We start from the raw sequence: 72089 nt of genomic DNA, 5'->3' as shown, positions 1-72089 counted from the left end.
TATGGAGGTCGGGGTATTTGGAAGACATTTCCGCAGGAAGGAGTGGCGCATTAAATAAAGTCCACGTTACGGCCCACGGATTTCATGAGGGTCGACGTGGCTAAACTCATTGGATAACAACTGAGAAAATATCGTCAAACATGGCGGCTATCACTCGTGTTCATTGTCGGCTCATCCTTCATCTAAGGGTTAGAGCGAAAGCACGACTGTTAACTTCCTAATGATATAATTTCACTGGTTTCTATCACTGTTAATGATTACAAAGAATCTCATGTAGCTTCTTGAATCTGAAGAGGGATCCGTTTTCCTCTCATTGTACGACGCACATAAGGTAGAAAACCGTATGAAGGGGAGCACACCGTTGTCATATGTGTGGCGAATAAAGAAACAAACATACCAAAAATATTGTTACATAAATAAGATTACTTGCGTTTGAATCGTTCTAATGCTAGAGGAAGAGAAGTGTCATTAACTTCAACAGTGGTGGTAGGTTTTTTGCTGTCAGACTTTTGTTTCGCCATCAAGTCGCGTTTAATTTGCATTTCAGCTGTAATGACATTCAACTGCTTCTTCTTGTGCCGCCTACTTGGTTTGTTTTTTCCCTTCATTTTTTTCTTCTCCTTGACCTCCTTTCCTGCTGCAATTGCATTCGCTTTGTTGGCTTCCTCTGACAGAGCCAACTTCGCTTTCTGATTCTCGTTACCAGCCCGGAGGATACCACCAATGGTGTTAGGATCGAGTGCAATGGTGTCGGGAGGTAGCTTATTCAGAAGACGCTGGATCTCTGCCTCCCGCCGCTGCTTCCATGTCTCAAACGGATTCGCCACGTACGTGTCGAAGTTGGGCTCTCCAGCGCCTGGAACAAGAAGCGACGAGATACCTGCTGAATGCCCAGTTCCTAGAACGTCTTCATACGGGCAGAAGGCAAAGTCTTCCACTTGTGCACCCTTGGCCAATCTGTGTGACAAGTAAGGTTTGACCTGATGATAACAAGACACCATGTCAGAAGCAGAGTAGGAAAGAAAATACACCATCCAGATAAGAAGAACAACAAATGAGAATCTCGTAGTCCACAACTCCAGAGAACGTGTTGACGATGATAACGTTGGATCAATTCCAGCAAATAGTTAGAATCAAGCGTACCTGTTTGGTTGCCAAGGCATCTCGCCAGATTTCAATTTTGGACCCACAGCCTACTGCAATTAGTCCCCTCTGACTGATTTCAAGGGCTTTCGGGGTGGTCGGAGCAATATAGGTGTGTAATGGAAGATATTTTCTTACATCCCAAACCTTCACTTGGCCGTCCATTCCACCCGTTACCATGTGTACACCCGCAAGGTCATAGGCAACAGTGGTCACAGGTCCACGATGACAAAGAATCGAAACAAGAGGAGTTGACATGTTCGGAGACCACATAGTGACCGTCCCATTGCTATGCCCCAAGCCTAAAATAGAATTGTACGGATTCATGCGTAGAACACCCCCGCGACCCAAATGGGTCCGATGCTGGGCAACAAGGGTCCCAGTACTCGTATCTTGATACCTCAATATTCCAGCCTTGTCTACACTTGCGAGCAAGAAATGATGAGGTAAAAACTCCAATTTCAATGGTTGAATATGGTCCTGCACGAATTAGATAACGTCTGTTACAGCAATTCTCCAATACCACTTCATGAAGATCGTTTGACAGCATAAGCAACTTGCTAAATCACCTTTGTATACAAATTAAGCATCATTCATTTCTAGAATAGATGAGATTTAGTTCAATAAATACATATTACAAAACATGGAAATTAAACATACCCGCATACAATGGATCTCCACACCTTTCCTGTCGTAGATGAAGACATATCTGCTCAATCCACACACGCAGAAAATAAGAATAGCGGTTGAATATTCTCTTATACCTCAAACACCACAACAAAATAATACTTGCAACCATGTATAATTATCTTATGCCAACTAAGGAAGTACACGTCCCAAAGACATTGGAAAGACAACTACATTAGGCGGGTCTCAGACAAATGGACGACTAGTACGTTACAATCACAGAAAGAAAACTGAAAAGTTGCAGATACGAGTCTTTACAGAAGATGATAGAGGAACAAGTCCACGTACTTTTTCTGCGCCACAGCAAAAAAGGTCTCATTGTGCAAGAATTTCACATCCCGCGTAGTTTCTCGTACCTGAGGTGAAACAACGCCTTCAATTAGAAACCAACACCTAAGAATAGATGCTATACCTATTATTCAGGTGCTACGTAAAACTATTTGATGGAGGATCGAACGCATCAAAACATCAGCATTGTTCTTAGTGAGACTTGCACAAGACATCTACAAGTAAGACAAGCTTCGCAGATAATAACCTGTAATTCCATCATCAGCCGCGATTTCTTCCAATCCATCATAGCAAGATGCCCCTTCCGGCCACCGAGTAGTAAGAACCGTCCATTGGAGTTATAGTCCACTGTGTATGAACCGAGATCTACATTATCAAATGCAAATTGTTAACAACGAGCAAAATTAACCAATAGTGAGGTTTACATCAACATTTCAGTACAATGGATTTTGTAAACTTCGTCTACTGAGGGCATGGGATGTGAATGCAGAGCGAAATTACAGTTCCAAAAACGCCGTGAAGTACAAAGAACGCAATGAAATCGCCAGCCACCGCCCCCAAAGCGCCAGCCACTATCGAATCAATCAGAGGGAAAAAAAGGACCTGGCAATTGCAAGTCGAAAGCTTTTCGTGCACTCGTTACATCGACTTCCTTGACGATAGCCTCTTGACTAAAATGACGAGTATCTTCTAGGTCTTCTGCTTCCAAATACCCTGCTTCACTTGGTAATAACCACTGACAAATATACCAATTATTGGCTTCAACATCGCTCAAAATCTTTACAAATTGCACTATCAGCACCAGACTCCAGGCACACGCACGCAAAAGAAAAAGTGGACAAGACGACCAACCTGCTGGACTTTCGTAGCGGTTTCAGCCGCCTCTCCAAAGAGCTTCTCTCTTTGAACAATTTGCCCCCTCAACTTCTTGTCCTTGATATGCTGCAGCCAATAACCCCATTGCCCACGGTCGATTCAGTTCAAACCCTCATCAAAATCCTCAAAACAGAGGACCAATTTCAAACCCCAAAAAACAAGTTCCATCAACTGTCAAAAACCAATAGTCCAAACCCTAATCAGGAAAAAAAACAAAAAAACAAAAAAAACAGTCACACGGTTCGAATCCACTCGCGCCATCACGTAATATCACCTTCCACTTGTTCTCCTCCTTCTCGCCACGCCGTTTCTTCACTTCACCCCTGTGAAGCACGACCACATCGCCATTGTCACCTGGCAAGCTTTCGCTGCGGCGTTTGCCTTTCGCCAGATTCGTCTGATTCGCCATGTTGACGACTCTGTAAGCTCGGGCCGAATGCGACTTGATCAAGTCATGGAATCAGACGCAAAGCCTCTTCCTCCTCCTCTTCCACTGGCTCAGGTTCGATCAGTGGGAGGGTCCCGACCTCGCCATGGATCCTCTCTCTCCCTGCAATTGGGCCTCGGCGTCGTCCTCTAAACCCTAAACCCTAAACCCCTCCGGAGTTACACGACTCCGTGGATGTTAACAAACAAATGAATGAAATATGGCTCTCCCATCCTGGTTTCAGCTGGAATCATCCATTCTGGACGGCTTCAACACTTATGTGACAATAACTCAGTTGTGGAAATTAGCACTCGAATCAATCAAAATAAAATATTTAATGTAAATGGCGATGGTTTTGTGCACTTCCCGATATATATTGAACCTTTTTTTCTCTTTTGGAATATATTCTTTTTCAAATAAAAAATTTGTGTATGTATGTGTGTGTGTGTTTGTATAGTTACAAATTGTTGTTAGATTTATCTTCATTTTTTAGTTGTGGGTAGTATGTATTATTATTTTTTAAAAGCTTCAAGTATATATCAATTAAGTGGTTCATCAGTGTGCGTGATGTATGCAATTCTCAAAGCATCAAGTAGTTCTAAATGTGTGTATTGTTTTAAATTAGACTTGACAATATGTGATTATTTATTAGTATAGGCAAATAAAACAGTTTTATTTTAACCAATTATAATACTAGCGAGACATATCTTGAATTCAAGCTTTATAAAGGTTGCAATAAATAATTCAATTATCCTGTTATAATTTTACATGTAATATCACTTAGAATAAATAAGAAAAATAAACAATGATTGACTGATATAATTATAAATTCAATTACAAATATTCAATGTTCTTTCTTCATATCAAGTTACAAATGTATAAATATTCCAATCAAGTTCAAAGCCAACCAATGTATGAATAAAGGTATTCGGCGTTTAAAATATGTATAATTATTTTCTAATACCATCTTTAAAATAGAATTTTATTCCGAGTGATTCAAATGCACTTTGGTACTATTATCATAATATATATATATATATATATATATATATTGTGACAAGAAAACTAAAATCTTTATTTCACCCACTCTTACAGACATTTGTTTTAACAAACATGCTTATCTCAACAACCACATACAAACCAAATGTAAGAAACGAATTTGTAACAATAATATTTGAAAACATTACATGATCTACATCATCAATATCTTAATTGTCTAATCAGATTAATTTTAACACACAAAAATTGCTACTTTAAGGCTTAAGGATGTAAATCAAAAAAGACCATAACCATGGTATCCAAAAAAAATCAAAACAAAACAAAACAAAAAAGAGTTGCAATGCATAAACAGTTACAAAGTTTGAAATGATTCATTATGCAGTTTTTTTTTCTAAGAGTGTTGAATTTTTTTTCAAAACCATCAAGAAAATACATGTTTTATAAAAAAAATTACTACATATATCATCATGTGTATTATGTTTATTTATTTTGATAAAATTTTGACACAATTTTCTTGGATAATTATAATAGCTGGATGAAAAGTAGTGATCAAATTATGACGACTTGATGTTTATTATTCTATTCGTAAATATGAGCATGCTTAAAATGAAGTTTCAAGTACAACAATATATTAGCATATTGGTGGCATTAGATCCTTCAAATGCCTTTACTTTTTGAAAAAGATTGGTACAACAAATATTGATTGGGATGAAGCATTTGAAGCTTCTGTTTCAATCTACGTAAAGCACAACAACAATACATTTGTTGTTTGCATCCCGTAAAAAACACAAATTAAAGCTGTAAAGCCTTCCGAAGATCAGAATTTATTACAGAAAGTAGACATTATTCTAAATTAGGTCACAATAAAATGAAACAACCAATTTTTTAATTTTTCAATTATTTTTGTAAAGTAACAGTGTTTTCTATAAGAAATAAGTTACAGCTCAATCTGGGTCCCATGTATGGGTTGGCAGATGAATGAGTGAGGGGGGTAGATGCCAGCAACGAGATAATAATCCTCTTGAACTAAAACCTTCTTGAGAACACCAGGTGTTGTGAAAAGCAAGAATAATTTTTGCCTTTCTTGTTTCACCACATCTATTTATGTAACTAAGACTGATTTCTATTAGCAATGTTGGCAAAGATGGTTTCCCTCAAGGCTAGATGACAAATATGATGAGCGTTGATGTGTTCTTGTGAGAACACCATATAGCTTGTGGCATACCAAAGGTGCCAAAAGATGGTTGCTTATAATACGTCTAAGGCTTGTATTGGGGTGATATATCCTTGTGGCATCTCTTGTTCCTAGGGAAAATCTGGTTAATAACTCTTTCCATGCTCAAATTGAGAGACAATTTAGTATCTTCTATATTCGGTTATATACCTTCCAAACTCAATGCATAATTTTGCATCTTCTAAAGTAGTACTCTAGGATTTCTTTCATCTCTTTGTTGTAGCATAAATAAGTTGAGAAAATCCCATGACTTCACACCAATTGCTTTTATGTGGTTCTTTTGAAATGATTTGTTATAAGAAAGTTTGCAACTTGGTTGACTTATATTTATTCCATAATATTATGATAAATCTATCCATTTTTCCTTGAGAGAGGCTAAGCCTTTTGTTGTTTAACCTATAATTGAGCAGTTTATAATTTGGCTATTAAGGCAATGTTGTAGTATGTACGAGTTGAGTAATTAAAGAATGTTGCAGTTTGAAGATGAATAAGTGAAGTTCTTTGCCATTCAAGAGGATTAAAAACCATGTCTCAAACCAACTCAAAGAACCAAATGCAGCCAAAATATTCCTTTGGTGGATTGATGGCCATGGTTTTAAGATCATTGTTTGTTGTAGTAATTCTTAAGCAACATAATTCTAGGCTTAAGAATGTCCTTTAAAGATCTACAATGTCTTTAAAAGAGATTTAGAGTAAGTTCGATGTATTTGGTTCCTATATATTGCTTGTAAAGTTTATACAAGTTTTAAAAGAGTTTGATAGTTGAGATTGAAGCCACCTATTTATACTCAAGAAAACTATGAAATTAGATCATATTTCAATAAACAAAGATAGAGTTTAATAAATAAAGTCTTATCACTTTTATTTAGATGGTGCTTATTTTAGTTATGAGTTCTTTAACAATTTCTAATTATAATGATATATAAGCCATAAATTCTCAATTTGTATAATTGGCTTTTGCATCCATATGTTTTCAAATAAATAAGGCTTATCACTATGCATTGAATTATGGGTGACGAGTAATTTGGCATTCAAAAAATAAAATTGTCTCACCTTCACATTCATTGTTAGTAGTTGTTGAAAATTCAATCCATACTAGATATGGAATCAAGCTTTTCAAACTGTCTACCAAAAATTTCAAATCTAAGCTATGAATTTTTAGATCAAAGAGAATAAAATGAATATTTGGTGACCTATTGCCTCTTCTCTTAGGTCACAAGGTGTAGAACTTGTATTGCATTAAAAATTGTCATGGTAATATTCCTAACATTAGGGCTTGTGTTATAAATTTGATCAATAAAGCTTGCATTTGTAATTCAAGATTAAGTAGCTTTAATACTTCAAACTTCTATTAGAGAATTAATGTCTTTCATGCAATATTGGCTTTACAAGCTCAATCTCTAGACTTTCTTAACAAAATGTAGTTTCAAAACAAGGTTCACACCTTGTTAATAGAGTCCAAGTGAGGAGCCTAGCAAGAAGCGACATACCAAATTGAAGCTAACAAAAATTAGTTAGCAATCAACACCTGACTTGTAAGAGAAAATATTATTGTATATTAATAAATAAGTTTTTGTTTTAGTGTCATCAAAGTTACATCAAATTATATTTTGCTAAAATCCTAAATCTCACTTAGAAACCTAGGTATCAAGTGGTTTCTTTAAAAACAAGCCACTTAAGATTAACATCTCTGTTTCAATAGGATGACATTGGATTGTTTGAAATTCAAATAATATAGTTCAAGAAACAAAGCCAATGAGCAACATTATCTAACCAATCTACTAAGTTTAAAAGATTGGCTAATAATTCCATTGAGTCCTACTAAATACTAACAATTAACATAGAGAGATTTGATCAAGAAGCTCTATTAGGAATCAATTTCCATTGTTAACATAGTTCCTTCTAAAAAGCTTCATTCTACACTATTTTATGTCTTTTCAAAATCTAATAAAAGTATAATTAAAGATAAATTAGATTTAATGGCCTAGTGTATTACATCAAAGGCTAAAAATATATTATTAATAATACTTCTTTTTTATTAAAAAAATATGTATAGTTAATTTGAACAATGTAAAAGAGTAGATGTTAAACTTTAAGGACTAGAGTTTTTGCAAGTATCTTATAAATTATGCAAAATATAGTAATTAAATATTAATTTTTGAAATACTTCTTATAACCAACTTTTAGAATTAAACATAGTAGTCATGTATTCAGATGTTTATAGATGATATTTGATGTAAGAGCTTCATTGAAGATTATAAGGAAGTTTTTTTTTAGGATTTCTTATATAGCAAGAAAGAATTTTATAGATAGTCAATTTAGTTTTGAGGTATGTCCACTAAATAATACTTTTGAAGGTAATTTAGATTTCTAACTTAATGAGTAGTTGGATCAATCTTATGTTCATTTTTTGGATGACCATTTTTTAATACTTTGTTCTAATAAGTGTAATAGGCAATCTCATATTTTTAAGTCTTCTCTTGAATCATAAAGATATATTTATAATATCCAATTGCATAGTTGGATATTGCTGTATTTGTGATCTATTCTTAGTCATATTCATTACATAATTGTCAGATAGAAGAGACTATTTTAATCACTTGTATGATCAAAAAAAGAATCTCTTCTTTATTTGACCTTCAAATTGGAACCAGTTGGTTAAAGATTATATCAAATTCCATTATGCTTCTTTCATATCTTTTTCCAGAAATTCTTTGGTAGTCTTATTATGGACTATGTAGAAAAAAGAGTTTTTTGGATTGTGTTGTAGTTATTATTCAGTTAAGGAAAGAATAGAGCAAAACTATTGTATGTATACTCTTATAGCTTTGATTTATCGGATGCTCTCTTATTGAAAAAATAATTTGATTTGAGCTATTGCACAAGTAAGCCATATTAACTATCATAGATTCTTGAGTAAGAAGAGATACTGCAATCTAATATTTTTAGAATGATGTGAGAAGGATTAGATCTTTTAAAAAATTGGGATTAAAATAAAATGGCTTAGTTTTTGTATAATCATGGTTGAACTTGGAGAACATGAACAAGACTAGAAGATGATCTAAGAGAGTTCCATATCTATCTAAGATTTTGAATTAACATCTTTTACTTCCAATCTAATCACTCAAATAAAACTATTTAGGTAAGCTAGAAAAAGTGTATGGTCTTTTTGTTTATTGGACTTTAAGATTAATAATGAATTTGGATATTCAAAGTCATTCAAGAATCAAGTATTCATAAAACTAGGTTTAAATTTAAAAGTATTCTAGGCTTCTTGCTTGTCCACTATGAGTTTTTTTATTTCCTTGCTTCTATCCTTTAGATATTTAATCATATTGAAATCACTACTATCCATCCTTTACTTGACTTTCAAGATCCTATTATTGATCTATTTTTAGAAGGCTTGTCTCTTATACTCTTTGTTAAAAGCATATAAATCAAGAAACCTATCATTTTGTCATTTAATGTATAAGTGATCCATTGAACACAACTGAGTGTCAATATGCCATATTCAATTATAATATTTTGGAAGTCAACATTGAGGAGAATTGTTCTTCTTTGGTGTTGCTAAGTTATGGAGTTAAGAACCACCTTATTTTGATAGCCATGCCCTTGCCTTATGCCAAGGGCACCCATCTTGTCACATATAGATTTTGACATCTTATGTTCATGAATAAAAACCATATCTAATTTTAAAAAGATTATTTTAATATGTTGTTGAAATTTTCTTTTCTTAATTGATCCTATATACATGCTAAAAAAAACCTCAAAAATTCCAAGTTATGATATAGAGTTGTCTATTAGATATTTGTAATAGTAGAGGGATTGAATTCAATGGCTAACTACAAGGAATTTAAAGCCTTGTATGAGCAAAGTAAGTAGGAGGCATAGAGTTTGAGACCTTGTTTCTACTTCATTATTTAACTTGTAAAAGTTTGAAATATATAGAGTATTACTATACATTGGATTGCGGTGTTGACTTGTTTACGTATATTCAAGTTGAGTATTTTTAAGAAATTATATTTTTGCATGGCATCATGTAATGGTAGCTAGTTGACTATTTCTAAAATAAGATTCATCTTAAGTGTTTTTCTGTCAATTCAATTAGTTTATAGGATGCTCAATATTGTCTATATGAGATAATTGCCATTTTGATTAAAATAATTATTTTATAAAACAAATATATAAGAGTTATTAAAAGTATTGATAGTATCTTACAAAATCAATGTTTGATCATTTGTGAATTATTTTTGAATTACTTTACAATCATTAAAATCTTTTTTTTTTAATCCAACTTTTTATTCTTTTGCTTCAGAGAACATAATCTTTGAATCAATTAAATCACAACACTTAAAAATCAAAGTCATTTGATGTGATCTAATAGCAAAGGATACTTATTGGATTAGTGTTCCTACAACAAAATTTAAAAGTAGTTGTGTAATATATATATATTATTTATTGAATTTTTGTAAAATTTGATGTTTTACTTTAACACAATTAAATTCAGTAGAGAATGGTTTCAACATTTGCAAAATAATTTTCAATATATTTACTTCAAAAAAAAATGTTATTACTATGAACATACAAAAAGCTTTACTAAACGAAACATATTCAAAATAGCTTTTGTGTGTATTTATATATATTTGATGATGATGATTGTAGATTTATTGGTTTTTTATTTTTATTTTAAAATAATTTAATAGATAAAATAAAGGTATTGGAAAACATGATGTGGAGGAGTTCACTTTTAAAGATGCATATTGAAATGAGTTATCAAAGTGAATGGCTTTTGATCTAATATATACTTTGTAGTGCAATATTGTTGATACACTTGGAATGAATTAAAAGCTTAAGATAATTGAATACATGGAAAATTATCAACTGATGCATTTGAAGGGCATTAATTTTAATGGTAACATTAAAAACATGTGTTAAATTAATTTGATAAATTAATCTGTATCATAAAACAATTCATAACTATGTTATTTCTGTCAAATTTTACAATTTTATTCATAAACTGAAAAATCCCAATGTTATATTATATATATATATATATATATATATATTGAAAGTATATTTCAAAAGATTAGGATGTAACTTATAACTGTTATTAATTATTTTTAATGATAACTGGAAATTTAAAATTCATTGATAATGTACACTGAGTTGGACACAAAGTTTCAAGCCATGCATGGGGCCAAATCTCTTGGTGGAAGTGCCAAAAAAAGAAGAAATCTAAGCAATTTGTTTGATAGTCAAACACCTTGTGGTATCAAGAAAGGAACTCCATGGTTAATTATTATTATTAATTTTTACTTCCAAAAATTATATATACATACATAGCTATAAGTATTAAAAAAATAAATGTAGTTAATGTGGTAGTTAATAAATCATCTTGATGTTAAATTTTTTTTTTAAACCTAGCTACTTGATAATTGAAATTTCTTTAAAACTATTATAACATTCTTGATTTTATTGTCTCCATTAAAATGAGTAAGGTATATTATTTGTATCTAATTATGATAGGAATAGAATGTATAAAGGAATATGGTGAACTATATGGATGTGATTAAATAGAAAGTTCTGTTAAATCTGGTAAATAAAATACTGGGCTGATCTTTCATTATTTAATGTAACATATGGCATTAGATTTATGCCAAGGTGTTAAAAGAAAAGAATTACAATTGGTCTTAGTAGAAAATATTATTCTAAATTAAAAAGCTCTTTTATCTTTTGAGCTTACTTTAGATTTTATTTTAGAGGTTATTACTAAAATTTTAAATTCTTTATTATTTTTTGGTGGAAAAATACATAAACTATAAAAAAAAATGTAAATTAAAGTATTGATATTCTCATATAATAAATGTGGCTGGCAAAGCTATGTATTAATGTTGATATTGTATGATTATATATATATATATATATATATATAGGTAAATTTTTTTATGGATTATCTTTTTAAAAAAATTATCAATCATAAAAAATATTTTCTACAAAATAAAAAATCTATTTTTTTAAAAAAATCAAAGAAAATTGGATCACTTGTTGCAAATCACAAAGAATTTAGACATTATAGAAAAAAAATCAAAAATCAAAAGTGTTATTTATTAAATAGATAATTTATGAACTATTACTAAGTTAATTGATTATTTGTAATTTCTTAAGACCTAAACTTATGCAAACCATATTTATTTAGCTTAAAAAATAATATCTATAATTTGCTTTGACTTTAAGACAGAATCATAAATAATATAAAAAAATTAATTCAACTTCTAAGAAAAACATTCTAGACTAAGATGGTCTCTTTTAGATTTTTTTTATTTTTTTACTTTTAAAATTTTCTACTTATAGATATTTATATTGAATTCCACATATAATTCAATTGTTTGAGAAGAAGATACTAAGAGATTAAGACATTTAGAATTTAAAAATATAAACTTATAATTTAAGAAGAAGTTGAGAAATATTATCCTTTTAAAACTAAAATCATGAATTTTAGGAGCAGTTTTCATAACATCATCAAAGTTATGAAAAAAAATTGAATAATTAATAGAATGCAATCTTTTAAAATATGAGATTCAATTGGACCATACACCACAAAAAATGCATCTTTGCTTACTTTTATCTTTTAAGAGTGTAATCTTACTCTAAAAGTAAGTAAATATACTTGGATGAACATAACAATATTCACTTAGATAAAATTTTATACAATTAGACAATAATTTAAAAATAATCTATAACATTATATAATCATAAATGTTTATGGCATCTAGATAATTAAAATTAATAATGTCTAAGTAAGTAATGGTCTTCACATTTATGAAAATGGTTCAAGTTGTCATATAATTTTAAACAAAAGAATAAGAAAAATCTTGTGTTATTTTATAGTGCAATTATGATCCTTCATTCTAATCCTAAAAATTGATATTAACTATCTTATTCTAGCTTGATGACATGTACTACTATATTTAAAAGAAAAATTTAAGAAAATCTAGACTATTAAAATATTATTCTACAAGAAACTATCTTTGAAAATAAAAACATTGCTTTAAGATTTAATATACTCATAATGATTAGGTTGTTAATAAGAAGTGTATACTAATAGGTAATTTTGTTACAATTTTTTTTAAATACATTTAAGATAATAAATAGAGTGATGAAAATATGAAGAAATTAAACTCATTTATTTATTTTATTATAACCAAATAAGGTAAAAAAATATCTTATGAGTAAATAAATAAAAACCAAACATCTTTCAATTGTTTATTTATAGGTGAAATACATTGTAAATGGCTTCAATTATATTATAAGCAAAAAAAGACAAAACCTCTATTAGAACAATATTGTTCAACAAATTGGACATATAATCTATGATCTAGGTTAGAAAACTAACAATTAAAATTTATGGGATTTATATAATGATATACTTCAATGCTTGCTATAATTTTGGAGTTTTAGGGTTGTTGAAAATCTAACTAATATCACCACAAAGTTGTTTTTATATAGCTTATATGTACTACCAACTATTACAAGCTACTATTCTCACATCAAAGAGTCAAAATTCTTTTGTTTCTAATCATGATTGCTCATGTTTTAACTACTTTTATATAAATATTTTTTAATACTCCTATAAATAAACTATTATAGTTATTTAACTCTGTTTTTTATTTATATAGTTTTATTTATATAGTTTTATTTTATTATTTTTATTATTTTTTTGTTTCGTTTTTTTTTTTTTTTTGTTTGTTTGTTTTTTTTTTTTTTGTTTTGTTTTTTTTTTCAATTAGCCTCATTAGTAATTGTAAAGACAAGGTTTAGAATTTATTTTGGAAATTTTTCATTTTTTTCTTTTTTTGATAATTATGTTCAAAAATTATTTTTCACCCATTGATGTCTGAGTCTGAGGTAAAATATTAAAAGCTTGCATTTGATTAAGATTCAAATTGATGTTTTTAATAAATTGATTCTTTGATTTCATACAGATACTAATTTGGTATTGGCTGTGGCAGCAAGTTAAAAGTTGTGCAACTACAATTGCAATAACAACTTCTTGCAAGAACTAGCTACATTTATTTATTTTACTTTTCTTTTGTTCCAATCTGACTTTCCTTATAAGAAATATTTATTTTATTTTTGCTAATTAAATTTATTGGGTAGTGTTTCTTTTCAAATATATAAAGTTGTCTTTGATGATAATGGTTAAATCTATTTTTGATTGGATTAATATTATCTAAGTTGCAAAATTTGATTTGGGTTTTTATTTGTTGTAACATATCTGCTGCAATGTTCTTCGTCTAATATTGTGTGTAATTGCATTTTGGATATCTTTTATTGTTCTTGGACAACAAGCAAACTTGCTCAAAATATATTCTATTCTAAGACTAGTAAAAATAATTTCTACATAAGTTGCTCCTATACAAGTTGGAAGGAATATAAGATTTACTTTAAATAGTTGAAGCTTACATTCTTTTTTTTTTGTGAACTTGAATCTTATGCTGAATTGAAATTGAATACATTTTATAATTGAACATACAAGAAATTTGTTTATCACTGGTAACAGGTTTTTTTTAAATGCTAGTAGTCATTCCCAGAATGGAATGTACTACAATTAAATTATTTTTGCTTAGACTTACTTTCTTATAAAATAATATTGTGTAATTTATATTGTTTGTGCCTGAATGGCAATTAGATTTAATACTATTGACAATTGCACTTTGGCTATCATAATAAATAAAAGTGGATTCATGTTGCACAAAACTTCATTTACTTAATAATTTTCTCAACCATATGAATTTAATTAAGGCCTTTGCTAAGTCCATGCATATTGATTTTATAGGAGTTAGAGTAATATTTTATTGCTTCTTACTATCCTATAAGATGGCTCTTTTAGCTCACAGAAAATATTATATTAAAAAATATATTTATCTTTTTATCTCTTCTCTAAAAAACAAATCTAAAAAAAATCATGCATTAAGTGATTCTTAGATGTTTTTTGGTATTTAATGCTAAAGTTAGTTCTTTTTTTGATACAATATCTAGTCTTTTTTAAAGTTTGAATGTATATAATGCTAATGGTTGTAAGATATTGTACTAGAGACTCAATAGTATAAGCACAATTTGGTCATAGATTTACATTGGCATACTTAAGCTATCTACAAATTAAAAATAAAATATGTTTGTTATAAAGTAATTTTTTTAAAATAAAAGATAAATCTTCTTTGTTTAATCTTGAATCAAGTTGTATGGATGTATGTCTAGAATTATAATTAATTATATTATATTCTTTAAGTTCAAAAGTCAGGTATTTTTGTTGATATGAAATTTTTTAGCTTCCTTTCTATATTTTTCATTATAACATTGCCAATTGTATTGTAAATATTTTTGTTGTTTCTCAATTCAAAATTATTTTGGAGAATGTCTTTATTAGCTTGAATAAATAAACATTTACTACTTATAATTATATAATCATCTATATGTATTATAAAAATTATAAATCTATTACTATTCTTAAGATAGACATTAGCATTTACTTCCAATCTTTACTTCGAATGGTCAAGTTGTATATTGCTGCATAAGGCAAACCTTGTCTTTTACTTTATACAACTTTTGTGAAGCATAATAGTAAAACATCAGATTTGGTTGGTTTTGCAAATTGATTAAACTTGTTTCTATTGGTTATAGTAGTAAAAGTTGTTCTTATTAAATAGATATAATAGGTTGCAATGACAAGTTTGATATTTTATAAATTAATTGTAAATAATTTTAAGAATTATAAATAAAGTATGATTTATTAACTCTTCTTCATCTATGTTATTCATTTACTTTTTTAAGAAATCAAAATCTTTTAATTTTGATTGGTTATTAATTGATAAGCTTTAGATTCTTTGAAACATTATAAAAATATTTTGTTCATTAGAATAAAATTTTAATTTTTTTTCTTGTATGTTTTTACTTGAAAACAGATGTTTTACTCCCAAACAGTCTTAAAAGTAATAAATTAGGTGGTTTGTTAAACTATAATTCAAATAAAGTTTTTTTATATATTAATAAAATTAGTTACACTTTATTTTGAAGGTAATTGGCCATTAAAATTGCTTCTCTCCAAATACCTTTAGTGATTAAGCATAAATTAATAATGCCAAAACAACTCTCATAATTTTTATTTTTAGATACACCATTTTTTTGTGGAATATAGATTTATGTATACTTTTTTTTAATGCCTTCTTGAGGATAAATGACTGCAAATTAATTAGAAAAATATTCACTACCATTATTAGATCTTAAAATCTTAATTTTATGATTATTTTGATTTTCTAACAAGTTTTAGTATTCAATAAATTTCTCAAATAATTTTAGCTTTTTTCTCATTATGTATATATGATATTATTTAGGATATTTATCTATAGAAATTATAAAGTATTTGCTACTTAAATATATTACCACATGCATAAGACCACATATATTTAAATGTGTTAATTCTAATAATTGAATTGATTTTTTAATATTAGATTTATTAAATTAGAAAAATTTAATTAATATTGTATTCCAACAATACATACTTTGAAAAAAGTTATATCATTTTTTTTAGTATGATCTATCTCTTTAGGCATAATTCTAATTTGTTTAACTCTACGCTCATTAATATGGTCTAGTCTAAGATTCTAAATATTTGCATTGTCCAATTTTATAATTGCTTTGTCTACTTTTATAAGTAGTTTTTCAATATATATAAATTGAATACCTCAATCATAAAAGATATATTTAAGCTAAAATAAAAAAAAATCTAAATTCGACTTAATTTGATTTAAAATTTTTATCTATTTTTTAAGGTATTTTCATAGAAAACAAGTTTTTGAAAGTTCAAGAAAGTAGAGTATGTCAAGTATCATTTATTAACCTTATAATAATATCACTACAACTTTTGACTCTATATAAAGTAGAATCAACTTTTCCATATACAAATTCTTGAATATGTTATTATCTTTAATAATCATTAAAGTTCCACTCTAATGACATAAAGGTTGTATGACTTTCCTAATGACATAAAAGTTGTGTGAATTTCCTATCTACATAGCAATTTGAGTTTGAGATTGTATCTTCTATAGTCACTAAAGTTGTCAATTGTTTGTGGTGACAATTTTAGTGATAAATTGTTAAAATACTAAAATAGTATGATGTTTCAATATGAGGGGCGATAATATAATTAAAGTAAAAAAAACTTATATCAAAATTTTTTAAATGATTTAAAGATAATAAGTCTTCTAAAGTAAAATGAAATTATTCATATGCTCTTGTAATATACAAATACTTGTATGCATTTAAGAATTGACAAAAAATTAGCTTATTATCTTTATGTTTTGAATCCTCAATTTTAAAGAATTCTTTATTTTATAATTTTTATAGATCTACACTCGCTTTAATGCCATATTGGAAGAATAAATTATATTATTATAAAATCATTTTTATATAACTTAATTATATTACTAATTGTTATAAGTCACAATTCTTACAACTCTTACATCAACTACTAATTTATAAATTACTTGCACATGTTTATGTACCTAACAAGAGCAACAAAGTATTTGGTGCCCTTGTTACCAAATACTTTGTTGTTATGATTGAGTAAGGTCTTTAGACTTAAGATAGAAGGCAAGTGACCATATCTTTCTAAGCTTGTAATTAGTTGCAATTGACAAACATTTCTTGGTTGAATTTGTATTTAGAAGAATCAATAAAGATGCCATATTTAGAAAAATGAGGTAAAATGCACAATTTTCCCTTGGACAACATGAAAAGCATTGTTGGCCCAAATTTGTGAGAGGCCTATTTTAAAGAGCTGGTTTGTACAAAGATTCAAAAACCCATTTCAAAAAATTTCTAGTAATTTTATGATTCAGGATCCTAATTTCAAAAGAAAATGATTTAATTCATATCATATCATAACTTCCTTCCACTTGATACTATTTGTCAAAAAGCAAAAGCTTCCATAAAACAACTTTGGGTCACCAATTGGGGACCTACACAAAGCTTTTAAACCATACAATAGAAACGTATGATCTAAAAATACACTTTGTACCAATTAATACCCAATACATGTGTTCAAAAGAAAAGCAAAAAATATCTGGTCTAGCGCAGTTGAGTGGCCTGTGAACAGCTCTGCAAAGAGAAACCAGGGCAGCTTGAATCGAGGAAGACGACAAGCTTCCGATCTTCGATGCGAAGTCCACGATTTCCAAAATTGAGATCGTCGTGTAGCGGTGGAAACTAAAAGCCAAGCAGCCTGGATGTGATCATGGGCACCTAGTCTCTTGCCACCGCAAGACAAAATCAACCGCAACCAGACTCGTATTGTGAGGGTCTCACTTCTCATGGACTGATCGATCAGCTGTCGTCGATGGTTCACACCACCAGATCGCTGCCAATGTGATCTGTGCAGTTGCTGGAATCGCTGAATCGGTAGAGTAGTTGCTGGTTGAGACGCAGCGCCGGAGTCGGCGGAGGTCGGCGTTTGCGACTGTAGCCTGCTCTTTGATTGGCGTGCTTCATGAAGCTCGGATATATCCATCCTCGGTGTGGAGATCGTCTCCTCTGAAGGATTCATCCCCCACAATGGTTTCGCAGCATGAAAGTGAGCGGAGCGGACTTGGATAAAGTGCTGTGGTTACTGACAAGTGTGTTGCTGGTCTGTGCCACTGGGGTCTGCCAGACAAAACTGGGAGCTCTTTCTAGGGAGTTGGTGGGATCACGGTTGTGTGAACTTGCAAATTAAGACCTGATGATTAGATGTGGAATTGAATGTTGTCTTACTACGCGACCGCGTTCTCTCTGGAGGATTACTTTGGCTGGTCCATAGTGAGGATGATTTACACACAAGGAGTCTCATTTTGTTTTTTTGTCGTATCAGCATTCAAGTCTTGGACATCTTTGCTTTGCGAGACATGTGAGGTTTCAAGCAGCAAGAGGCTATATCGGTGAGGAAATGGCTGTCACGGATTGATTGTGCTCCGTCACTTGCGGTCGACACACACCAGTGAATCGACGCTGTATCGACTTTGTGTGTCGTGTTTTTTCATCCTCTGAATGCGCATAGGGTGAGAAGTTTGTAAAAAATGGTTAGAAGAAAACGCATGTTCGATACTTCCAACGTGAGCCCCGGTGCCCACGAATTCAGTAGATCCAAACAAATTTATATAAAATATAGAAAAAAACTCATCTGTGGGTCACACAAAAGCGCACCTTCCGCTTTTGTTTAGTTGCAGTGATGGATTTGGCATCGCATGGAAGGATCCGACACGGCAGATCGCCGCCAAACAGAGCATTTGCAGCTGCCGGTCAAGTTTCGTAGATAGGTTTCAAAATGCAAAGATAGGAAATTTGTAATCGAAATATTTGTTTCTCTGCATCAGTATTTGCAATTAGACTTGCGAAATTGTCTGTAACATCATCATGCCATAGTTGAAAAGATCATCATGTAAAAATCCTGTACTCGTATTTCTGTTTTTAAACGATGAGAAAAAAAAACTCTTTCACTTCAGACTTAGAAAAGATGAATTACAAATATGTATGTATAGATATGCACATATATACACACACGAACTTACACATGTAATCTGGGTTGAACTATGCTGTGTATTTGAAGGTATAAGAGAAGTAAAAATAGTAATGTTAAAGGGAATGTAAGAATATGACTGGGTACGCTTTTTTGAGACTTCAACTGTGGTCAAGGAATTTCAGGAAAGAGAGATTAAAAATAAATTTATAAAACAATGAGAAATTTGCATGGAAATAGTTGTGGTGTTTTAGACTTTTTCTCACGAAAGATGAAGATGGAGAGGCACCAGTGAGAATCGTAAAACATTGGCCATGTGTGAATCAATGAAGGACAAGCCAAACGATGAGCCTGGTTTATCCACATCCCAGAGCCATGCTTTTGAATCCAGTCGTCAGCACACTTTCCCAAGCTTCCCTCAGCCCACATCACCTGCACATCTTCCTGCTAATAGTTGCGGTGATCCAGCTTGGCTGCGTAGCTTTCACCATGCGCTTTACCCCCAGCCAGAGACACTGACTGACTCTATTGCTAATCCAGGGAGGGGGTGGAAAGCTTGATGAATCTGTCCCCTGACGTGACTAGTAGGAAAAGCCGCAAACCTGCACAGAATGGCATTAAAACCTGCCCATAACTTCGCAATTTTGGCTGATCTCGTATATAGTGTGGGTTTGATTCGGACGATAGCCTGACTCGTTCTTATTTTATTTTTGTATAATTGTCCTTACGAAGTTGCGTTGAATACCAGAACATGGTTTCTTCTTCAATTCCAATGAGCGCCGCTTGGTCTCAGAAGTAACTGTGTGCATGCATACTTCAGGAGCATCCCACTCTCATCTGCCAAAGACAATTTTTGATGCGGAAGAAAATCATCGGGCTGGCTTGGAAGCAGGAGCTAGTTCTTATACGGTGCCCAGGTTTCTCAGTATAACAACAGAGCATATGTGCCATGCAAGCAGTTGTCTGCCTTGGCTGGCACCCAGAGTATTTCTGTACTCAATGCGGAGGGTTGAATACTCATTTACGGTTCGGAGCATAGTTGCGACAGCCGAGCTGTTCGAGCTCCCGGTCATTGGGAGTGGGTTACGAGGGTGCTAGTCTGAAATATTAGGTGTCAGGACCCTGTCTACCTCGTGGGAGATATTCGGATGTGGAGGTGAAGGACCAAGGTGTGTGGGGTTCACGAGAATCAGGAGTTTGTTTGGAATTCGGTGATGCCAAGTTCAGGGATTTCATGCTTGCGGAAGCTGAACCAGTCGTGGTAGCTTGTTTCGGAGACCGTGAAGTTTCTCGACGGAGGGCAGCACCGCACAATCATCAGACGTTGTCTCTATACCTAGCACATATCGCCGGCGGGACTTCTAACACGAGCCCGTAAAATAAGTACCTGGTGAAATACAGGATTTGATTGCAGGGTGGAGCCGATTCTGAATCTCAAGGAGGATTCAACGCGCGTCACATTTTTGGGAGTTGACAGAGATAGGATGAATCGTCCTGCGAGTTTACATTTGAAAGCTTGGACACATACAAATTTGAAGGCTCGGAGATAGAGCTGCATGGATACACGGACAGAAATCGCTAGTAGGAATGCCTTATTTCAAACAGCCTGCACAGTAGTTTCTGGTTTCTGGCTATGATTGAGAGTAAGCAGTGCTTCACTGGCGATTACAGTGGCAGTGTTTTGCGAGATTTGCCAATACAGCGGCCATACTAGAGCTCCACCAACTCTTCCACTTCATCTTCGTCTGTGCTCTTGAGAGATGGCCAAAAAGGGTAATATCGTAGTGACCAGGCCCCGAGAGGTAGAGAAGAGCTTTGTCCTGAAACCCGGCGAAGGGTTGAACAATTGTAATTTGATTACACACAAAGTGATCCACGTCGATCAATCGCCGAGGCCTTCCAGCGTTCAGATTCCGAAATCCAGCGGAAACGAACCCAAATCCTCGAAATATGCCTCACCCATGGCGCGGGCTCGCCAAGAGACGAAACGTCGAGGAGGCGGAGAGAGTTTGGGGAATTCCAAGGACTGGCCGAATCTATCAGACATGGACTCGTCCAGCAATCCGCCTTCTGAGAGTGGGATATCAGTTGGAGACACACCTTCGCGGCCCGTCCCCTACAGCGGATACATTGCCAAGCCTCGGGGATCTGTGTCGACGGCGGACGGCGAAGACAGTGCCGGCAACTCGCGCTTGCCGAAGTTCGGCGTGTGGGACAACAACAACGAAAGCTCCGGCCCTTGCTATACTCTCCTCTTCCAGAACGCTTCTCAGGAGAAAAAGGTGGGTGGTCCGGTTCGAATTCACGTTCCGCCCCCTTGCTCACCTGCTCAGGAAGGAGACTTGTACAGCTACCACTCGGGGATGGCGAAATCCAAGAGGAAAAACCAGTGTAGCCTGCTCTGCTGCTTTGCCATGAGGTGATGAGACGACTGCGTGAACGGTTTCAAAGCAACAGATATGAAGACCTCTTATGCGTTTGGCGTCAGGCGTGGTTGGAGAGCATAGCATGGACGTGGTTGGGATGTCAGTGTGCAATTTTCGGGTTGTGGTGATACGCTGGAAAGCACGTAATGATCTCGGACAAGCAACAGCGAGAACCTCTTTCGGCTCGTCCTAGTGTAGCATATGGAAATGATCGCGACATGTGCTCAAAGAGCGGGTGTTTTTCTTCATATAGTTTCTTTTATTTTTTGTTTTTATTTTTCAAAGCAAGTGAGAGTGTAGGAGTTAACCTTTTCGTGATGGCGTCGCCACCGCGAGTCCACATCTAGGCGGTGTCCACGCGGTTGCAAATCTTCGAATTCTGAAAAAACTAGATTACCAGTAGGGTATTTGTGTAAGTTCGTATTCTTACAAAGAAATCATTGATTAGGGTGGTGTGATTGTCCCTTCCCTTGTACAGTATGAGAAACACGGAACTAGTCCTTGTTTCCGAAAATTCAGATGATTCCGTCATTGGTGGCTTAGTGGTTGTGAATGCTGTAATTTGTCCGGAGTCCACTTTCTGGAATGGCATTTATTGAAACGTTTCAAGTGTCCTGTAACTTGTATCAACAATTATTCCTTGAAGTGGTCTATATCACTTGAAGCCGGTTAGATATGTAAGGCGATTTGATCTGATCCCTCGTCCTGTAGACATTTTTTTGTGTCAATTTCAGTTGGAGAAATAGCTTCAAGGCCTTTTTTTGGGGCAGAAGTACGATAGACATCAATTACATGTAAGATGAACTAGAGCATCTTTAAAGCAGGAGAAGAAACAGGAGGCAAAATCAGTGACAAAACTTTAAGTTACGTGCCAGGCAACTGGAATTCTTGTCAAACTTATTACATTGTGCAACTTGTCAGCTCGTTTCTTGCTCCATCTGCCCGACTCTGGACCATGTACTGGATGACTGTATTCGCGCTAGACCGTTTTTCCAGCGACTCTTCGGATAGAGTTAGCAGGTGCGGACCCCAGCATCTCTTGATTACTCATAAACCTGGCGAGTTGATACAGCTTTGTGTCGAAACTCTCTGAACACTTTTCCTCTCCAAACCTGTTCATCCACCGTCATTCGGACGGTGGTTCAACCAGATTTGTCCAAAGTTGCAAAGCGAAGAAGTCCTTTCCACGGCATTGATGGTGGAGAGCCTTTACAGTGTACAGCCCGCGAGTCTCTCCAAAAGAGAGAATTGGACTGCTGCTTCCTGGCCAACTTGTTGTAGGAAAAAGGTTTCTCAGTGGCTAACTAATAGCGAGCAATCTCAGGAGCTGCTAGAATCACGTTTTGTGTGGCAAATGTGCAGAATTCAGATTCAGAGCAGAGCATGAATTGCAATGCCGCAGCTCTCATAGGACCGGACTGGAAACTTTACACTGAGCGTAAGAAGAGAGACTTAGATTGCCGTGACCTTCTTGATGAAACGTCTGATGAGAAAAGAAAACAAAAACAAAAACCAAAAGCACTTGGATAGATCCGAAGTATTGGTCTCGTTAGAGTATGTCTTTGTCAAGTTTCGAATTCAAGCTCACTTATCGACCAGAAAAAAAACAATGTTTGTCAGATGCACTTTTTAGATGATCTTATCTTGCACCAAAGGAAGATGATGTTGCTTTTGATCAACAACACATAATTCTCTTGAAGCCAGAGCATCTTCATCTTTGAGCAATGAAATCAATACTAACTATTAATTCAACTTTCATTAAGCAAATTCAGTCAAGTATGTCTTCTGATCCTCTTATTCATGATATTAAGAAAAATCTTTTAAAGTCTCATGATACTTCCAAATTTGAATTAAGAAGAATCTACTATATTTTGAGGGATGCCTATATGTTCCAGAAGGTGAAGCTCGATTACGTGTTCTTCAAACTTGTCATGACTTTCCAGCAGCATGACATTCTGGGTACAATAAAACTTTGGAACTAATATCCAAGGACTTTTGGTAGCCCCAAATGTGGAAAGCAGTTAAAGATTTTGTACAATCTTGTGATATTTGCTCGAGATTAAAAACTCCTCGTCATCGACCTTACGGACTTCTTCAACCATTACCCATTCTAGAACAACTATGGTCTTATATTTCTATGGATTTCATCATGGACCTTTGAATCTCAGGTTCTTATGACTCTATATTCGTGATAGTAGATTGTTTTACCAAGATGGCACATTTTGTAGCATGTACAAAATCTATTACAAGTGAAGAAACAGCAAAGCTCTTTTTTGATAATATCTATCGCTATTATGGATTACCCAAGGATATTATATCAAATAGGAGAACTCAATTTGTATCAAGATTTTGGCGGACTCTTTTCAAGATTCTAAAAGTGGATATAAAACTATCTTCGACATTCTATCTTCAAACTGATGGACAAATGGAGCATATTAATCAAGTTTTGGAGCAGTATTTAAGATGTATCATTAAGTACCAATAAGATGATTGGACAACTCTTTTGCCATTGGTAGAGTTTGCTTATAATAACACAGTACATTCTTCTACAAAACAAACACCTATTTTTGCTAATTATGGTTATCATCCACAACTTGATACTTTTGACTTTTCAAAAGTTGATAATCATGCTACAAAAGATTTGGCAACTCATTTGTCAGAGCTACATACAATGATGAAGGCATAGTTAAAAGAAGCTCAAGAACAACAAAAGGTCAATGCGGATGTCTATCGAAAGGAACAACCATCATTCCATATGGATGATAAGGTATGGTTACTTCATCACAATATCAAGACCACTCGTCTTTGTGATAAGTTGGACTATCGAAGGCTTGGACCATTTTCTATTTCTACACAAATCAATCCAGTTGCATATCGTTTACATCTACCAAAGTCAATGAAAATCCATCCATTATTCCACGTGTCTCTTCTTGAACCATACAAGACATTGGACATACCAAGAAGAAGACAAGCTCTACCTCATCCTATAGAAGTAGACAATAATAAAGAATTTGAAGTAAAAGAAGTCTTAGATTCAAGGCGGCGCCAAAATTAATTGGAATATCTTGTCCATTAGCATGGATGTGATATTAGTGAACGCACATGGGAGCTAGTAAAGAATCTTGTAAATGCAGCAAAGGCGAAGGAGGCTTTTCATCGACGACATCTATCAAAATCAAGATGAAAACCTTCTTTATAAAAGAAACAAGATCTAGGCAAGATATCATTCTACTTTCAATCCTTGTTTGTAGCTTCTTTGTAGTTGTAACGCTCAAGAGATGGAGAACCAACAACTAGCGGATTCGGCTCAAGAGCCTTTGTTTGTTGACCTGCCAGATGAGACATTATGATTGTCTCAACTTTCAAGATGATGCAATTGAGATGAAGATCTTCAAGGATGACATGTTCTTCCTCGAATAGATGGCAAAATACAATGCGTTTGGTATCACGACCTTGGAAGGGACTCCCGATGTTTGGTGATTTTATTAGAGATAGGAACAACTCCTGATGGTGTTTCAAATATTTTATTCTGAGGAAGTTATGAAGGCCTCAACAATGATCAAATAACTGGGTGATCTTCCTGCCCTGGTATGGGACACTACTGATGGTTGAGAGGCCCTATCAATCATCTTCAAAGAAAATAAAGATCAAAGTATGTGGCAAATACAATTCATCGCATCATAGATCTCTTCAACATATGATTATCACTCTTCATGGAACTCGTTCCTAGAAGGGGGGATAATGTCATGAACATACACATGTAAGCCAATAATTACATGTATAAACATGTAGAAGTAAATAAAAGTAGGTAAAAGTAAGTTAATTCTATAGTATTTGATATGGAAGCTTTCTAGAAGCTTCATAGACATTGCTTTGACATTATAGGTGTCTTTAATTGACTTTTTGGATTAGAAACGTGGTCAACAAGTTGGCCATGTGCCACACATGCTGTTAGGTTGAAAACCAAGCTAACTATGTGGCCCACATGTAGAAAAACTTGCCTTGTAAGTCAAGGCATGTATCCTACAAAGTCAACACATATTGAATGTCCTATAGAACATTGCGACGTAGCCCCTAATTAGATAGTCTATATAGAAACAAGAGTAAAGGCTTCTTCACTCTTGTCAACTCCTTTCTTGCTTCCAGTCTAGTTTCAAGGATCTCTAGTTCTCTTGGCTTTTGGCAATAGCCATTCCAGTTTCTTTCTCAATATATATATCAAGTTATTTCTATTTTTTCATCTTTCTTTGAGAAAAGTCTCACTTGTTATTTATCTTCATCATGTTCTTGTCCTTGATAGGTATGCTCATATATATTTGATAAAAAATATTCTATTAAGTGATGAAAATTTCAATTGTTGGTAACTAAATAATACATGTCCATGATTGTTGAAAGATTTTCTAATCTTTATTTGTCCAAAATACTTCTTACACTTTGCAAGAACATTCTTATAAATATGCTAGATATAGAAAAGTGATGTGTTAATCAAAAAGATAGCTAGTAGGGCATTTATAAGTCAGTTTGTAGTTGGTTGTCATGATTATTTGCTTGATATCTTCATAAATACTTGTAAGTTATTTGAGCACCTATAAATAGTAGATTTTACTTTCTTCTTGTATAAAAGTAATTACAATAGTAAAAAAAGTGTTGAAACTTATCATCCCAATGACATTGAATATTGGAATACTAAATTTATTAGTCTTGTAGATGCAATCCATGACTAAGGTATAAGGATACTTTCAAGCAAGTTTTATACAACCAAGGTGTATAAAAAATAAGTGTACCACTTGATCAAAAATATTGACATGATACTCAAAGTAAAAGTTCTTCTTCTAAAGTTGTTCCACAAAACCAAGATAAGTAAGCAATTACCAAGTTTAACTTTTGGATGTGTATTTTCTTGTTGTGAATGGTCTTTGTTATTACCTATTTTTTTGGATTACTTTGCCTTAAGGTGAATAAGATATCTTTCAAAGTAATATCAATAACAACTATTTGTTGTATTGCTTCATGCTAATTAGGCTTAAGATGGAGTACACTAGAATGTCCAACAATGTTACTAGAAGGCTTGTTGTTGTGCTCATCTTTAGTGACTATAATATACTAGAATCTGTCTGACTTGTGTAAAGCTCCATTGAGTTGAAAAAAGTAGCCAATCTTTTGTATAGATCCTTTGTAAATTTATTTGCATCTATTGGATCTTTTAATGGATTATATTTGCTTCCATAGTCATATTTTAATACAATCTTCTTTTAAGTAAGATCAATGTATAGCCATATAAGAATATAGCTCTAGTAGTGAGAAAATGCCTTTACAGACTACATCATCTCTTTTTATGAATTATAGGAAGTTTCAAATGGAAGTAATATAATTTTGGTTAGAATGCAATATAGTTTGGAAGTTTGGAGACTCAAGAATTGAAAATTTTTGAGGGTGTATTTAATATTGCAAATACTTTAGAGGCAATTCAAAAGTCATATGGAAGATGAGAGTACCAATTTTTAGCAATGCACTCATATTCAACATCATGGACACTTTAGAAGCAACTCAAAAGTTATGTAGGAGGTGGAAATAGCAATTTAGGGGGTATATTTAGCATTCATTTTTCTTTAATAAAGAATTGATAAGATAAAAATAAGATTAAAAATTAAAGACCTTGCATATTTTAGATTGGTTCTTTGGATCTACATTTAATATCAAAGGGGAGTCATAGAAGGGGGATCAAGAAAAAGAAAGATAGGAAAAGATAAAGAAGTTTAGTGGTAGTCAGTTGAATAATGATTAGAAAGCCAAAAAGAAATTAAAATTAAAATTAAAAACTTATAGAAGTTTGTGAATTTAAAGGGAAAATAATGACAATGGTATGTTTTATGTTGATTTCAGAGAAAACATAATTTAAATTAGTACCAGGTTGATATGAAATTATGCGGAAATACAACAGAAACAAAAACAAAAACGAAATTTATCATCAAGAATTGAAGGGAGAGGTTACTTCTTTAAATTACTCATATTAAGAATACAGATTTTGAATGATTGAATTTTGAGCACAAGAGCGCCATAACTGTACAGTTTGGGGATATATTCTTGTAAACCATAAAAGCTTTTTTAGTTACATTTTAACACTAACTAAGTATTTATATAAATATATATATATATATATAGTATTTGATGCAATACAACAATTGAATGCTTTTACCATCAACTCATAGAATGTCCTTCCAATATCAAACATCCTTGTCGAAAAGACAACACCTTCAGCTCACATCGTTGAAGCGGTCACACATCCCAATTGTACCATGAAGCAGAAAAGCTCAACACAAGACAGTTGAATAAACACACTCTCTCTCTCTCACACACACACATAAATAAATAACACAAGTGATGAACGCCGTTGGAAGACCAAGAATATCCAACAAAATGCAGCGATTAATTCTACCCGGAAGGATGCCAATCGGAGCCATATCGACAAAGATCCATCACGCAGCAATGGAGCCAGTTGGGTTCACATCCTGGTGTGTGGACAAGGTTAAAGGAAATGAAAGGCAAGGAAGATTACAGCAGAGCTGTTTTGAGGTCAACCTCGTAGCCATTTTTCCACCATGTCAGTATTCCCACACTGCCATGCTCCAGATCATTTCACTGCGTGCTCTGCGTGATCTGCTGTGGTGTTGCGTGGAGGGGTCAACGTTTTTGGTTTTTATTCCCTTCACCCACTACTAGATGGAGGCCCTCAGAAGGCTATAGACCCGAAAAAACTGCGGTAACAGAGGAAGAGAAATAAATAAAGAAATAATGAAGAAGAAGAAGACAAAAATGAAGGAAGTTCCCAATAATGGTGGTGGTGGTGGTAGTGATCCGAGCTGGCTGGAAACGAGCTTCGGTGCAAGACGACTGGTCAGTGTATTCTACGAGAGTGTGTATTCTGCCGAGTGTCTTAACTTTCTTCGATCAGTGTGAGTGGGTGGACGTACGAGTATCTCGCCATCAATGCCAGTCTCTGTCCGGAAGTCTGAATTCAATGCACATCCATGGTTTTACACGGATTTTCTACTTCTTCTTCTTCTTCGTTTTTTCTTCTGCTTCTTATTTTGCTTCTGTTTGTTTCGATTAGATGAGGACTTAGTTATAGCATTGACCGCACAGGAGCAACGGGAGAGGGGCTATACCGTCCTTTTTGCGATTATCTGATTTGATCAACGACAGCGCCTGTCTTGTAAAGTGCAGTCAACTTAATATTGTGGTATTGCAAATCACCCAGGCCTGCAGCCTAGTGCATGTCTATCAAGTCACTCCTAATGCATTTCGTGATATGAGCCTGTCAAGCCCACTCTGACTCTGTGACTCGTCTCTCTGGAAGGCTGTGTGTGTGCAGGTACTCTCTGCGACGCCGGTGGAGTCATGTGACCTTGCAAATTCCATTCAACTCCTATTCAACTAAATTTTCCTCAAGTCGGCTTTTGGCGACTGCCAGCATGGCACTCAATTTCCGTATTTTGTTTCAGTGAACGTGTTGTAAACATCGACATTTTTGAACCAGGTTGAGAGTCCGGAATCAGGTTCCAGTGACAGAATCGAAGACATAGAGACATCAAATTATGTTCCTGTGTCAGAAACTTCACCGAGATCGCTACTTGAGATCCACTGATTCTCCAATTTATCACGGTTTAGCAATCTGTTTTTTCGTATTACTTTATTTCAGTTTGAGCGAATGGAACTCTGTAACTACTCATAAATGCGCACTCAAGTTCCAACAGAGATTACACCTGTGATTGACTTTCGCAGTGAGAGCTTCCAGGCCTGCTTCAATGACGTTCCGCCAGTCACTTTTTGCGAGAGTAAATGTGCGTCTGGATGGACTGAACAGAAATGAGACAACAGTAGGGGTGGGTCCAGGATGCAGTTCTGGTCCCATTACTGTTGCTGTTGACATCAAGGAAGGGGTCCAGTACAACCTGAACCCACCTCATTCATGAAGCTCCATGAGAGCAATCTATGTACGCTTTTCCTATTGAAGTTCAGTCACCGCTTTTAAATCAGCAACTATGATGTGTACCAGACGCTATAAGTTTTGCTGGTGCTGCACTACAGACCTTCAGATTCGGAATCAGTTCAACCTCCAAGCTTAGGACTCCCACAGCACACAGCACTGGGCATAGTTCTAGAGTTCATGCCCTTCAAGTTGGTGGCTAGTAGAATCCGTCCTGCCTGAAACGATGAAGAACCCATGCTTGTATTAGGATTCAGAAACGAAGCAATGCGAGTAAACTGATTAGAATGTGAGGGATGAACAACCGCCGGTGAGCATTTTGGAGCCTTTGGACGCGATAGAGTGCTGCCGCAACATGATGGTGGATTTTGTGCTTCAAGTGACTATACCTTCAAAAACAGTGGCGAGTGACAACGAAAACTTTACCTCGGAGAGTTGGACACATTTTGATAGGCTGTTGTTGCAGGAGCTCAGTTTGGCGATCGACGCCCCAACCTCAGAATTTTTGAACATGAAGAGCTTGCTTCTGGTGATACTCTTTATACTCCTGGCATCCGCCGCGGCGCTGGAGTCTCGGATACTTACCTCCAGGGGTCGCAACTTGTTCCAGCCATCACTGCAACCAAGGCATCGGAGGAGGGATCGCTCTGATGGCAAACCACTGGAGGTCTTCGAACTCGCCAAACCTCCCGACTTACCTCCAGGAGCCACTGAGATCTGCAACCAAGTGCTCGTCCGCCATGTCTTCGGAAATACACTGCAAAATCCCCCTCTCCTGCGTCCATACTCTCCATCGCCCAGCTGCGGGAAAAACTGGGCCCGCATCTTCTTACGATGGAGAGCCAGCTGCACAGGGCGGCAATTCGACCGCATCTCAGCAGTCTGGCTCGGCGGAGTAGAAATTCTCCGAACATGCACAGCGGAGCCAGTCCAGCAACCCGGGATTCAATGGACGGTGGAGAAAGATGTCACGCGCTACTCGTCGCTGTTCAGTTCCCCTCAACCCGTGGCTCTGGAGCTCGCGAATGTCGTGGAAGGTGTCTACACTGGTCTCTACAACGTGACATTGTCCGTGCATTTCTTTTCGAGCGAATCCAACGATCCAAGCTTCAATGGCGGCGCAGATGTTTTCCTCCCATTTGCGAATTTTAGCGCCCAGGAGTACTGGTTTCGCATCCACAACGAGGGAGAAGCCCACATACGAGAGATTCACATCCCACGAAACGCATACAAGGCCGTGATGGAGATTTGTGTTTCGTTCCACGAACATGACGAGTTCTGGTACATCAACCCACCGAATGAGTACCTCAAGGCGAGCAATGTGACTGATGAGGCGGGTAATGGAGCCTTCCGGGAGATTTTGGTAACTGTCGATGGGTTGCTCGCGGGGGTGGTGTATCCATTTCCGGTGATTCATACCGGTGGGGTGAACCCATACTTTTGGCGGCCCGTCTCAGGAATCGGCTCCTTTGTTTTGCCTTCATATGATGTGGATATCACGCCGTTTCTAGGGACGTTAGTGGACGGTGAGAGGCACAAGTTTGGAGTGTCGGTAACGAATGCGCTACCGTCCTGGTTGCTGGGGGTGAATTTGCATGTCTGGGTTGACGAATCTGTAGAAGCCACAAGAGGGGAGATGGTGCACCACTTTGCCTCGACCTCCTTCCTGACGACGAAGTCCGAATTTATGGAGCTTGATGGGACGTTCCTTATGGAGACGTCGAGGGTGGTCGAGTACTCCGGATGGCTGCTGTCGTCGTTGGGAAACTTGACCACAAGCGCAGAGCATTTGTTCAAATTCTCAAACTCTCAGGTATTGTCAGAAGGTGGCAGGGGGGTCGATGTCCACCAGGAGAGCTCCTCGGAGAGTAAAATAGCGGTTAAGTCTCTGGAGAGTTGCTTGGTGTATGACCACAGATTATACAGATTTCCCCTCCGATTATCGATGCATGCAACGGAATATGTCGACGGAAGCTACGTGATCAAGGCGAAGATCAACCGTGCTTGGGAGGAAGAGCGGCAGTACCAGTCTAGGACAAGCCCTAGTCGAAACTCCTTCAATGCGTTAAAAAACAGGCAGCAGGCACAGGGAAGGCTGTTCCTCTCGCCTTCGGGTGAAAGTCGTGGAATCGCAACGACGAAACAAACACTGAGTTACGACGGAACTGGAGGATGTTACTCTCGCTCTCTTGGCGTCTCGAGCAATGGATCCTTCCTATTTGATCAATCTCATACGCGTTGCACATAATAGTCCAAGAATCTAAGAGTAATACGAATTCAAGCCCAACTACGCGAGACAAATTAAGCTGGCAGAGATAAGGTTCTGTTGAAAGAACCATGTCAATTACACTCGTTTCAGTTGTTACCAACCAAACCATACATTTGCGGAAGGGAACGGAGACCAGAATTCTACACGAATTCTACGTGTAACATATGTCCGCTTGCTTCGAATTCTTTGTTGAAAAGCTTTGGACGTGAGCTCCGTTGGATTGAAACAATGTGGAGATTCGCTTCGCCCACTAGATAGGCGTCTGAAAACTTTAAGAATCAAACTTGTTCGGATGCAGATTGATTCAGCAGCATGGTGCAAACTTGAATCGCTTCGCTCACTGTGAAGAACACCCACTCGGAGCCTAAGTGCGCCAGGAATTTGGAGTCGTCGAGTTTGATGATTACTGAAGCTCCTGGATTCGCGAACGCCAACTGCCAACCAAACGCACACCAAAAGCCAAGTAAACAAGGAGTTCCCTTCAGATGCTCATCTCTGCGCATCAAAAAAAAAAAACAAAACAAAACAAAACAAAACAAAACAAAAAAACAAAGAAACAAAATACACAAAACAAACAAAACAAAATGGAGGAAAACAGCAGCTCGTTGAAAGTTGAAAAATATTCTCTCAGCACAGTTGTTATGGTTGCACATGACCAACAAATACCTGGATGTTCTTTCGCTTGAGAGTCTTTTCCAGCTCCTCGAAGGCAATAATCCCACTAGTATCTATATTTGTAACAGCTGCACAACAAGAATTGAACTCACTTATTGTCAATGCGCCTAACACGAGTGCTAAACATTGCACCATGAAGAATCAAACTTAGCAAGGTATAGTTTAAGGTTCGGGGCTTACGGGTCAAGTCCACAATGAGGTACTTAATCGGAGCGCCATCCGACTTGGAGAGCCTCTGCATCTCCTCCTCAAGGTAGTGAAGGATCTTGTCATGGATGTAGTTAGAGTTGGAGAAATAAATGGCCGCGTCCACCCGAATAGCGAGGATGCCGGGCACAAGTGTGGCATTGGGATACTGTGTTACATTTCGGTACACGTTCGTACCAGGAATGTTACCTAGGCGAGCAGTGTGGGGGCGTGTTACATTGTACAAAATCTTGACAAAAGAGATACACACCTGTTGAATTTTCAAGATTGGATGATGTCAGTTCTCGTGCCAGTACCAAGAAAACGGATGCTAGAACTACAAATATAAAAGATAGAGAATACAAAAAACTTACAGCAATGAGAAGTCCGATTTCGACAGAGACGAAGAAAACGCCGACAAAAGCACCCAAGCAAGCAAGGAAGTCGAACTTATCAATCTTCCAAATGAGCAATGCAGCCCTCAAGTCTATCAGTGAGAGCACAGCCGAGATAATGATGGCAGAAAGGATGCAGTTTGGTGTGTATTTGAACAAGGGGGTGAGCACCAGCAATGTCACGAGCACCACAATGGCCATTATAACGTTGGACATGGCCGTGCACACCCCCGACTGGTAGTTCACAGCCGATCTTGAGAATGACCCTGCCACCACCAATATTCAAATATTACACAACATGTAAAATCGAGTAATTCTACCAGAAAGCCAAAAATAGAGAAACAAAAACCAATTGGTACTCTACTTCCATGAGAAATTTAAATCTACCGTTCTAGTGAAAAGAATCACATACCAGTAGCGACATAGCAGGAAGTGAAAGAGCCACATAGATTCATGACTCCGAAGGCAATCATCTCCTTGTTGCCATCAATGTGGTAATCTCGCAGCGCCGCAAAAGTTCGTCCAATTGCAACACCTTCTGTGAGGGCAATGATCGCTGCAATTAGACCCACCTTCGCACCAGCTGCAGCAAGGGAACCGGAGAAAAATATATCACCGATAGAGACGGGGTTGATTCCCTTCTTGATATGACCCACCTGCACTCCAAACGATGAAAATAACCCACTGAAATAAGAATTACATACTCACCGTGAATTCAACATTACAAACTGATAGTGCGTTTGTTGAAGATGCGAAGATGACAAGCTTTTGCAAAATCCAGAAACTCACAATCTTGACACCATGTTTGTCGACCCTTGTGAGAAACACGAACAGAGTGGATAGACCCACGGAAGTCAAGGGAGCAATGGCCGACACCCAGAACAGTTTCTTCTTCTTCTTAGCCTGAAGATCATTCGAAGATTAAGCAGCAGACAGGGATTGAATACATAAACCTTAAACCCTAAATCATGAATTCTGTTCTTTTACGATGCAGTGTAGTAATTGTGTAGAAGACATACCATTGTTTTAGTAGTAATGAGGAATGCCAAGAAGGCAAGCCCGATCACAATCGATCGCCAGTTCCACTACAAGTCCACGTTCAAGCAAGACTTTAGACGTATGTTATATTAAAACCCAGTGGCATGCTCATTATTTCACAAGCGTTAGCTATTAGAACAAGGATTACCTCATCGATATGTCCAAAAACAGACCTCATGACCGAAACGAAATCTGTGTCTGTGGTGAAGTTGGTTATATTGAGCAATCCTTTCAATTGCTGCAGAGCAATGGTAATGGCAGCACCAGCCATGAAGCCTACAATGGCGGCATGGGAGAGAAACTCGGTGACGAATCCCAACCTGTTCAGTGAGAAATATTCGTTTGTTAAGCAATCAAACAGGACTCGAAAAACTAAACGTTGTGAACATGATCCGTCCTAAGACAAGAGAAAGAAAATCCAAGCAATAGCAAAAGAAAAAGTGAGAGACTGACCGAAACACGCCCAACCCAGCCTGGAAAATGCCACAAAAGAAAGTCGCAGTAAAAGCAAGTTTCAAGTAATTAACTGGATCCTGAATAGGGTCAATCTCTTGCTTCAATAAAGTTCCCATCAAAAGCGACACCACTGCAACAGGACCAATCGCTATGTCGCGGGAGCTTCCAAACACTGCGTAGACTAAAGGAGGGACAAAACTAGAATCTGTTCACACACAACCCCACCAAAAGAAAGTTCAGACTCCAATTTGCAATAAAACCAAGAAAGACGATTCAAGAAAAATAATAATTGAAGGCAAAACTTACACAAGCCGTTTACAGGTGGAACTCCAGCCAACTTCGCATAACCTAGATCCTACAATTGCATCAACCACCACAAGGGATACTATTAGATGAGAGTTCAAATTGGTGCTAGCAGGCAGCAATGAAATTCCAAAACGAAAACGATGATTTTGTCCTACCTGTGGAATTGCCAAACTTGCAATGGTGCACCCAGATATGATGTCAGCAATCAACATTTTGTAGTTGTATTTGGGGATCCAATCAAGAATAGGGAAAATAAATTTGAGACTCAGAATGCCCTTCTTCATTTTGGTCTGTCCCTTGAATTGGTCGACAGGTGCATCGTGGAAGAAAAGTTCCCACAATTCTGACCCGATTTCTTGGAAGACATTTCGTTTTGGGGGCACCTCCACTTTGTGCACTAGGGGCACTACCTCTCCATGCCCAGTGCGGCTTTCTCGCTCATCGCTTGCCATGACTCCTCACCTACATGGAATTCAAAACAAGAAGAACCGCTTTAAAAATCAAAAATCGAAAAAACACTACATGCGTTGCAATCACCAGCCTTCTGAGCACCACGACGAGACTTCCGAAGTACTCCAATTAGAGATAGGAACTACAACGTCGGTGTTGAGGACATCCACTGCAGATGTCTATTGATCTCTTCATCAAGACAATGCTTGTTTCCCAACAGCCCAATCATGGGTTCACATCTACTGAATACGCAAGAGCGTAATCCAAACTAAGCTCGCCCGACCTCACCAGACCTAGGTGGTTTCTTTGCTGCATTCTTGCAACAAAACAACTACCGCATTCCTATACAATCTTTGAAGCATTCACTCGTGTTCCCCTAATTTAACTCATCAAGGGATGTGAGTAGCAGGACTAATCTTGCCTTCCAGAAGAGTTATTCGGTTGCGACTAACTCCCTACGAAATCGTCACGCCCTCCATTGCGACACGGGCACCAGAAACCTTCGTTGAACTTATCGTGCAGAGTTACATTCACACGACCCCTCTCACCTCCACGCCATCCTCCCCATTACCAACCCGACTGATCGATTGTCCCCCTCGGAAGCTTCTCCTGGAACTCGCTGAGTTGCGAAAAATCCAACACCAGGAGACAGGAGAATCATGAGCCGAACAGCAACACTGCGGGACAACAAACCCTGAAGACTGCAGGATTCGACCGTGCTTGTCGTGTAGGTGAGGTGCTGCAGATGGAGAAAGTGATAACACAAGTGTGGGATGTAGGCGAGGGGGGGGGAGGGGAAGGTGCGCAGGGGGTAGATGCATTGCGCACAGCAACAAATTACGGATTTGTCGTCGCGGAAGAGCACTGGATGCTTTGCTGTGAGAGGGGCTTTTCTTACTGCGCCTTTCTTCTTACCTGCTCGCTCTTTGCGCCGAGTCGTGCGACGCAGGCAGGCAGGCAACCGACGAGAACAGGTGATGATTAAGGCAAAGAGGCTGCAGGTCCAGAGGGCCAATCCTTCCGAAACACGAGCCCTCCGCAATTGGAATCCGCATTGTCATTGGCGCGCAGCGCCACGATTGCTGATTGATGCAAAGGGATGGGTGCTTCCACTGGGAGAGCTTTTACCATCTTTCCATTTCCGCTTCCGACCTTGACGATTCCATTTTTAGTGCTTGTTATCGCCTCGTTCCGTTGTTAGAATGCCACCGAAACGTTTGCGCCGTCGCAACGCCCCTTCCGCCTCCGCGAGAAGGGTTTTAACAAGAGTAAGCTCTGCAGAGTAAACTTTAGTGAGTCTTAAAATGAGAATGAGCACTCTATGTGCAAATGTTTTGGTGAATCCATTGTCCAAAGAGGAGGAGGATGCTAATTCTCTTTAATAAAAATCCTTTGAAACTTCATCCTTGGACTGACAAGTGATAAAACTGCATCATGAAGCATCCTTACTCTATGGCCCACACTAATACCATTTTATATCTTAAAATACAGGAAAACATTAGAGCATGTAGAAACAAACATTTATGATGGTACAAACATTTGAAAAAGTGATTTTGCCACATTTGTTCTAGACAGTTCCTTCATGGCCCATTTCCCAAATCCACAATTAAAACACCCAAATTGTATTTTTTGAATGATTTATTCTTCTAATCTTATTATTTTTATTACTTTCCATACACATCTGCAGATTGTATAATCTTACTCAGATTTTGTTAGTTCATAGAAAGTAAGAACAATAAGCATAACTGCCAAAAATGGAGTAATATTTTGGCTTGTTGAATATTTCACACCTAAATAATCATATAAAATCAAAAGGATTGTTTGTTTGACATATGTCAACCTCAAAAATCCAGAATAAGATAGTTAAGGAAATTTTGAAACAAAGAAAATAATGAAGCAAGCAAACAAGATAGATTATGGAAAAGAAAAATTTAAGGGAATTCACATTTTCTAATGGTAGATAGATGAATATACATAAAACAAACAAAAAGTCTGAAATCATTTATCTAATTCATTAACAATGAAGATGTATTTGTGAACATTATGGGTGAGTATTAAAGATGTGATGACTCTAGCAAATTAGACTACCAATTGATATATGTCTTTGAGAAGGAACTAACTTCCAAATGATATGTATTTGTGCTCAAAATGGGTGATTTTTTAATAAAAAAGAGTTTTTTTTTTTTTTTATAATTCTTTTTGATAAGCTCCTTCAGAATTAAGTTCTTTAGTAGGTTAATAATCTATTGATTTTTACTCTCCTCACCTAATGAACCCATTCCACACCTTTAACAAATCATCCTTATAAAACTAAAGATCTTTCTAAACCATGTTATTAGCAATCTTGTATAGCCATTATACTTGATTCAATAAATTAATTAATTAAATATAATTTTTAGATTATTTATATAAAACTTTTTCTCAACTTATAATAAATTGAATGAATAAGTTCAAATAGCCAAGCCAAAAATGATTTTTTTTTTTTTTTTTGTTATTACTTTATGTATTGTAATTATTTGTAACTTAAAGCTCAAATATATGCACCAAAATTCTAATGTGTATGATGGTTATTGCAACACCAATTTTGCTAACAAAAAAAATAAAAGCATCTTTTGCATTATGTGTTGCTTTCTTTAAACATGGTTCTTTTGGGATATAAATGATATAAAAGACAAACACTCAAATTTTAATTCCCTACAAGTTGTATAATATGTGGCAAAGTTTGAAGTAGATCATTTAAAACTTGTTTTTAAGTGCACAAATCCTATCAATGAAGAAATTTCAACAAATTAGCTCTTGTTAAGATAGAAACTTGAAATGGTTGATCTTTCTATTCATTAGATTATATATGTCTTATAATTTTTAATGAAACTTAGTATGACTTTGTATTATAGAGAGGAACATAAAATCCTTATTTTAGTACAAACAAATTTTGCATCGACATTCTATTGAGTAGTGTGAGATACTTAAGATCCATGCGATGATTCACATCTCAATCCAAAGCTATTGTAAGAATAGTATATAGTTTCAATCAATTGTGTTGATGGTATATAGATGCATTTATACATCTATTAGATATAATGGGGTTTTTATCTATGGACATCTTGAGAATATGGTTTGATAATATCTTTTCCACTTTGGCCATATTATTTGAAAATCTCACATATACTTTAGAGATTATTCTCATCTAAAGCTATTTTTTGCTTAGTAGATGATGATATTTTAGAAGCCTTTATTATGTTTGTTTATTATAGATATTCTTTTTACAATTGCAGAAGTAATTATATTGAATCACATCATGTAATGAATCAGACAAGAATTCTACATTTTGTTCCTTACAATATATGGTTGTTTTGTTTTACAAATTAATACTACATTAATACCAACTTAATTCAATGGCTAATTTGACTCTTTACTAAACTATAATACAACAACAAAATTCTATTTATACTCCAAGATTATCAAGATAATCTAGAATAAACAACTATATAAATGCTTAAGGTTTTTTTTTATGTATGTCTAAGCAAGTAACTCATTTAATGAATATAGAATAGTGAGAAATATGATTGAATATGCAATGATTGTTGATCTTATTCTATAGTATTAATAAATGAATGTAAAAAAATATATATACCTCAAAAAATTTGATGTTCATACATATCTAATATGATTTGTTGGTATTGTTATTATTACTTGACCAATATATACTTGTTATAAATATCTAATAACAAATAGCTTCAGTAGTGGATCATGAGCAACTCCCTCACCTTTAAGACAATTTTTTCTATAAAAAATGAGCGGAAAATTAAAACTTAATATATATTTATTAAGACAACATTTAGTAGCATGTAGAAACAAAGTGCATTAGTTATTTGAGAGTACACAATTTGGTTCTATCATTGTGGCAAATCAAATGTGAAGTTAGATATTAATGCAATTTAGACTTAAATTCTAAAAACTTAACTTTGACATGATTGTTTCTTATTGGAATAGATCATATTGAGGAATAGGAGAAGGGAATGAAGATGAAATATTTATTGACTATCCAAAAGACAAAAAGGAATTGAGTACATTTTGGTGCTAAGAATAAATGTAAAGTACCTAAACAACAAAATTAAGAATCTTTGTCAAAGGAATTTACTTGAGAGTATGCCAAATACAAGTTTAGAAACTTAAAAGAATCCAAACATTACTCCCAAAAATATTGTTGGATTATACCCTAATTTGTGCAGCATGATGTCTTTGTAAGAAAATTAAGATAGAAATAAGAAGTAGAAGAAGTGCAAATTCCCCAATAGTGAGCAAATACAGACATCTTGCCTCATGTACCCAATAACAATTCAGCTATGGCTACAAATGTTGAGGCCTTGTGGCAACACAACCTTATAACAGTTGTATAATCCACAAATTTGCTACACGACCAAAAAATTGGCTTGTGCAATAGTGTGCAAAAGGTCATAAATCTATTGAGGCTCTGAAGTGATTCCAGCAGACTCTCCTACAAAGCTGCTAGTGAATGCACACATTTAATCTGCAGGTCCAAAAGAAAGAAAATTAGGGTTGGAGAAGTAATAGGTATGGGGGGTAGCCTATATCTCTACACAGGAGAGAGTTGTTTTTTGAAGTATTGCTTAACTGAGAGTGATTTGTTGGCATTAACAGTATGTAGAAACTTTTATTTATGTTGGATATGCACAATTTGGCTTCTTTTTCTATTTTTTAATACTTTTCCATTACGCCCTCCATTCTCTTTTGGTTTTCTAATGTAAAAAAAGTAGTAGTCACATTAAAAAATATAAATAAAAAGTTTTCTCTTAAAAAACAGAAACCAAATCTAAGAAATGTTAAATTAATGTTTTATTGTTAATTAGTTAAGGTTTTAGATTTTTTTTTTTTTAGATTATTTCGTTTAGCAACTTACTATAAGCTTAGACAAAGACCATGTTTATCCTTATTTATAAATCTTATTTAGTATTAGACTTTTTGAAGTTATTTGTGTTTTAAAACTTCTGTTCCAATATTTTATTACATTGTAATATAGCTGATTCTTTATCTCATTTCTTAAATATTACTTTTGCAAAAATAATCTTATTTAAGCTATACAATCAAGTTGTGTGTAACAATTATTTTTAAAACTTAAATTTTGTAAGACAATGTTGAACTCTATTTCTTTAAGAAAAAAGATAAAATGAATGATGTTTACATCAAATTATATTTTTTATACTATCTCTTACATGATATAATATATACAAATTCAATACAATAGAATGACATAAAAAAAATGAATTTTATTCTTTAATATATATATATATATATATATTATTTATTTATTTATTTATTTATTTATTTGAATACACATAAGAACTTTGAATTCAAAAACATGTGGTTTATATTCATATACAAAAGCCTCATAGGGTTAAAAAAAAAAAAAAAATCTTAAAAAACATGTGTTTTATTTATTTATCTACATCATTTTAACATATTTCGTGAATAAAATCAACTTGATTCCTTTTGATCTCTTAAACTTGATTTATATAGATTAATGTTTCCCAATATATTATTCATTAAAAGATTTCTTATTTTGATACTTTATGTTAGCATGCACTTTTCAACAATGATACTTTTTTACCATATGAAGTAGATTTTATGAAATTCAAAATACTACATGTCATTAAAGTATCCTTTATTAAATTATATTCAGAGACTACTTATATTTCAATGGTTCAAACAAAAATCAACTAATAAAAAAAAGAAAATTTTGATGAACAATTAATTATGAATTGTGTACATTTACAGCAGACATGGATGACATATAATATGTTTACATAGATGTGATATAATTCACAAATAATCTCTACATAATATGCGTTACAGGTGGGTACTTACAAAAAAACAAAATACGAAAGCATTAGAATAAAATGGGACATCGTTCTCAGTACACGTCAGACGAAGGAAGTCTGAGCTGGCACCTTTCTTACGCACCAATAAAACGCGGGAAGGCTCACAACTTTGGACCGCGCGGTCATTGGCTGATGTAGTGCCAACTCAGCAAGCTTGACGTAACTGTCGTCACAGGTCCATCCCGACGCTACTGGTCGCTTCTGACGTCGCCGCGCGTCCGCGTCTACCGCCGCAGAAGAATGAAGCCTGCGCATACAAAGCTGGGATTCCAACGCCTGCTGTCTGCCTCGTCGAATCTCTGCCGATTGAAGCTGGATTTCAGCCGTTTCTGCCCCTCGTCACCAATTTCTTGACGCTTGCACTGAACGTTGTGTTCGTTTCTTTGTGGGTTTTTCGTCCCTGATGGAAACTCCTCATGCATAGTCAGATTTTGCAAGACAGCTCTCTCAGGAATGGAGCTCTTGGATTTCGACCTTGATGAGGCTTTCGTTGATGACTCTTCGACCTGGGTTGATTTCTCGCCACTGTATGATAATGTTGAGATTGATAGCGGTGACGAGGAGCGGTGGCGAGAAACTGCCATGGCTTCAGCTTCTCTTTCTTCCGCTTCCGAGTCTGTCTCTCCTCATGTAGAGGTGTTTGCGTTGTCTGCCTCGTGTGGTGATAATGCTGATACGGTTGCGTTGTCCTCTTCTTTCTCTTCTCTTACTCCTGTTGCCTCCGAATCTGTTGCCGCAACGCATTCCTCCTTGGGTGTTGTGTGGAGCGCTCCCTCCGGCCAGCAGTGCAATCCCGATGATCCTGAATTTGTTCGGAGGTGCGTTGTCTTGGTTTCACTGTCTGTGGTTTTGGGTATCGTTGGTAAACTTTTGCCCGATGCTACGAAAGAAATGAATTTGTTTCGTGAATTGCGTGTGCACCTGGGTCCACTTCTGTTTGTAGTTTTGGGCGGGAATTTGAAGTAGCACTAACTGCCAGTCACGTTATGATGTTATATTCAGATTCGAGACTTGCAGGGATGCCGCCTCTCAATCTCAGGACTGGGAAGAATCTCATATAAAGGAGCTTGAAGTTAGGTGCCAGAATTTGACGGCGCAAGTTGTACAGCTACAGCGAGCCGTGGCAGCGACGTCGATGGAGAACGTGAACCTCAAAGATGAGCTTGTCCGTGTTACGAAATCCGAGGAGGCTATTGTCAATACCGGTGTGTCACAGCGTGCAGTGCGTGAAGGCAGTAAGTCTTTTTCTGTGAACTTAAAAAGCTCCTCCCTACTCTTCAGTGGAAAAAGTCGTAGGAAAAAATTATTCCATTTTACTGTGTTTAAAAAAAATCAGTGATTCTCAATGATTCGCACTAGGACGATTCCAGTAAATTCCAGATGAGGTTTCCAGTTTTATAATTCCGTCGGAGATCTCAACCGCGTAGAGCATGCACATTCATTGTTTCGTTGGACGATTTCAGACTCCCTGCAGCCGGAGTTCTTGCGCCACCGCTCATACAACCACCCCCTTTCCCACACTAGTGGCTACTTCCAAGGGTTTCTTCTCGCCCTCCCGCAGCTGCTAATGCTGGCAGCAGTGGCTGAACCGAGCGACCCTCAGACAAGTCTACCTCAGCCCCTTCCTGAAGAGAGGGCCAATGCTCCTATGTGGGTGCAGCTCTACCGTGCACTTGGAGGAGGCATAGCAGCACGAGGAAGCTGCAGGAGGAAGAAACGGAACCGACGTCGGTACAACCCCAATTCTCGATGGCCCAGTCGGCCTTCGGAACGGAAGCTTATGGGGAGACATAGGCGGAGGGTCAAGCATCTTCCATGTTCACGAATTCTTTAGGAAGCAAAGCGCAATTTTTTATCTTAAAAACTCTGATTTCTTTACTTTTCTCTACATCGCTGTGTACATTTTCTGCAATACCTTCTTCCGATTGAGAATTCCGCAAACTCGTATTCCAGTTATTCCCCACTCAACGTTGCAATCCGAGTAATGAGAGCTCATGTGCTCCATGGACAATATGGAGCAGGAACTCCTCAGAAACGACAAGTTGACACTGTGGAGTCAGAGCAATGCATGGATTGCCATTGAAGAGCATTGAAGCTCGTTGCTAGTACCATGTGCTGCTTGAAAGGCACAGTGAAGCCCTACTTGTGTATTAGACATAAAGGCATTGACATGGAAGAGTATTTTTTTTGTACAGAGATTGGGTATGTTATGCAAATGCTTGATAGTCAGTTACAAAGTGTGTATGTGTGTTTTTAAGTAATTTTGGACTATTTCATGAAATCTTTAGTGGTGGTTTATTGCCGCGCTGTCTACTATGGAAACTAGCTTAATGCATCACAGCAGCCTATAAGTTTCTACAATGCACAATTGATAGACACCGCGATTATATGAATAGAGGCAACATTCATCATCTACAACCCAAATAATACAACAATTATCACTAGTTATCTTGTTATTCATCAATAAACACTGGCATTAAAATAATTCTTACGTAATAGTATGCATTGTGAACGAGTAAGATTTTACCATCCTCTGGCAAGTATTATCAATCTTCTTTATAATTATATTGAGTTGTTCACAGGAAAAAAAATCAGGATTGTCAGGAGAGGATTTTGTTTTTTCTTTTCAATATAGCAACAATATTTTTTGAAAAATAAGATTATTCTAAAGGCCATGATGTACAACCAAGAATGTATGTGTAACTACAAATTTCACAAATGATAGTTATGTACTTAATCAGAATCCAATTAAAATTTGATTGATTGTTGTGCAATACTTGTAGAACATATATTTTATCTTTCAATATATATATATATTCCTTTTTTTTCCATGAATGTTTTTTTTACTCTTGCAAAAAAGTGACTGGCATTTGGGAAGCTTATTAACAATAGAGGTAAAACTTTGTTTGAGAGCAATTAAGAGCTAAACATGCTTTAAATTTGAACCAAATGTAAATATCAGAAAAACCAAATAAATAAAAACATTCTCATCATCACATATGTTATTTGTGTGGAAAAATTCATTTAAACTAAGATAACCACATGTGTTGATTTTTTTTTTTTAATCACAGTCTATTTATACAAGGATAGTGGTAATATTGAAATTATCTGTAGTACTTTACAGTTTCTGTTGTTATTTTGCATTCACTACACCTCCAACCTATTCATTTTTACAATTGCTTCTATTGTATTACAAAACAAATAGCTCTGTAAGTGGTGTTTGTGATCAAAAGATTAAAGTTGGATTTACCCATAGTATCAAAAAAATAAATATAGTAGTATTATTTAGATATTTATTTAGGGGAATGTTAAATAGACCTAAGTTTTACTAAATCAACCTACTCACAATGAAGAATGTGGTAATCATAATGAATGTGGTTGTTTTTCATTGGTTTTGGATCAAGTAGTGGAGAAATGAATCTAAATGTCATTTTAAAATTTAGTACGGCTAGTAAATTTAGTTTAAGTGGCTAGTAATTTAGTTTTAGTAAGGCTAGTAAATTTAGTAAAAGCCTAGGTCTATTTAACATTCTTCTTTATTCATTTTAAACAATTTATATTGTGTATTAAATCAGCACATATTTTAATTGTGAGGTTAAAAATTCATGGAGAGGTGATAAAAACCCAATGGGATTTTAATCAAAACCCTTGTCTTTGAGGTAAAGTTGTAATTTATTTTTCACTTTAATTTGTAAATCCATCAAAATGTGTCAGTCAATACACATGACCCCACTATTGGATCTAAAAAATTAATCAGAGCCTAGAAAAAATTAACCGATTCTGCACACACATCGGTAACAAATCGGTAACAAAATAATGGCAAAAATGGGGACATTTCTCAAGCTTTTTTTTCGTGGAGCTTAAGCTTGAAAGCCAAAAACGTTTCTGCATGCATTGACGTTAGTAGAACGCTTTCGGGGAACGTGGGGAACCAGATTCCATCGCGGCTGCAAGAACACCAGCGCAATGAACTACTCCACACCCTAGATCAACGCCTTCAGTGAACCGAGGATCGGACGGCTGGAAACCATTTTAGGGTTTGGGGCTCCGCAGGGTTTACTCGAGGGCTGGAGTACCGATCGCCTCTCTTTCCGAGTCCCCAACGCCATCGCAGGGCTCCTTACTCGCGGGCTCGGACTCATCGGCAACCATGGTAACGCTTCTGCTTCTGTGACCTCAACACGGCCGCCGTTCTTTCTCTCTTTTTTTTTTTTTTTTTTTTTTCCCCCGAGTAGAGAATGTCAGATTTTAGTTTTGCAAAGAACCCAAACACGGATGCAGTTTTCGTGGAATTGTGTCAACTGCTGACGGTTTGTTTCGCATTTGTTCCTCCACGAATAGGGTATCGACTTGAAGGCCGGTGGTCGCAACAAGAAAACCAAGCGTACTGCTCCCAAGAGCCAGAATGTCTACCTTAAGCTTCTTGTGAAGGTATGCTTCTGTATTCTGTATTGACTTCGCTTGAGATATATCTTGAGTCGACGTGTGTTGCTGTTCTCATGAGTCGTGAAAGGCAAACTCCAGTGCGTAATTATTTGGAAAGTAGCACACCTCTTTTCTTCAAGCTGCTTCAGCATGCGTTATGCTAGTCCGCTTACGATGTTTCAACTGTAATTGCTATGTCTGCTGCCCTGCAACGGTCCCTGCATTTCAGCTGTGAGATTAGGGTTAGACTCATTGTCCAATTTTCGGTCGTTTACGTTTTACAGTTCATAACGTGCTAGGGTATTGCAATACGATGTTATTGCAACGCGGAATCTTAACAGTAGGTTCTTCCTTAAGCAGCTCTACAGGTTTTTGGTGAGGAGGACAGATGCTCCCTTCAACAGCGTCGTCTTGAAACGTCTGTTCATGAGCAGAATCAACAGGGCTCCTCTCTCCATGAGCCGCCTTGTCAAGTACATGGCTGGAAAGGTACTACTTCGCAACTACAATCCTAGGGTTTCGTTGCTAGGTAGTCAACTATTCCTTCCTAAGTGAATTCTGCCTACGGCCTTCGACATTGTGTGCTGCTGTAGAGCACCAACTTCTTCCTTGGCACCCACGAGCAAAATCATCTTTTGTAACTGTCCTCCGATTTCGTGTATGTAGGACGACAAGATTGCTGTGTTGGTAGGAACCATCACTGACGACGTCAGGCAGTTTGAGGTTCCCGCATTGAAGGTTTGCGCTTTGCGCTTCACCGAGACCGCTCGTGCCCGCATCGTGAAGGCTGGAGGGGAATGTTTGACTTTCGATCAGCTTGCACTGCGTGCACCAACTGGTGCTAATACTGTAAGTTGTGTGTGCTAATGTAGTCTATTTACGGGTTAAATACTATTTATTGATGGGTCTATGCTGTGTTGAGAACTTTATCGCTGCACTCATCAGGTAGTTCCTGAAATGCTTCCTAGCTGTCCGAAACTGTAATTTGTTTAGAATTGCGTTGTGCTCGTGGGTAGGTTGGCATAGTATGCTCATCCACGTAAGGTTTTTCCTTTCACCTACTGAGTGTACCAATTCTACTTTTGTCTTTCTCAACTTAGGTTCTTCTTCGGGGTCCCAAGAATGCTCGTGAGGCAGTTAAGCACTTCGGAGCACCTGGTGTACCACAAAGTCACGCTAAACCCTACGTGCGTTCGAAGGGCCGCAAGTTTGAGAAGGCTCGTGGTCGTCGTAACAGCAGAGGTTTCAAGGTTTAGAAACTTTGTTTTTTAAATTGAGTAAATGAAACATTTCATCCAGGTGGCTGGAGATCAATTTCGGCTGATTTACGGATGCTGTGTCCCATTACACCTTTCAGATTTCTGTGGTGATGTTTGATTTGTTACTTTCCTTGAATCTAATAGATAATGAAAACGAGTTGCAAAATCTTTCTTTTTCACCTACAATCATTTATGTATGCATGTTATAGCGGTTGAATTGCAATTTATGCGAGTCACCTCAATTTACTAATTAATATTGCACAGAGAAGTTAGAGCCCCATGAGTCCATTTAACTAAACAGAACCATGTACTTAAAACATTGAATGGTAATAGGATTTTCGTAACGATAACCTGAAAGCAACGTTAGTGTCTTCTCGGGTTGTTTATACATAATTCAATCCTTACTGTGATCTGTTTCTTTACTCTCGGCACTGTTTTTAAGGGTGATGACTACGACCTTTCACAGTTCACATCCGAACACTTCTACTGTTACTGTCGCTTCTTTCGTCTTAGTTTTAATGAGGGCTGTTACCTGCTATGACGTCACTCTCATTCAGGATTGTTGGTAATGTGACACTTGTAATTTCAAATCCCAGTTGTGGGATCTTTCACTTCATTTAATAAATACAAATGCATAGACAATGTAACTTTAATGTCACAGCTTCTCATCATAAAAAGGAAAACAATAATTGTAAATGCGAGATGCCCAGGAAAATCGAATTGTAATTGAACCAAAAAACTTGGGGTTAAAAAAGTTAATGTAAATTTTACTGAACTTTTTGATTTCGTAGAACATGTTAAAGTAATAAATTTTGAAGGATGACAGATCTTTTGCATTAAGAATTATCCCTCAACGACTTTTTGATTACTCCAAAACCCAAGGCCAGAATGCATCTTGTTACAGGGTGAAGCTTGCTCGTAAATAAACATCAATTGAAAACTTAAGTTTACTTGTACTTGCTTTTGTTTCCTTTGTAAATTTGGATGTTCAAAGTAGAATCATCCTAAGTTTTTTTTTTTTTTTTTTTTTTTTTTTGGGTTTTTTGGATTTTTTTGTTTAAAGATTAAAATTCTAACCTTTTGCATATTATTTGTCAATAATATGAGGATTGTCAACAAGAATTGACTTAAGATGTGATAGAGATTGCTAATATATATATATATTTAAGAAAAAGATCATTATTTTGACTAACAATTAATGGAGGTTTAGTTGTTAAAACATTTAATACAAGATGTAAATAATAGAAAAAACATTAAACTTATAGATTGTAGAAAACAATTATAGAAGTCAGATGATCTTGAATGATAAGATAGAAAGGTGAGAGTTAAAAAACTCAAACAAATTAGAAGGAAAAAATTTAATTGGAATATTTTGTATTAGGGAGATTATATTTTATTTAATATAATTGTCTAATATTCCTAGCAGTAAAACTCCTAATTGTATTTGGTATTTATATTTGGCTAAAATAAATTATATTGAAAAAACCAAAATTAATTATTTAAAAAAATATAATTATTTTGTAGAAATTTATTGTATTTTCATGGTAAATAAAAAATTCAATGATGTAAAGGTAAATCAATAATTATAATAGTTAATAAAAGATTACTTTTGAATTTTATTATGTAATCAAGAACAAGGTACATTTTGTATTTGTATTGTGTAATCTATGCATGTAAGTATACAACTAATTACATAGATCTCTCTCTCTCTCTCTCTCTCTCTATATATATATATATATATATATATATATAATTTTAAAAAATATTCTATTAATTCTTGAGAGAATAATAACTTCTTAATTCAATAATTGTATAAAATTCACATCTTTTGAATCTCTAATTAATTGTGAAAAGAAGTTTCTCACTATGATCCAAACCTTTGATTCGAACACAAAATAAAATAAAAATCCACATCGTCCAATTGTGAGTATTTATTAAGAAATCTATGTTAAAAAATAAAAGTGAATTCAATAATTGAGAAAAAAGCATTTGATTATTTATTTAGGTCTTATTCTTTACCACAAGAAATTTTGCTTCAATAATATCCTAAACTATTATTAATGGTTTCAACATTATCACCCAAAAAAAGAAATATAATACAACGTCATTCAATGGACATCCATCAAATGAAATCCAACGACATTCATTACCATCCAATGGATGAGATATCAATGAATGAAGTGGTTATTCAATAGATGATTCTATGACAAAATCATACATCATCCATTGAATATGGGACTCTAAGCTTCTTCAACGACTTGAAGCAACATTCACATTCTATGAATGGAATTGAACCTTGAATCAAGCAAGCAATTGTTGTTGAAGTTTATTCAAGAGATAGTTATATTAAGCTTTTTGTCAACTAAAGTACATGTCACAATGATAAGTAATTCTAATGGTATGTTGTTTGCAAGACTTGAAGAGTCAAGTGGCACTAAAAATGATCATACAATCTTTAATGATCAACAATTTTTTACTCTATAATAAACTAAATTTTAGCATGAGTTCCATTGTGCTTTATTCAACACTCCCTATTACACTAGAACTTAGAGTTTTTGTAATACTGGATTGTTTGTAGCAAGAAGTTGAAGAGTTGTACAATGTAAGCAATCCTTCACTTCTTCATTCATTGTTTGTTGTTTTTGTATCCATTGAACATTTTGTTGTAGTGGAAGTTGTTTCTTCTAGGATTATAGATGGTAGTATTGACAATGCGTCGAGCATGTGTGGATGTTTTTTCTTCTACTACAAATTTGTTAGAGAGCTTGTACATATTTTTAGTGAGAAGTAAAAACAAAAATGAAGCTCCCTCTAAATTAATAAAAAATTGAAGGACTTTCAATGTATCTAGATCTATATATGTTAGAGTAAGGTTTCAAAAATTTTACATTGTCTAAGTAAAATTTGGGCCAAAAATCTATGATTCATGGAAGGAATGTAAGGCCAATGTAATTGGTTTTACAGGAGCAAAATTCAAGAGCTTCAGAGATAGAAGTTCTACAAAGAATTATATAAGAGAATAGCTAAACTGAGATAGATATTGATAATATATTGATTGATTCATGTATACAATAGTACGTAAATATGTCCATTGGTTTAATTAAGATGTCTATAAGTTGTTATAGTAGATTACGTATCCAATATTGGCTGTCTAGTATTAACATTCCTTCCGTAATCAACATCATTATAGCTTACGAGGATGATGTTGTTGTTTGTTAAAAAAAATATGCTAAAATCAATAGTTCCTTTGAAACAAATTCTTTTTTTTGCAATTAAATGGCCATTCTATGGATATTGAGTGTATTGGCTAAGAGTGTTTACAACAAAGCAAATAAAAGGTCGTGATATCATTGAGGCATATAGAAGTATATGAGCTATCGAAAGGAATCCACTTCATCATATATAGCTCATTTATAATCGCAATTTTCAACAATCTATTCAAAGTCTTGTGGTTTAAAGTGCTTTGCCAAAAAAATGAAGTGATTTTTTAATCTTATCTTGGATCTTTGTTCTTGAAGGAGGTATTGATATTGTCTAGATTCTTCAGTCATGGGTGTGTTGGATTTTGTTCCTATTTCTTGATAGAGAGAGGATTTTGTTTTTTTGGATAATAGTATATCTTAATGATTAGTTTGATGAAAATCTTAACTTTGAGCTTCATCATTATATCATATGGGCAACAGAGTCACATAATATGTTTTGGCAATTGTTTTGTAATATGGTGATATCTGACTCTATTTTCGTCACATGCAACATCTTTTGATAATATGATCTTATGGATTTGATAGTACCATTCATATGGCCACGATTAGCAAACGTGAGGCTTCTATAGACTAAGAAGTTAGTAGCGTACTTTGCTTTGTATTACAAGTGGCCAAAGAACTTGTATTGTATAAGTATGCAGCGAGATTACTCAAAAATTATTTTTATTTCTTCTCTCCACAACTCCATTCTGCACTAGGATATATGGCTGAGTTAACTTCCTCTTGATACCATTATTGTCATAAAACTTTTGAAATTTGAGTGACATGAACTCAAATAGTTGTTGAGAATACTTTAGAGAAAGAGAGACAAGAGTAGGTAGAAGTAATATACACACATATATAAACCACACACACAAGAAATGAGTTTATTGATAGGATTATATCTCTTATACAAAGAGAAGGAAAGAAGATAAATAATATCTCTCCACTACATTCCAAATACTGTAACTACAGTAAATACTATAGACTACAATAAATAGCATGGAGAGCACTAGCTATATTTAATGCTCTCAACACTCCTCTTTGCTTGTTATAATATTTATATGCATAGAATTATGATCTATATTTTTTTGTAATCTTGTAAGATCAACAACTACTATCTTATTAAAACCTTATCTAAGAGAACCTTATTATATTTAAAGATAAAACTATAGATGAAAGAAAAAGAATACAACATTATGTGAAGAGTTCATTACTTTTTTTTCTCAAGAAAAGTAAGTTGCAACATGCCAATGATCTTAAGTATTGAATTAATAATCAAGTCATGGATATAACTAAAATACTTTGGATCAATATACTTTGTCATATTTCTTTTAATAAAACCAATTTACATCTGTGTAATACAAGTACTATTATCTTTATACAAGATACTTGGAGAATCATCATATGAAAATCTATAGATTGTCTGAATGAGTTTATTGATTGATTACAATCAAATACATTATCGAGATGCTTCATGTAAGGCAATAATTTTTGCATGGTTGGATGAAATTGCAATTATAAATTATTTCAATGATTTCTATGATATTGCACCTCTATGTCTTAAGAATATATAGTTTGTTTGAGATTTAGTTGTTATAATATCAGATTTATATCATGTATGAGCATATCCAACCAATTTTGGATCTGCAAATTGTATGTAGTATAATCTCAAATCTTCAGTACTTTTTAAATAACATAGTAAATATTTGATGCCATTCCAATGTCATAGTGTTAGACATGCACTGTGTCTTACAAGAATACTAACTGCAAATGCAATATCTAGTCAATTAGGTGTGGCTAAATATAAAAGTGCTCCAATCGCTCCAAGATATGGATAATGCTCTCTTAATATTTCCTCATCCTTCTCCCACAAACGATATGGATTATGATTATCACGACTACATCCAACCATTGATATAGACAATGGATAAGTATCAATCATATTGAATCTCCATAAGATTTATCTAATATATGTTAGTTGCTAGAAAAAAATGCTATTATGTGTGAGATGTATAATTTGAAGACCAATGATGTAATTGAATCCATGATTGGAGAATATGTGGATTCATAATCAATGCCAAACCATTGAATAAATCCTTGACCAATAAGTCAATTTTTATAGCAGGTTATTTGACCTTGAGCATTTTGCTTGTGTACTAATACCATCTTGTATCCTATAAGGTGAGAAATAAGAGTGTCTACAATTGGAAGAAAGTTTTTTCTCTTATGAAAAGAAACATACTTGATAGTAGTTTTTTATTTTAACCAGTCAAAGCAATGCATTGCTTCTTGAATGGTTTGAAGTTTAGGATTCTCTTTTTTGTAAGAAAGAGCTCCTTCTATCATGAATGCAAATGATTCATCTACTATAATAGATGGTCTATTCCAAAGATCATTTGTAGCAGAATATAGAACAGATAATTTTGTAATCAACTTGGTTTTATTCCTCCTAATTTTAAGATTTTTTGTTGCATGAGGTGAAGATATAATGTGCATGGACATATTCTTATTAATTGATGGTTCTATAGGTTTAGTAGGAACTTCTATAAAAATAATATTAGAATCACCATATGTTATAGCTTTCTTCTTTTAAGGTTACTTATCTAGTCCATAAGTCCTTTTAATTACTGATCTTTTAATCTAAGGTATATTTGTTAGTGATATTGTAATATGAGCAAGTTCATTCTGAGCCTCATTAACTAGAATTCTTGTAATTTGAGGTACATCATTGAAGCCATCATGTATTTCATTTGCAATCTATTTTAGATACAAAATCTTAGTAACTTCACTTTCAGTTAAAGATGTTTTAGGATCAAGATTCATTTTAAATGTATATGATGCTCCAAATACAAGTACTATATTTCTTTGTTAATTAAACACTCATTTTTGAAGTGATGGAAATACATTCTTCAAAATAACAATTTTGAAAACATGCATGTAATAATGTACCAATTGATGGGTCAACTATATGAATAATGCTTGGTGAATCAAAACCAATACATATGCCTTCTCGTCGATGAGTTTAATTGTATGCTATTGATGTTCTCATACTAGAATCCAAGTATCGCAACCAAAAATCCATAGGTGAGATACATTTAGAATACAACTTGAAATGAGCTCTTGTGGTGTAATAATTTCAAGAAAAGAAGGACAGAGGCATATTAATGCTACAGCATGCAAAATTACATGACTATACATAGATGCAGGTAAATTTACATAAAGAAGAAGTGGCTGGATAATGAGTTGTATATACTTTATAAATGACTCTATAAGTCTATTTTGAGCATGTTCATATGGAATACAATATGTCAACTCAATCTCTATTGTAGTACAATAGTCTTCAAAGGACTTTAATGCAAATTCTTTTGCATTATCTATATAAAATGTTTTGATAGGATAATTAGGAAAATGTGCTTAAAAATGAATAAGCATAGATATAAAATTAGTAAATACCATGTTTTGAGATTATAATAATGAAACATGTGATTGTTTGTCTGTTGCATCAACAAGGACTAAAAAATAACAAAATGATCCAGATATTGGATTAATAGAACCACAAATATCACAATGCAACCTTTCAAGCATTGGTGGTAATTCTTGTGGGAGTTTCCAAATTAAAGGCCGAGCAATCATCTTGCCTTGTACACATGTACAACATAATTCCATAGAATTTACATCTATAGGTTTTAAATTATGCCCTGTTATAAATAGAATTATCTTCTAAAATAATATAGATCTTGGATGTCTCAATTATCCATGTCAAAGAAAAATGTAATTCTTTATCATAGATGATGCAAAATTAAATGTAATAGGAGGCCGGATTACAATCTAGTATAAACCATTTGTTGTAGCAAAGGCTTTTTCTACAACTTTATGGTTTTGTTCAAGAATCAAAATCTCCCGCCTATCTAGAATTGCAGTTGAAAGGTGATAACTATTGGCACACACATCTCAATAGCTAATCAAACTCTGAGGTGTTGAGGATGCAAACATTGGATGTTTATATTTTATGATATAGCCCGCAAATAATTTTATCATTATTGTTCCCTCAAAGAAACAAAATGCATTTGTCCCAGCCATAGTCATCAAATTTTTAGTTTGCTAAATTGAAGTTTTTTCAATAAACAATCATCTATTCCACATGATAGTATGTATTATTGTAGAATCAATGAGCTCATCATTTGATTCATCATTAGAGGTTTTATCATTCATATAAGCTTCTAAATCATCAACACCAATTGAATCCATAGACGCATCCATGGTATGAACTTTATGAACCTCAACTCAAAGTATTTTATTTTCTTAGAACATTTTAACAAAGTATTCTAAAGTATAGCACACATATACCAAATGTCCAATTATTCCACATTTATAGTAAGAACGCATCTTTGATTTTTTTTTCCACTATAATTTATTGTAGAACATTTATTCTTTTTATATGGATGAAAATAGTTACAACCATGACTGACATGGTACTTATGAGTATTTTTTTCATGTTTGTTTAATTATTTCTTAGACTTTGGAATATTAAGTACATGAGATTCTAGAATCCTAGTTCCAATAGGATGAGTTTTTGTATTACGTAAGAGTAGCTCATTTTATTTCTCCACAAGAAGTAGATAGGACATGAGATCAAGATAACTCTGAAATTTCATATTCTTATATTATTGTGCAAGCTTAGCAGATGCGAAAGGAAATATAAAGAGTTTTTTGAATCATTTCTTCTTTAGAGATGATTTTTCCACATAATTATAGTTGTAAGATAATATGATATATTTCATTATTGAAAGCATTTAAATTTGAAAAATCCAAGATACATAAATGTGTCCAATAATGACTTGCACGTGGAAGGAAAATAGTCTTTTGATGTTCAAATCTAGATTTAAGATTCTTCCAAAGCTTAGTTGGATCTTCCATTTCTAAATATTGATGTTGTATTGTAAGTACAAGATATCGACAAAGGAGAAGAAGTGCTTTCCAATGGATAGGAATAGGAATTGAAGTACTTATCATAGGAGATTCTTTAAATAGAATTGTATGTGATAGTTATTTTATAAATAAATTTGCTTTTGTGATTTTTGTCCATAATAGATAATTGTTTCCATTAGCAATCAATGGTGGAAATAGAAGAGCTTGAAAATGTTGGAATGTAGTTGTGATAATTGGAAACATAATACAGGCAGTTGAAGATGTTGAAGCACTCATCATAAATAAATCTGTAAACAAAAATATAAGTTTTAGTAGAAAATGTTGAGTAAAATGCATCTTAAAATATAAAGCCAAATAGAATGATAAAGTTGAAACTTGAAATCAAAAATAGTAAAAAAGATTTATTTATTTATTTATTATTATTTTTCTACAAAAATAAGAGTCTATAATAAACTTTGACAGGGTACGATAAGGTGCAGCAATTTGGCAATAGGATACATCAATCCACAATAATCAATGGCAGTCTGGTACTAGGATGCATCAATCGATGATAGTCAATGGCAGGATGTGGCAGTTGGAAATAGTTGACGATAGTTTGCGGTAGCTAGCTGTAGTTTGGCAGCAACAGTAGCAACACAAGAAAGAAAAACTTTTTTGAAGAAAAAATGAAGGAAAAAATGCACATAAGTTTTTAAAAACTAAGACTAGAGCATAAGAGCACTCGTGCTGATAATGTGTTGAAAATACTTTAGAGAAAGAGAGACAAGAGTAGCTAGAAGTAATATGATCACATATGTAAATATACACTATTAAGAAGTGAGTTTATTGATAGGGTTATATCTCTTATACAAAGAGAAGGGGAGAAGATGAATAGTGTCTCTTCACTACATTCCAAACATTGTAGCTACAGTAAATACTATAGACTACAGTAAATAACATGGAGAGGGCTAGCTACATTTAATGCTCCCAACAAAATTCTCAGTAGCAATTTGTTTGTAAATTGCCAAATTTTTGTCTAATTTCAATCTTAGCGAGTTGTTTTAATTAAGTGAATGGTTGTAGAGTTTCCGATTTTTCACGTGTAGAAAACACCCATGATCGTCTTGAGAAATCAATAAAAATTGCACGATATAGCAAGCCATTGAGAGATGGTGTTTTTATTGGTTCGACAAGATCAGCATATAGCAACTATAGAATTCTTGTTGCCCTAGTAGTTGACTTTTTTGGAAACCTTTTGCAATACTTTTTTTTGGCAAAGCACTGTTCCCAGATGACTTTCATAAAGTTGATGCGAGGTAGACCTTTGACCTTACCATTCAGTGAGAGGTAACAGAGGCTATCGTAGTTGAGGTGGCCCAACCTCCGATGCAGTAGCTTGGCTTGTTTCGAATCATTGATAATTATTTTTTTGGTGGTTTGTACCGCATTATCATCTTGTATTGCAAATACGTCATTTATTCTATATAATCCATTTCCTTGATCTTGTTCTCCTACTACTGCCAGTTTATCGTTTTTGTTCATGATTCATCACTGGTGATTAGAGAATGCAATCAATTTTTCAGATTTTGCTAAGCAACCTATCAAAATCAAGTTTTTTTGAGACTGGGCACTTAAAGAACCTTGTCGAGTTTTATTTTTCCATCATTGATAGAGATTTTTGCACTTCTAATTCCTTCTATAGAGTGTTTCTCCCCTCCAATCGTCATTACGGTGCCTTGTTTTTTTGGTGTATATGAGTCTAAACTTTTTTTTTGTTACTTGTCTCATGGCGGGTTGCTTTGGAGTTAAGATACCATGGTTGATTGTTGTCAATCTTGTTCGATATCTCCGTAAGTGCGATATGGATATCCTCTGTTGTATCAGATATCTTGTGATCTTCATTCGTCAGTAAATTAACGTTGCTTTTTTCTTTATGTACCATATACTTATTGCAACGCAGTCGAGCAGGATGGTCTGGTGACCCGCAAACAAGGCACCAATTGTTTTTGCGTTGATTGTTGCATGATGAATCTCTTTGATAGCCACGGCTGCCTTTACAAACCTGAGCTCTTGCCGAGTAACTGCCGCTGCTGTGTGCATTATGATTTCTGTGCCAGTTGATGTCGCGATTGGAGTTGCGATATTGTGGATGAATCTGGCTTTGCTGAAACTGTGTGAATAGAGCTTCTTCGTTTTCCAAGCGATTTCTACGCAGCTCAAGGCCATGAGATTCATTTAGCATCTTTGAACTGATCATTGAAAAGGTAAACAGTTTATCTAGTATCGTTAGACTCTAAATTATTCCCTCATAACTAGAAGGGAGTCCATTGAGTGAGTTGTACTGAAGTTTCAACTGCCATCTTATGACGCGTGGCAACTAGATTACTTTTTAGATCCCTAGCGATTTGCAGGTATTCTTCAATCGAGCCTCCTTCGGCCATGCGCATGTTATACTTACCTGTTGATAACAACATTTTGGAAGAGTCGCCAACCTCAAAAATATTCTTCAAAGCTTGCCAAGTATCTGCGGAATCTTTAGTTTCAAAAACTGCTTCTATAAATTTTTCTTTTACTGCCATCACAATCAAGGCCCAAGCCTTAAGTTTATGGATTTTAAACTATTCCGTTGTAAATGTCGATGCCCCTGTTGTAGTTAGAAACAATATCGGAACCATCTTCCTCTCTACTAAGTTCTACATGTTCTCTCTTTTCAACAACGCTCTCGTCTAAAATTTCCATACATTGTGATTCACAGCTCCCTATAGCTTGTTACTCTTGTTAATAATAATCATTAACTGTTCGCTCAACACGCTGGCTAGGTCGCACAACGGTGGTAACAAATGCTACCGATTATCTTTGGGAGCAAAGCTTCACCAAGAAGATTTGTTGATATCTATTAAAAACAAGAAAGAGACTATTCTAGGAGCAACGCTCACTAGTGGGGTGTCAATCCAGCTCTCATACCATGTTGAAGCTCACTCGAGAGATAATTTTATTGAGCCTTTTGTCAACTTAAGTACATGTGGGAACGACTAGTTATTCTAACTGTATGTCGTTTGCGAGACTCGAAGAGTCAAGCGGCACTAAAAGTGATCCTGCAATCTTTGGTGATCAACTGTTATTTACTCTACGGTAAACTAGATTTCAGCGTGAGTTCCAGTGTGCTTTGTTCAACAATTGTCTCCACATTCTGATTCTCCACAACTGTTCCGATCCAACACTTATATATGTTGCTCATCATCGATGCTGCGATGCTGTGGAATGAGAATCTCTCTCCAGAGATTCACCTACACTGTCGACGATGGCCACACGAAGCTCACAACACAAGTTTCATTCTCTGTTACCAAGTTGTGGCTCCAATTCGACGCGGCGTGAGATGTGGGATAATGCAGGCCAATACTACCCAACACTCCAGCTACAATGCACCGTCGTATGCTCTGCATCGCTCAGCTCTCAGTTTCGGTGCGTGAGGTGATCTACAAAGTGCGCTGGTCGTGGGTTTCGAACCGATGCATGTTGATCGGGAGGAGAAAATCCACAATTTTCACACCTGTTGGTCTCCACCGCAGTCGATACTCTGCAGCGGTGATCGACGCAACACTCCAGTGAACAAAGATTCGAGAGGGCTGCCAGGTTTCTGAATTCGATAGCAACGAGTTGGTAGTAGTTTCAACACCAGATTATTTCCTATGTTATTGTTGTGACATATTACAGCATCTGTCATTTCTAAGTTCACGACGCAGTTATCGACGAATCCGCAGATGGAGAGTTCGCTACAGATTTCTAAGTCCCTGCAGGAAAAATGGTGAAACCAAACCCAGCTCAGAACCCATGTGAAGTTGCATAAATGGGTTCCTCGGGATCGATCTGTGCATGCGGCGCTTGATCACGATGAGGATTGTCTCATGCGGCATGTGACACGGATTCTAGAAGTTTGTGGGATCTATTGTGAAGGTCCATCGCTCCACCATTGCGGCAATGCTGAGTGTAGGGTTCGGCGTGGTGAGGCCACTTTTCTCACATGCTCATGGGTCCAATTGTATCCACATCCACTCATTCTCCACTTGGCTCTAAGAGTCAAAAGTCAAACACTTTTTTTTTTCATTACATTCATTTATTATTATTATTATTATTATTTTTGTCTTACATTTTACAACTTATATTTTGATGAGTGGCATGCACACCAACAAATACTAAGTTGTTTGAATAGTGTTGGGAGCATTAAATGTAGCCGCTACTCTCTATAATATTTACTGTAGACTACAATAAATACCATAGCTATAGCATTTAGAATCTAGTGGATAAGTACTATTTATCTTCTCTCCTTTCTCCTCTTATATAAGAGATACAACCAGATCAATAGATTTTTAGGTGTGAAGCTCTCTCTTCTTAGAAGCCCTCTTGTGTATATGACTTACTACTACTCTTGTGTGTGTATTACTTACTATTACTCTTGTGTCTTTCTAAATATTCTCAACACATTATCAGCACGACTCTCTTCTATACACTATCAGATTTTTTTTTACTCTAGTCTTAACTCTTCAAATCTGTTGCTACTCTTGCTCAATGTCTACCTCATGATCTTGCTGCTCTTCTTGTTGGCCTCTCACATATTAGCTGCTTGTTTAGAATACTTGCTTAGAATACTTGATCCAGTCCAATTCCATCCCAACTTGCTCCCTGCTGCGCCTCACGCTTGTCGTTGAACTACTGTCCTGCTGTTGCCAAGTTGCAGTCGAGCTGCAGCCACACCTGCCGTTGAACTGCCGCCAAACTACCGCCAAGCTGCCGCCAAACCCGTCCCAGCTGCTGCCACCCGCCTTGCTGCCGCTGCCACCCTACCGTCCTACTGCTGCCGCTTGCTACTGCATACTATCACTGTCTTACTGCTCTTTTGCTACATTAATCCACAACCTTATTACAACATATATATATATATATATATATATATATTATTTTTCAAGTTCAAATTTATCATTTTATTTGACTTTATTTTTTAAGATACGTTTTAATCAACTTTTCTACTTGATCTTGTATTTTCTTTACAGATTTATTTATAATGAGTGCTTCAACATCTTCAATTGCTTCTACTATGGTTCCAACTATTATCAATGCATCCCAACATTTTCAAGCTCTTTTATTTCCACTATTTACTGTGGATGGAAACAATTATTTATTATGGAAAAAAATGGCAAAAACAAATTTATTTGTAGAATAATTCTTAGATACCATTATGTTTGAAGAATCTCCTACAATAAGTATTTCTATTTCTCCTGCTATTTATTGGAAAGCACTTCTTTTCCTTCGTCGCCATCTTGTACTTGCATTACAACATCAATACTTGGAAATGGAAGATCCTACAAAACTTTGGAAGAATTTTAAATCCATATTTGATCATCAAAAGACCATTTTCCTTCCATGCGCACATCATAATTAGACACATTTACGTGTCTTGGATTTTTCAAATTTAAATGCTTTCAATAGTGAAATGTATAGTATTATCTTACAATTACGATTATGTAGACAAAGCATCTCTGAAGAAGAAATGATTGAGAAAATTCTCTCTACATTTCCTCATGTATCTGCTGTGCTTGTACAACAATACAAGAACATGAAATTTCAGAGTCATTCTGATCTTATGTCTTATCTACTTCTTACGGAGAAGCAAAATAAGCTACTCTTATGTAATGCGGAAGCTCATCCTATTAGAACTACAATTTCAGAATCTCATGCTCTTAATATTTCAAAGTCTAAGAAAAAATTATATAAATATGGGAAACATGCTCATAAGTATCAGGGTAGTCATAGTCATGACGATTTCTACACATATGAAAAGAATAAACGTTCTACTATTAATTATAGTGGAAAACAAAAATCAAAGATGCATTCTTGCCATAAGTGTGGAATGATTCGACATTTAGAACGTGCGTGCCGTACTTCAAAATATTTTATTAAAATATTCCAAGAAAATAAGAAACTATGAGCTGAGGCTTGTGAAGTTCATATCATCGATGCGTTGATGGATTCAATTGGTGTTCATGACTTAGAGGCTTATATGAATGACAAAACCTCTAATGATGAATCAAATAATGCGCTCATTGATTTTGCAACAATACATACTATCTTGCGAGATAGATAATTTTTTATTGAAATATCTTCAATTTGGCAAACTAAAAATATGATGACCATAGCTGGAGCAAATGCGTTTTATTTCCAAGAAGGCACAATAATGGTAAAATTACCTATGGATTCCGTCATAAAATGTAAATATGCAATGTTTGCACCTTTAGCACCTCGGAGTCTGATCAACTACCAAGATATGCGTATTAATAGTTAACACTTCTTGACAGCCATTTTAAATAGAAAAGAGGTTTTGGTTCTTGTGAAGAACCATAAAGTTATTAAAAAAGCTTTTGCTACAGAAAATGATTAATATCGAATTGTGATTCGGCCTCCCATTATATTTAATTTTGTATCATCTATCATAGAAAGTTGTATTTCTTTCTGGCATGGACGATTGGGACATCTAGAATCTACATTATTTAGAAAGATCATTCCATGTATAGTTGGACACAATTTAAAGCCTACGGATGTAGACTCTATGGAATTATGTTGTACATATTTACAAGATAAAATGATTATTGGGCCTTCAATTTGGAAACTCCCACAAGAATTACCACCAATCCTTGAAAGATTGCATGGTGATATTTGTCGTCCTATTAATCCAATATCAAGATAATTTCATTATTTTTTAGTCCTTATTGATGCATCAAGTAAACATTCACATGTTTCATTATTATCAAGTCAAAACATAGTGTTTGTCAATCTTATATTTGTGCTTATTCGTTTTTGTGCACATTTTATTGATTATCCTATAAAAACATTGTGTATGGATAATGCAAAAGAATTTGCATCAAAGTCTTTTGAAGACTATTGTACTGCAACAGAAATTGAATTGACATATTATATTCCATATGAACATGCTCAAAATTGACTTGCAGAGTCACTTATGAAGTGTATACAACTCATTACCCGGCCACTCCTCCTTCACACAAATTTACCTACATCTATGTGGGATCATGCAATTTTACATGCTGCAACATTAATACGCCTCCGCCCTTCTTCTCTTGAAATTGTTTCACCACATGAGCTCATTTCGGGTCGTGTTCTAAATGTATCTCTCTTACAAGTATTTGGTTGCCATACTTGGATTCTAGTACCAGAACCTCAATGGCATACCATTGGAGCTCATCGACAAGAAGGCATATATGTTGATTTTGATTCACCAAGCATTATTTGTATTGTTGATCCATCAACTGACACATTATTACATACATATTTTTAAAATTGTCGTTTTGAAGAAAATATATTCTTATCTCTACAAGGAGGAGTATCCAATCAACAAAAAAATAAAGTACTCATATTTGAAGGACCAAAAATATTTATAATGAATCCCGATCCTAGGACATCTTTGGTAGAAAATGAAGTTGCTAAGATTTTGCATCTAAAATGGATCATAGATGAAATACTTGATGGCTTCAATGATGCATCTAGAATTACAAGAGTTCCTATTAATGAGGCTCAAAATGCACCTACTCAGATTGCAGTGCCATTGACTACAATACCTCAAGTTATAACAACAACAACAACTAAAAGAACTTGTAGACCAAATAAGCAACCACATAAGAAGAAAGCTATAAAATTGACTAATCATGGTATTATTTTTCAAGAAATTTCCACTCATCGTGTGAGACTACCAATTCATGATGATATATCCATACATAATGTATCTTTAATTCCTATGAAAAACAATCTTGGAATTAGAAGGAATAAAAACAAGTTGAGTAAAGAATTATCTATTCTGTATTATACTACAGATAATATTTGGAACAGACCATCTATTACGGTAGATGAATCATTTGTATATATGATTATAAAAGTCCTTTCTTATGAAGAAGATGATCCTGAACTTCAAACTATTGAGGTAGCGATGTGTCGCTCTGATTGGTCAAAATGGAAAACTGTTATAAAAGAGGAGTATGCCTCTTTGCGTAAGAGGAAAGTCTTTGGTTCAATTGTAGACACTCTTACATCTCGCCTTGTGGGATATAAGATGGTATTAATATGCAAGCAAGATGTTCAAGGTCAAATAACCCGCTATAAAGCTTGTCTTGTTGCTCAAGGATTTACTCAATGATTTGGCATTGATTATAAATCCACATATTCTCTAATCATGGATTCAATTATATTTTGATATATTATTGGAATGATAGTTCATGCCACCCTTGAGATGCATCTGATGGATGTAGTAACTGCATATCTATATGGTTCTCTTGATGCAAATATTTATATGAAAGTTCCACGTGGCTTGGAAACATGAACTCTAAATGGACCCCCTTCAAGACAATATAGTGGTATTAAATTATGTAAGGCCTTGTATGGTTTAAAACAATTTGGATACATGTGGTATCAACGTCTTCAAGATTATTTAATTACAAATAAGTTTGTAAGTGATCCACTAATCCCTTGTTTCTTTATCAAATGAGATAAAATTGGTTTTGTAATTATCATTGTATATATTGATGATCTTAACCTAGTGGGCACTACATCTGCATGTGTTACAGCTACTAATCTACTTATATGTGAATTTGAGATGAAAATGTTAGAAAAACATCTTTGTACATTGGACTTGAGATTATCCATCTAACAGATGGTAGCATTTTTTTCTACCAACTAATGTATATTAGACGAATCTTGCATAGATTTAATATGATTGATGCTTATCCATTATCCACACCAATGGTTGGACGTGGTTAGGATGGTCATGATCCATACTGTCCATGCGAGGAAGAGGAGGAAATATTCGGAGATCAATATCCATACCTTGCAGTGGTTGGAGCACTTTTGTATTTAGCTACATCTACAAGATCAGATATTGCATTTGCAGTTAGTATTCTTGCAAGACATAGTGTATGTCCAACACTACGACATTGGAATGGAATGTTTGCAAAAATTATTGCGTTACATGAAGCATTTTGAGAATGTATTTGATTGCAATTAATTGATAAATTCATTCAAACAACATGTGGATTTTCATATGATGATTCTCTAATTATCTTGTGTGAAGATAATAGTGCTTGTATTACATAGATAGAAGTTGGTTTTATTAAAGGCGACAAGACAAAGTATATTGTTCAAAAGTATTTTAGTTATACCTATGACTTGATTACTGATCAAGTACTTATAATTAAGAAAATTGAATCTACAAATAACCTTGCTGATTTCTTCACCAAAGCTCTACCATTTTGCAACCATCGTTGACTTACTTATGGCATTGGTATGCGGCGACTTACTTTTCTTGAATAAGAAAGTTAATGAGTTCTTTAAATAATTAAAAAAAATGATGTTGTACTCTTTTTCCTTCATCTATGGTTTTTTCCTTAAATACAATAAGGTTTTCCTAAATAAGGTTTTTCTAAATAAGGTTTAATGAGGCAATAATTGTTGATCTTGCAAGATCATAGAAAAGTATAGATCATAATTCTATACAAATTTTATATTATGTAAATATTATGATGAGTGAGGAGGAGTGTTGAGAGCATTAAATGTAGCCAACGTTCTCCATAATATTTATTGTAGACTATAGTAAATATCATAGCTACAATATTTAGAGTCTCATAGAAAAGTACTATTTATCCTCTCCCCTTTCTCCTCTTGTATACGAGACACAACCAAATCAATAGATTTTTATGTGTGAAGCTCTCTCTTCTTAGAAACCCTCTTGTATGTATGACTTACTACTACTCTTGTGTATATGTATTACTTACTATTACTCTTGTGTCTTTCTAAACATTTTCAACAAATAGTTAGGAAGATGAGCATAGTAATTTCTTTAGTTGACTTTAGATCCAAGGTTTAGGAAATACATTTTTAGATGATTTTTCATGCAAATTCTTGACCTTTGGAAATATTTTAGGAATGTGTCAAGGTCAGGTATTCTTCATTCAATTGATTTTATTGATTTTTTTTTTTTTTTTTTTTTTTTTTTCTCTCCTGAGGTTATGATTTTTTCCTCAAATTATTGTGTTTGACTTGTAATTAAAAAACTAGTAATAATGATGTTTTATTTTTTACAATGAGCCGTATATATAATTTTTTTGTTTTGGTATTTCAAAAAATTATTGCTATTAATGTTTTTAGATTTAGATTGCAAATCATTTGATAATAATTTATTTGAGGTAAATATTTCAACTTTTTTAGATAAATATAAAAACTTCTAGTAAATTAAGCTTCAAATAAATATGGCTAGAAATATAGTAAATAAAAAAAATCTTCTTTAAAACTAAAATCTAAAAGTATATATAAGAATATTTTATATGATATAGTTAAAATTATATATATAGATATATATATATATATATATATCTATATATCTATATATATATATATATCTATATATCTATATATATCTATATACCTATATATCTATATCTATATATCTATATCTATATATATCTATATACCTATATATCTATATATATGATATAGTTAAAATTTTAGCTTATTAAAAAAAATATCATATAGTTTAAATTATGAAGTTTATTAAATCTAACCAATTTACGAATTACTTTCTAATATATATATATATATATATATATATATATATATATATAACACTTATAATTCTTAGACATAAATATTTATACAAAATAAGAAAAAATCATTGATTTTATAAGATAATATATCAATTATTTGCATAAAATAATCTAAACTAAGATCTTTAAGTATAATGCAATAAAAGAGATTATAGAAGTTCAAATTCATAGCATGTTTTATCTTTTTAATCTTAAATGTAAAAATAAAATATTAACTTAATGATTTCAAATTCTTTTTAGATCATCTCAAAAATTTATAATCTAGAAATAATATAAATTTTTGTATAAATCTATACAAGTTTAATTACTAAGATAAATTATATAATTTCTTTAAAAATATAACTTTTAAATTGTATTTTTAAAAAATTTGACATTAATCTAATTTAATGGTGATTAAAAAATATTTTTATTTAAAGCTTAAATTAAGTTTGTAATATGAATTATTTATTTTAAAATTTTAAAAATTAATTTTATAAAAATTAGTTTAAAAAATATAATTTTAAACTTTTTAGTATGAAATTATATAAAAACTGTTAATATAAATTTGTAAATAGCATATAAATTAGTAACTATCTTCATATTTTTTTTAAAGATTATGCTATTGTTTATAAAATCTAGTAATTCACATATATGTAAATGAATATTCTTAAAATAAGTTTTTAAATTATATACTAGTTATATACACAAATACACCTCCATTCTTTGATAATTGTTAACTAATACTTTTAGGTTAACTAGAAACAATTGTTAGAACAAAGGTTGTTTTTAGATCATAAACTTATATCCCTTAATTAACATTCTCCATACTATTAATATAATTTCTGTCCACCTAAGTTACAAATTAAGCTAGATACATTTGTATGTATTCATGTAAATGTTCTTTTCAAACTATAAATAATTTTAAAATTAATTACCAATAAATTTAATCTTTTTAATCTTTTTATAAAATTTATAACCATAAATAGCTTTTATTCAAATTTTTAGTTCGTGTTTTTAAAATACAAGTTTAGTTTTCATTGATGTATTGATATAGGTTTTTTTTAATATAGTTTTTACTTATAATTATTTATTTATTTATTTATTTATTTTAATATCTTTAGATCATATAACTTGATATTTTGTAGTAAATATAAAATGTTATGTTGTCAAGTATTTAAAAACTAACTTACATTGAGTATGTTTATTACTAAATTATATCAAAATCTAAAATATATTGATAACAATCGGGATGATTTGTATTAATTGACATCTAAAACCTTAATCACAAAATATTTTTATGTATAAAAACAATCAAAGATAATTTTTAATTATTATTTTATTTGGTAACAAAAAATAATAATTGGTCTAAATAAAAACGCAATCATCTGAAATAAGTTCAAGTTATATTACCTCTTAACCTCAATTTTAAAAGAACTAGATTATTAAAAATGAATGTAGCATCTGAAGGATTGTAAAGAATGATAAGTTAACTATTTTATTTTATTTAATTGATGAACATTTGAAATAATAATAATAAAATTAATGCAAATTATATTGCTTCCTTAGACAGTTGTTACAGTTGTGGTTATATCATGTTACACAACATTTTGTTTGTTTGTTTTATCTTTATTTTTCTGAAACATGTTAATATTCGGCTACACACAAAAAAAAAAAAAAAAAAAAAAAACACACGTGTCTTACATCATACAATATTACTACTCTATCAATGTTTTAGTAAGTCTTAGAAAATATTCTAAATTGTAAAATAAATAAATAAATAAATAAATTACTAGAATAATAAATCTATAACTTAGTTAAAATACTATATTTTCCAAGAGTGTATCAAAATAATTGTAATACTACATCTTATAAAAATCATCTGTACAAAGGTTTTTTTCTTAAGAAAATAGAGAAAATGTAAACCATTATAAAAATAAATTCAATACTGAGATAAGCAGTTAAATTGTATCATTTTTGCGGTAGGATTATAACAGATCTGAAGTCTTGTTTATTTATTTATTTATTTTTTTGGATTTTGCATATATCCACTTCTCCATACAACGCTTTTTCAAAAAGTCGTCCAAAGAAAGTAAAACTATCCAGAATTGAAAGTAAAAAAGAAGTATAAGAGAAGCTTCTTTGTTAAACTATATTTTAAATAGTTTTCCTTTTGATTGCATAAAGGTGCCACTCTTCTTATACCTAACATTTATAATGTAAATTATAATCTGATTTGAATACACATTTTTACATAATTTAATGGTGAGTGTTTTTAATTTAAAAAACATTTGACCAGAGCACCCTCATAATGAATATTCTGTTGTTTCTACTTTATAAAAAACAATCCATTTTAAAATTACATGGTAGAAATGTAACCATGTAAAACTTGTATTCTGCTTTATATTTTTGCATGTTTTGAACAATAATGTTTTCATTAAGAAATATTATATACTGTTTCATAAAATTTTATTAAAAAAATAGTAATAATCCTCTATAAGTTTGGAAGAATATTAAATTGACCAACCTAAATCTTAAATCAAACCACAGTCTAACTTCCAAGTGATGTCTATGCCAATTGCCTTGCACATCAGTTTTGTCATAGTTGTCTCGTTTCTTTCTACCTTCAATTGTGCATTAATTTACTCCAAGTCAATTAATCATTAACTTAAGCTGGTTGTAGTTCAAGCTTGTTAATCATTCCATAAAAGCTAGTTGCATTACATTTGGATTCAACCCTCTTGAACTTGTTGAAGTTGCTTAACTTATGCAAAATAATTAACTATCTTGGAGTAAATCAACACACAATTTATGATACAAAGAAGCTAAGACAACTATAGCATACGTGAAGTGCAAGGCAACTAGCATAAACATTATTCAGAAGTCATGTGGTGAGTTGATTTAATATTTAAGTAGGCTATTATAATATTCCCTTAAATCTAATGTATATATATATATATATATATATAAGTTTTTTAAGATTTTTATTTAATTATTCTATTTCATTTTTATAGTAAAAAACATGACATTTTGGTTTATTACATTACACATATTTTTGACTTTTGTTCTCAAATCTTATGAGAACCTAAATTTCATTAAAAAACCAATATTTTTTGGTTAATTTTTTTTCATAAATATTCAAGACTCATAAAGATATTTCAGAATTTCTTAAACAAGTTCAATCGTATATGCTTTCAAATCATAATCAATGCTTTTAAATACTTACATAAATAAAAATATTCCTTATAATAGATTATATTGAAACATATTATATTATTTTATATTTTTATAAACATTTTAAATCATATGATTAATAAATGTATAACAAAAAAATCATATAAATTTTTATTCGCTTAAAGTAACAATATAGCATTTATTGGTAATGATTTTTATTTTTCAAATTTATAATGGTACAATATTACAACTTGGTAACAGAGAAACATGGAAATTAATTATTTTCAAATTTAAGTTGTAATATTGTACATTCTAAGATTTATTCCATGGAATGATTGTCCTTTAAAGTTCATTAGTGTGACATCAATCTATTCAGAACCTAAAATGTGTCCAAACTTTTCTTACTCAAACTATATTACATGTAAAACATTTGGATCAGAACAGGTTAAAACAAACACAATTCAGGTCATAAATCCAAGTTCAAACCTACGGTTGACCTATTGTACGACTCTTTAATAAAATAAAATAAAAACTAAAAGTATACAATACGCTTAATATTCTCTATTTTTATACAAAATTGCCTTACTAATTTATTTTTAAATCCAATTATTTTTACTTCATACATAAAATCCAGTTAAACAGTTTACAGTAATATTAAACGATATTAGACCAGAACAGGGAGACACAGAATTGTTCTTGAAGAATTCAAGGAATTAGAGGATGCAAACATCAACTGGAGAGTACATTTTAAGAAATTCAGTCTTGCAATCTTGCGTCTCCCACACCAAATTAGAAGAATCATCCAAATAGAGAAACACCCACTCTCAATGCATCTCATTTCCACTATATTTGATAGATAGAATTCCAGGAATGAATCTTCTCACCAATTCCCATGCTTCGATACCCACATGTGTTCTGAACCCACCAACCATTGCAACACTAATCTCGTAATGACTACAAGAGTTTATTGTGTATATATATATATATATCTAAAGATATACATTTGTTTTGTTTTCATGGATTGGTGAAGTGGACATGTATTTAATAAAAGAGAAAAAGGAACGACGTCTTAATATAAAAAACAATAATTAAGAATCACACCCTGAATAAATGAGTGATTCCTCTTTTTCATAAACAGTAGAATAGTACACTGCCATGAAGGAGACAAGTCAATTTGTGGAGGAAGAAGACGTCATTAAGCCAGAGAATCAATTCTGATATCTGGGGGTCCAGAACGCCGAATGTATCTCCAGAGGCACTGGTAACGAGGATCGAGCCAAGTTGCGGTGTGCCGAGGCATGCAATCCTGATCCACGTTGTCACAATTGCGAGGTTTACCACATGCGAGGAGGAGGATCCATCGGAGGCAAATCCATCCACCACTACCAGTTTTAACTGTGGTTCCATGCATCATCCTCGTCATGTGATGTTTGTTATCTAGCAGCAGCGGCAATCAGAACCTAGAGTCTGAAATCCCCGCATCCTCGCACAACCGTTTCCACCGCAGCCTCTTGCAACCCTCCCGCCCCCTCGTGAACACCCTCATCTCCGAGATCCATGACCCAGTCCAGAATTGGAGGGGTCACTGTATCAATTCTAGTTCGTGAACTTGAAGGGTAAGATCGTCGATCCGCTTGTCGGACCGTCCAATCTTACGAAAGTTTCTTCCAGACACGACAGGAGAGTCAATATTTCGACGACGACGACATACAGGGGTTTCTATTCGGCTAGCGGGGTGCATATGTAAGGTGCTGCACAGGCAGGAACCATGTTTCTTAGTCTGGGAGGATCGCGTCGAGTGTCTAGCTCCGGAGTTACACGCGGCCAAGGGAATCTGGTGTCCCAAGTTTTTAAGCAAGCGGATATGCGTAGACTCCCGGTAGATTCCCTTCAAGCAGTAGTCTGTGATGAGCATGCCAACTTCCGATCAAGTTCATCGACCAACTCGACCCTACCGAAGCCATTTCAGTCTTGCTGCAAAGATCCAACGCTCATCTCAAGTTCCAATGACTCTGCGCCCTACATCGCAATCCACGGTGCTTATAGTCCTTCGCAGAGCTTTGTAACATCAGGTGTGTCGAGGTCGCCGCTACAGGAGCCATACTCACCAAGTCTATCTTTGTTGTCGAGGGAAAGTAAGACCATTCTCGGAGCTACTGGGGAAGAAGAATTGTTGTCTAGAAGTTGTATGCGGTTGAAGGAAGCTGAGAATTTGCGGCCATCACGGACGATAGCTTTGGCGAAAAAGTTGAAGCATTTTCTGGGTGATAAATTCCCGGATACCTTGCGAGGGATGATCGACGCAGTGGTGAAGCAAGGGGTTGGAGTCGATGAAATCAAGCAGGATGGAATTCCTGGTGCTAATGCATGGTCGGAGCAGCTACAACCACTGGAAGAACAGATTGCTACTAGTAGGGTTAAATGCTTGGAGGTGGAGAAGAATGCGGCGATTACTCACACGGGTGCCGTCATTGGGACTACTCGTGAGAATTCTCCCATATCCCCCGCTGTCCAACGAAGTTATAACTGTGAGGACTTCGCCCCATTGCGGTCAAGGAATTCCTTGAAGAGAAGTTTCAGTGGGAGCGAGAAGCACGCCACAGCGATGGGTTGGTTGCCACAGCAAAATTTATCCCAATTACGAGAAGCCATGGCCGCTGAGCTTTCCTGCAAATCAGAGTCAAAGCAGAGACTTGACGCTCCTCGGTCTTCCTGGAATGCTGGTAGTTCAACTCAGGTAGTCTGCACGTCGCCTAACAACTCCGTGAACTCGCGATTCTACACTCCGACGCATTCCTCTTCTCTGGAACCTAACGGCGGTGACATGAACCTCGATGGTGTGCCATTTAAAGAACCGGGTTCGAAAGGGTGTTGGAGGGATCCCTTCCCAGGGTCTCGACTGCCGAGCACTAGGCCCACAGTCACAAGGAAGCATGTGTTTCCAGAAGCGGCAGCTATGGGGACATGTTTTGATTTCCGGCCAAGAACAAACTCCTACAGAGCTGTAAGTGAGGGTCGATCAAAGCAAAGTGACTTGCATAGTCGCATCAGCAGGAGCCTTCTGGGTTTTCAGAATTCAAGTAGTCTGGCGAACCCGACTCCCCAATTTTCCACCGATAGTGAAAAATTGTACCAATTGCCTGCCGCTGATCCTCT

At 34.4% G+C, this 72089-nt stretch overlaps 5 protein-coding genes across 5 annotated transcripts; 3 read left to right on the top strand and 2 right to left on the bottom strand.

The window, feature by feature from the left end:
• Nucleotides 1–369: 369 nt before the first annotated feature.
• LOC112283498 (putative U3 small nucleolar RNA-associated protein 7) lies at nt 370–3539 on the bottom strand. The gene is made up of 8 exons (XM_024522240.3): nt 3269–3539; nt 2971–3060; nt 2722–2854; nt 2366–2484; nt 2119–2186; nt 1804–1852; nt 1144–1623; nt 370–980 (listed from the first exon to the last, which is right to left on the bottom strand). Exons 1-8 carry the CDS (start codon nt 3401–3403, stop codon nt 423–425), a joined length of 1632 nt encoding a protein of 543 aa, XP_024378008.1. The 5' UTR covers nt 3404–3539; the 3' UTR covers nt 370–422.
• A 26282-nt stretch (nt 3540–29821) lies between these two features.
• Nucleotides 29822–32356, top strand: LOC112288150 (peptide-N4-(N-acetyl-beta-glucosaminyl)asparagine amidase A). Its single transcript, XM_024532037.3, has one exon. It carries the CDS (start codon nt 29972–29974, stop codon nt 31862–31864), a length of 1893 nt encoding a protein of 630 aa, XP_024387805.1. The 5' UTR covers nt 29822–29971; the 3' UTR covers nt 31865–32356.
• On the bottom strand, nt 31918–36475 carry LOC112288704 (sulfate transporter 1.2). Its single transcript, XM_024533193.3, has 12 exons — nt 35813–36475; nt 35097–35403; nt 34942–34990; nt 34633–34840; nt 34328–34499; nt 34161–34226; nt 33931–34044; nt 33554–33797; nt 33121–33407; nt 32741–33017; nt 32552–32628; nt 31918–32319 (listed from the first exon to the last, which is right to left on the bottom strand). Exons 2-12 carry the CDS (start codon nt 35391–35393, stop codon nt 32164–32166), a joined length of 1947 nt encoding a protein of 648 aa, XP_024388961.1. The 5' UTR covers nt 35394–35403; nt 35813–36475; the 3' UTR covers nt 31918–32163.
• A 5114-nt stretch (nt 36476–41589) lies between these two features.
• LOC112278862 (uncharacterized) lies at nt 41590–43485 on the top strand. The gene is made up of 3 exons (XM_024512720.3): nt 41590–42109; nt 42294–42526; nt 42755–43485. The coding sequence occupies exons 1-3, from the start codon at nt 41745–41747 to the stop codon at nt 43123–43125; spliced, it is 969 nt and encodes a 322-aa protein (XP_024368488.1). The 5' UTR covers nt 41590–41744; the 3' UTR covers nt 43126–43485.
• Nucleotides 43486–45389: 1904 nt separating this feature from the next.
• On the top strand, nt 45390–47040 carry LOC112273451 (large ribosomal subunit protein eL18y). The gene is made up of 5 exons (XM_024502304.3): nt 45390–45444; nt 45633–45722; nt 46077–46205; nt 46383–46565; nt 46817–47040. The coding sequence occupies exons 1-5, from the start codon at nt 45442–45444 to the stop codon at nt 46970–46972; spliced, it is 561 nt and encodes a 186-aa protein (XP_024358072.1). The 5' UTR covers nt 45390–45441; the 3' UTR covers nt 46973–47040.
• Nucleotides 47041–72089: the final 25049 nt, after the last annotated feature.

The sequence above is a fragment of the Physcomitrium patens genome, chromosome 1 (assembly GCF_059467195.1).
Source record: "Physcomitrium patens ecotype Gransden chromosome 1, ASM5946719v1, whole genome shotgun sequence".
Classification (NCBI taxonomy): Eukaryota; Viridiplantae; Streptophyta; class Bryopsida; order Funariales; family Funariaceae; genus Physcomitrium; species Physcomitrium patens.
This window is presented reverse-complemented; position numbering and strand designations above follow the sequence as displayed.

What these genes read in the sequence shown, in the direction of transcription:
- LOC112283498 (XM_024522240.3), bottom strand. Translation starts at nt 3,403, where the DNA reads ATGGCGAATCAGACGAATCTGGCGAAAGGCAAACGCCGCAGCGAAAGC. An exon ending in GGCTGATGATGGAATTACAG is followed by an intron (nt 2,187 to 2,365) that starts GTTATTATCTGC and finishes GTTTCACCTCAG; the next exon opens with GTACGAGAAACTACGCGGGA. An exon ending in TGGAGATCCATTGTATGCGG is followed by an intron (nt 1,624 to 1,803) that starts GTATGTTTAATT and finishes TAATTCGTGCAG; the next exon opens with GACCATATTCAACCATTGAA.
- LOC112288150 (XM_024532037.3), top strand. Translation starts at nt 29,972, where the DNA reads ATGATGGTGGATTTTGTGCTTCAAGTGACTATACCTTCAAAAACAGTG.
- LOC112273451 (XM_024502304.3), top strand. An exon ending in ACCTTAAGCTTCTTGTGAAG is followed by an intron (nt 45,723 to 46,076) that starts GTATGCTTCTGT and finishes TTCCTTAAGCAG; the next exon opens with CTCTACAGGTTTTTGGTGAG. An exon ending in TCAAGTACATGGCTGGAAAG is followed by an intron (nt 46,206 to 46,382) that starts GTACTACTTCGC and finishes TCGTGTATGTAG; the next exon opens with GACGACAAGATTGCTGTGTT.
- LOC112278862 (XM_024512720.3), top strand. Translation starts at nt 41,745, where the DNA reads ATGGAGCTCTTGGATTTCGACCTTGATGAGGCTTTCGTTGATGACTCT. An exon ending in GATCCTGAATTTGTTCGGAG is followed by an intron (nt 42,110 to 42,293) that starts GTGCGTTGTCTT and finishes TGTTATATTCAG; the next exon opens with ATTCGAGACTTGCAGGGATG. An exon ending in GCGTGCAGTGCGTGAAGGCA is followed by an intron (nt 42,527 to 42,754) that starts GTAAGTCTTTTT and finishes GGACGATTTCAG; the next exon opens with ACTCCCTGCAGCCGGAGTTC.
- LOC112288704 (XM_024533193.3), bottom strand. Translation starts at nt 35,393, where the DNA reads ATGGCAAGCGATGAGCGAGAAAGCCGCACTGGGCATGGAGAGGTAGTG. An exon ending in CAAGTTTGGCAATTCCACAG is followed by an intron (nt 34,991 to 35,096) that starts GTAGGACAAAAT and finishes ATGCAATTGTAG; the next exon opens with GATCTAGGTTATGCGAAGTT. An exon ending in TCCACCTGTAAACGGCTTGT is followed by an intron (nt 34,841 to 34,941) that starts GTAAGTTTTGCC and finishes GTGTGTGAACAG; the next exon opens with ATTCTAGTTTTGTCCCTCCT.